This window comes from Eleutherodactylus coqui, chromosome 4 (genome assembly GCF_035609145.1).
Source record: "Eleutherodactylus coqui strain aEleCoq1 chromosome 4, aEleCoq1.hap1, whole genome shotgun sequence".
NCBI classification, from domain to species: domain Eukaryota; kingdom Metazoa; phylum Chordata; class Amphibia; order Anura; family Eleutherodactylidae; genus Eleutherodactylus; species Eleutherodactylus coqui.
The window spans coordinates 29,428,846-29,500,934 of record NC_089840.1 but is presented as its reverse complement, the minus strand read 5'-3'; positions in this window follow the sequence as shown (position 1 = coordinate 29,500,934).

Here is a 72,089-nt window from a genome sequence, read left to right as displayed (position 1 = left end):
CATTGCACATGGGAAGCCTCTCAGTAACTATCGGAGACCCTGTTTAGTTTAGTACCTTGAGTGAAGAATATAAAAGGGGATGTACATCACTGTGGTGTTGTAGTGTTTATTGGTGTGTATAACCTACAGGTTTTACTGGGTTTTTCATAAATTTTCCATTAATTCGCAAGAGTGCGCCACTTTAGAGCCGGCTTATGAACGACCCAACAACAATGGAACGCGAAGAATGCTTAAACAAAGAAAAGTCACTCAATAAGCAACTAACATGATATGAAGTACTAAACTCTTAAAGCAACCCTCTGGGCCTGGACAAACAGAGATGGCCCTACTGCTTCTCTGACTACCTGATGTACACTGTGCACAGCATGCATTGGTAGTCTAAGACACTACATGCTGCTCCGACTGCTCATGCGGGCAGTACTGGTCAATCAAAGCAGGTGTAGTGTCTTATAGACTAATGATGTATACTAATACACAGTGTGCTTCAGGTAGTCAGAGAAGTGGTGTGGCCATCTTTGTTTGTCCAGGCCCAGAGAGTTGCTTTAAGCAGCCTTACTATCACATGGCTGAGACAGCTGGCAGTGGGGCAGGTAAGTACCTCTAAAGCATGTTGGGAAAGCTCCAGCCACTCATCCAGCTTAGACACTCAGAAGTCAAAAGGGCCAATGCCACATCCATATGGGGGTTGACATACTCTTGGACCATCATGGATAAGTCCTGTCTGTGACTGTTTAGTCCTACTAGGCTGTGACGGGCTGAAAAACTATCTGTCAGACTTCTCCTGCCACTGGTGGTGGTACTGCTGTGACTAGTAGTAGCTGATGATGACAGTACGGCCCTTATGTTTGTCTGAGACACTCTACTTCCTGCAACCCAACTTCCACCTCTTCATCGTCCTACGAGCTGCTCTCAGGACTCTCCCTGTCTGTCCATGTTGGGTCAAGCACCTCATCATCTTTAACCTTCTCTTCATCGTCCTTCTCCTGTGACTGAGAAGAAGAGGAGGTAGTGGTTCTTGAGATATGTTGTGTCATCTACTCTACGACCTGTTCTGCATGCTGCGGATGTAACACACAGGCGGAACCAATTCTAAAGAACAGTAGTGGGCTTGTAGAACACGAAGCTGTTACTTCAGTGGGAAATGCATGAAGTACCAACTTGGCCATCTCCTACCATCTTCACCACCACCACTAACACATCCCCTACCCATAGTCCTTTTTTTGCTTACTTTTTAGTGTAGTTTTATGTAACTTTTCAGCTAACTTTTTACTTTGCAGAAAACCAGTGCTAGCCGCGTAAGGCCTGCAAATAATTAGTAGTGGCCGAACTGGCAAGTTTGAATGTCTGAGGCCGCTGATACGCACTGTGTGTATTTTCTGATTGTTTTTTAATTTTTTTAATATTAACACAAAACACCAGCACCAACTAAATAAGCCACAATCCCTGGATGGCACGATATGTGGGCACAGAAGGCTATACAGTATAGCTTGCATATTTGTTGACTGTCTCCGTTTGGCACATCATAACTGAATTCCCTAAACTCCACTGCTACCGTGTTTCCCCAAAAATAAGACAGTGTCTTATATTAATTTTTGTTCAAAAAGGTTTAACTTTTTTACATGTATAGCTGCCTGGACACTATTTAAATTGACTTTTTTTAATTAACTGTTAGCAGGGCTTAATTTTGGACTAGGGTTTATATTTCAAACATCCTCAAAAAGCCTGAAAAATCATTTTGCATCCTCAAAAATTCTGGAAAATCATGCTATGTCTTATTTTCAGGGAAACAGGGTAGCTGTATAAGGTCTACAAGTAATTAATTCATAGAGGTCAGACTGGTGACTTTGAACGACGTCTGAGGCCACAAACAGAGAACTGCAATATTATCCACACCAAAGTGTATTTTGTCTGTCTGCTTTGCTGCTATATACAGTGACAGCAGCCGAAATATGCCCTCTCCCAATGTACTAAACACGGTTTGTATAAATATGGTGCAGCTTCTTTCTCTGCTCCCTCAAATAGAACCCCAGCTAGGTTCTCTGTTGATACACAAGCTTTCACACCCAGCAGCAATATATCCTCTGTAGAATATCTGTCCCCAACAGCACAGCGCGTGTTATAAAGGCAAAAAGGCTGCTGGTTACACTGTGCCTATGGTAAACATGGCTAGGTTATGTGATGCAGGCGCCCAATGAAACTTGCCCATGTGCAAGATGGAGCACACATTTGCTGATATCATCAAGGTGCCCTGCCTGCTGATTGGCTCCACACTAACCTTTTCAATTTTCCCATGATTTTCGCCAAACATTGGGTCAGACTCACCCGACTCAATTTGGCGAAAATTGGGCCAATGAAGACAAGCAACACTACAAGACCAGGAGAGTTTTGGATTGCTGTTGACGGAGCCACTCAGCTTCCAAGCCGTTAAGAAACTGCGATAGTTCCAGTAACACTTCTATATTGATGTCCGGTATCTATATTTATTGTAACAAAGTGAAGGATTTCTTTTTGTTTAAGGATAAAACTTCTTTAATGACTTGCCTTTCCTCTTTATAAACTTGGGTCACTCTCTGACAGTTACTACGCAGTGAGAATGTTATGACCTTTCTCATTCATTCTTCATTTCATTTCCTATTTTCATCCTTTGTGAATATGAAGAATGGAGTAAATGGAGCAAAAACGTAGAATAAAACCTTACAAGAACGGTTGGTTTTCTATAGAGCCGGAGCGTAACACATGGCTTTTAATAAGTAGCAGATAAAACTTTATTTCATGGCAAAACAGAAACACTTCATTAGCCATGATTGGAAATTATAACAAAGTACTCATTAGCATTAAGATCTGTTTTGCGCTGTTGTGAGGTTAAGATCAAGTCAGCAGTGAAATATTTAAGCCTAATTATGCAAATTTAAAACACTGAGCTGTGACTCAAATCAACAGTGTTACAATTAATACATTTGCACTCTGTTTCGCAAACCATGCATAGTTTATTGTTCTGTAATAACAATGTGTCAGGGATGCCGCACCTAATGATGTGAGCGGCGCCCATTATCGGCAACTTTTACAGCTGTTTAGAGAAAAAGACACATCAATGTAATACAAATATTTGAGAGTCGGTTCTAATGAAGGGAATTGTCCATCATTTAGAAGTGTGGCAAAACTTATAATAAGTCCTTCACATTATGACTCAAAGCTATTTAAGGCCCTTTTGGACACAACGATTTTCGTTCAAAAATCACTCAAAGCCGTCTTTTGAGCGATAATCGTTGTGTCTAACGGCACTGACGTCGGGCAGTTTTTGTTAAACCACATAGGAGCCTATGCAGCGGCCGACGTATTCCCGGCCCAAAACATAGTTCCAGGACTATCTTTTGAGCCTGACGTAAAAATGCCCGGAGCTATATTGGCTTGGCTGGGCGTTTTACCGTCTCAGAAATACGCCCATGTGATCTGATGCACGTAAGAACGGCCGGCCGATATGCGCTCATGTAAAAGAAGCCTTAGCTGCAGAAACTGGTCCACTTGAAGGGGCCTAAGTCAAGGGTGTAACTATAGAGGATGCAGGGGATGCGGTCGCACCCGGGCCCAGGAGCCTTAGGGGGCCCATAACACCTCTCTTCTCCATAGAGGGAACCGAGTACTATGAATAAAGCATTATAGTTGGTGGCCCTGTTACAGGTTTTGCATGGGGGCCCAGAAGCTTCAAGTTACGCCTCTGGCCTAAGTTCTATGTACTTTAGCTCTAGTTGGTGCAAAGGAAATCCCGTCTGTTATAGGTACAAGAACTTAATGCGCCTGTTAACACGGATCCTTTAATTAAAGAATTGCAACTTCCTAAAGTTCTGCTCCACACCTGTACAAAACCAATCACCAAAGAATAACTCAAATGTTTTTCTTTCATGCATGAACTGTACTTCGCCGGTGCGGCTCTCGTGGCTTACTTTCCTGACGTGACGCACACAGATCTGGCAGCCATACAGCATTTAAAATTGTGCAAGTTGCCTTTCAGCTGCCTTCTCTCTTGGGATTTAAGACTGAGCAAGTGTCACACTGTAGGCATTTTTCATTTGCAGCTAGAAGTCATGCCAGCTACTCAATTACCTAGCAGTCTATTTGATACTTAGTAAATGACACATTATTATCTCACCTAGCGAGAGTTTGAAACTTCCTCCATAGATGAATGGGTAGAGCAGCCGCAAGATTATTATAGATGTAACTGTATTTTACCTAACTTCACGGTGATTTGTTTCTCTATGCAAAGATATAAATCTCTTCGGATTTTATGTAAAGTTTTGATAGTGGGGAGTGCGAAAGTTAGGCTATCGTCAGGGAGAATGGCCTGAAGAATCAAAAAGTTATATAAACTGTGAATATTAAAGCCATAGATTGGACCAGAAGATACAGTCTCAAAGGGGTTTTATGAGACTAGAATATCATTGATCCTCATGACAGGTCATCGACACACAAGGCCCCTGCCGGTAAGTTTACAAAGAACAACTGGTTAGGTGGGACTTGCTGGGGGCCATCTTGCACCTTAGTAAGCTCCAGGGTGTCTCCCAATGGCTCCTCTTCATCAACAGTCTCCCGTAGACTCAGTAGATACCAGCTCCTCGTTGACAGAAATGGGACCAATCACAGGTGCCTTGATGAGATTAACCAGGAGACAGCTTGATTTTAAGTGTCCAAGACAAAAAATCTAAACTGTTTTTTGGCTTATACGGCAACAGGCGTACGGCAAAGGGTTGGAGCTCATCACTCCTTCTGCACTCATGTAAGAAGCTCATGGTTAGCCGGTTGCAAAGCACTTTTTGCAAGTCCTCGGAAGACCTGGTAGCGGTTGGTCATTGCAGCTTCACTTCGCTGAACCTCTTAGGCTTAGGCTCATCTCTATGGTAGCAGCCCTTTCTGTCCAGAAGTCTCCCTCTGACAGCTTCACAGACCAGGCGTAATATACTCCTCTCGCTCTTTATCACAAGAGCCACCATACACACCACCCAGCAAACAGGCTTACAGGAAACCATAGTTTCTAGGATAGGCATAGGGTTCTTGCTGGGGGCCATCTTACACCTTAACTGTTTTTTGGCTAAGGCTTCACGCACATGGGGCGGATTTGCATTGCGGAATCCGGAGCCGATGTCTGCCTTCGGATTCTGTAGCAAATACCGCCCATAGCATGCTATGGAAAAGTGAGTTTTCATGCACCTGAGCGGAAAGCAAATGTGGTTTCCGCTCGCAGAGAAAAATTTGCAGAAAGTTCAATTTTTGCGCAGATTTGGCACAGACAGCTTCCATTGAAGTATACTTTCCACACTGTTACAAGAGAAAACCCCACGCGGTTGGCAGTGAAATCTCGGCCTCGGCTTGTCTAGCCTCGTTGGAAGTCGCTCAGATCGTTGGATTTTCCCATCTCAAGTGGATTCACGCTGAAACTGATCCACGGAAAACTTGTCATGTGATGTTATGTTGCACTCCTGGGTCACGGGGAGAATTACCATACAGGAAAGCTCCAATCGTGAAAAGGCTGATGTTTGTAATAACGGGGAAGGAGTATCTAATAAAGTGGCCAATTAGTGTACGTATAAAATGTCTGTTTCTGGTATCTCTTGACAGGGATCTATGGACCAAAATGTTATATTATAGGGAGAAGATATCAAATGTAACACAGAGCGTCCAACTCATAAGATAAAAGAAAGACGATGAAGAAAAAGCATATGAACTTCCAGCAGAGCCGTTGGCCACATGTGCTAAAACTCCTCTCTACACGGAGAATCCAGATATTCTGGAGTTGTCAAAAATGTTTTCTCAGTAAGCGATCTCTTGTTAAACATCAGACTGTTCATAAAGGAAGGAGAACAAATTATACTAAAACCTTCATCTAATAAATCAGAGATGCTAATAGTTCATTAGAGATTCTGCACCAAAGGAAATTGTCATTTTATGTGATCAGAATTAAGAGAAATCTTCATAAAGTGCATCAACGCATGCAAAAATGTAGAATTTATATTCACCTCTAAAACTTCCGTGAACCTGGAGGAATATATTAGGGAGCTGCTTTTATAGAGCAAGTCCTGAGTGGCGGTATATGGACAGGGTATGCCATCTTGGCGCTCTCTATGTAGTGGCCCAGCGGGTCCTACAGAACATTCACAGCAACACTTGTCCTGTCTCGCCTGTCTATGTGCCGTCCTTGGACATAGAAGGTGTTGTATGTCTGAGAAACCATGTTTCTCCCTCTCTTCTAAGCCTAGAGCTTAGCTCTGATGTCAGTTGGTGTCCTATTGGCTGATAGTCAGCTTCAAAGTCACTGGTGCAGAGTCCAAGGGCGGGAAAGCCACAGCCCAAGTCCCTATGCAGCAGAGGGAGGAGTTGAGAAAAGTGCAGGAAGGAGAAGAGGTTATAAAAGGAGGAGTCAGTGAGCAGTTAGGAGAATTCAATAAGTGGTAGCCAGGCGTTGGAGAGGAGGAGGTATTCGTGCCAGAGAGAGAAAACAGTTATCTTCCCAGGGTCGAGCGAGGATTCATTCCACTCCCTTGGTGATCTACAGTAGAGAAGAGGAGGATCTTTCAGAGTTCGGTCTTCCACTAAAACAGTGAGTCTGAAAACTATCCGGTGAACTCAAAGCCAGGATTAGTTCAACACCCACCTTAAACTCTGCTTCATCTACACTTTAATCAGTTCCTATACCAGTGACAGCCTATGGTCTGCAGATTCATGGCTGAAAGTAAGGCAGAGCTCTTTGCACAGGTGGAACTGCAGCTCGGTTATAATGAAGGCGCTATTATCAATCCATGTTCTTTAATGCAGACCTCCAGAACTGTGGACAACATATGCTCTCCTGTAGGGGGGGCACTGGGTGCCCTGTTGTGGCAGAACTCTAAGTACCACAAGTAGGCGGAGCACTTTGTGGTTGTGGGCAGACAAAGTATAGGGTGTCCACAGTGTTAGGCCACTTTTACACGAGCCGAGAAATCGTTCAGATTCTCGTGATGAGCAAGAATCTGACCGATTATTGTTTAGTCTAAATGCATACACCACTGAGCGAAGAACGATAAATAAATTCAAAGTTCAGTTTTTGCAGGCATAAAAACTGAACGTTGATCGGGCCGTGTAAACAGGCAGTTGGTCATCTATGAACAATTGCCTGTTTACTGTCAATGGAGGTGGGCAAGACCCGGAACGATCCCCGATCCGCTCCGCCTCCATTCACTTGCGATGGCTATTCCTGTATAAAAGCACAGGAGAGATTGTTGGGACGACGTGTTAGTGATCTGCACCCAACAGGTTGTCCCATGTAAAAGCACCCTTAGATGGTTGCAACAAGAAACATGGATGGTATAAGGTCCTTTATTTTTACAGCCTGTCAAACTCGTAGCGAGGTGTTCCTAGACTCGTATCACGACCCTGTTCTTGTAATGCATTAACCTAATGAAAGCAGAGTGACTGGCTGGCACCTTCTTGCACACGACATCCAGGGTACACACTCCACATGTCCCCTACCCCCTAGCTTGTGTATGCAGCTCTCCCGGTTACTTGCGGGGGATGAAAGTATAGCCTTCACCCCACATTGTCGTTATTTGGGGGGGGGGGTCGGTCCTAGTGTAAAAAAGTTTACAAATTCTATAATGTCTATTGTAAGTGCACTGGTGTGGTCCACAATGGTTGTCTGTCTTAATATTAACCCCTTAGTAACCACCCCAAAGACTTTTTATGTCCTGCTTTTGTGGGCTTTAATCCCCAGGGCCGTAAAAACACGCTCGCTCTGGGGATTAAAGCCATGTGGGCTGAAGACATGACAGTTCCATGCTGCTGGCAGTAGCCGACAACCTGGAGCTGTCATCAAGGGCTGCGGGAAGACCCCCAGTCATGCGATCGGCGTTACCAATGGACATAAAAGTAAACAAAAGTGAAAAAATAATTAAGGTTTCGGATTCATGAGGAAAGCTGAGCATACTCACCCCTATCCTCTGCAATGTCCCACAGTGATCTGGACCAGAACGGACCTGACATCGCCTTCTGCACATGCGCGCCAGAGGTAGTACATGACGCGCAGAAAGCCGAGAATCTCCTGGCTCCTGGCTTTTGAAGGTAGCCAGGAGGCAGGAGTTATTACCGGGGACAGCGGTAACCGGTAACCGATCCCCGGGCCCGTGACTGCCATTATCCAATGATAATGGAAAAAAATATGCGTGCTTCTTGATATTAAATGTTTCCTCCCTGCTCCATGCCATAATTTGTTCCACCTCGTTTCCTACATGATGTAATTATTTATGCTATGAGTAAGAACCTGTTAGGTTCAATACCCGTAAGCATCTTCCTTTCGGTTGGGACGTACACCCCTGTTTTTAATCGTTATGGAATAAACTATGTCCGTGTTCGAGATAACTCTTCTTTATGCGCTTGCTACAAGTACCGTGTTTCCCCGATAATAGGCCCTACCCTGATTTTTGGGGGAGGCTTGAAATATAAGCCCTTCCCCGAAAATAAGCCCTGCCTACACTAAAGGGGAAAAAACAATACTCACCTAGCAGCCGGCGTTCGGGTCACTCGTGCTTGTCTCTGTAACTGCTGCAGGCTTCCGTGTCCTCCGGCATGCCAACAGACCAGTTTTTCCTGGTAGCAGGGCTTGAATACCCCACTTCCAGCAAGCTAATGCTCTGATTGGTTAATCGAGCACCATGTCAGCCAATGAAAGCCAGAGCTCAATTAACCAATCACAGCCATTCAATGATATCATTCAATGAATGGCTGTGATTGCTCTTTTTTCCCACCCATTGGAAACAATGGGCAAGATTTCTGCAGACTCGCAGAAATTTTTGGCACAGCTCTCCTGTTACATCTCTATGGTAATGGGTCCGTTACAAATAGAGCCTAATTTTTCACATGTGCACAGAAAGTTCTCTCCATTTATAATATTTTGAGACAAAAAAATTTAGGACAGAATATTTTTAAGACATGAACTGTGTCTGAATTTAGGAATTAGGCAAAGAGCGGATCGGGTTCAGTTCAGGGTTAAAGCCTAGGTTACTTCCATATTCAAAATTAATATCGTTGAGTGAAAAAAAATCATATTATCCTCATTAAATAAGGGTCTCTGGCAGTGGTGAGCCAAGATGAAAAGATCTTTAGGACCTTTAGGAATATAATCCCGTACTGATGGACGCACCGCTGATACCCTTTTGCACCTTTATAAAAAATGAATCTATATCAAAGGGAAAGTCTACAAATCCCACAGTAAAGAATTCATCTCACAGCAAGCTCCATCATATGTCCTCATTATCACTACCGCAAATCTGTTCACCACCAAGACCGGAATGCATCCCTGGGTCACATTACGCCTCATCAGTCTATGGGACCTCATTAAAATTCATGCTCTTCACATTTGTACTACCTGCCAATTTACCTGACCACATTTCGGAAAAATTCCAGAAAGTTCTACTTAGACTTATAAACACAGTACAAAAATAACCACGGAAAGTACAACATCTATAAAGCTTTAATCCCAGGGCCAAAATGTGTCCCAGGTCCAGAGGGGGGGGAATAATATTACCTAATACACTTCCGTAACGATGTTGTCCCCATCTGCAGGCTCCCAGTACCCCTCTTAAAGCTAGCTGATCTCATTAGTTAGTAATTCCAATTTTTGTTGATTTGGATCTAGAGGGAGGCCATGGGACTTCGGAGTTGAAAGTGGAGGTGCAAAATCCAACGATCTAAGCAACAAGGTCTGGTCATCCATACTAGACCAGTCGGGGCCAAGATTTTACTGCCAATCTTGTGGGATTTTGCGGTGTGAACAGTATACTGAGAACGGTGTGATCGAGATAAAACATCCAGTGAACGGAGATTCTAGGGATGGAAACAACTAGGGTCAGAGGGGAATATAAGGAATCCCTTGCTGCTGCTGCCCAAGCTTCCCGTACGTTGGACACCCAGGTGTAGTAAAGGCACTTTCTCTCTTTCAGATCCTAATTTGTATAGGACTAGCCCGGCCAACGGAAGGAGTTTCTGCAAATAAAAATATTGTCCCCAACATCATTGTCCCACAGTAACCCATATCCAGCCACCCAATCAAAATTTATGACCACACCAGTATGACTGGTCGGTCTATCCTCCTTGGTTTGGTTTTGGTCTTGAAGGGCTCTATGACTCTGCTCATTCACAGCCTCTCTCTCTCTCTAGTAGCTCCGTATGTAAGCCCATCATTCCTCCAAGACATCATCACAGACAAAGGCAATTCCCAGTGCTTCTTGGGCCCCAACATCCAACGACCCTGTCCTCCTATGTGAGCATGCGGCCATCCTGTTCACGATGCCAAACTGTAACAGTGTCCCAACGGTGCCTAAAGTCATATACACAATATATCGGTCCTATAAGCTAGACAATATAGGGGAAGGAATTCTACACATGTAAGGGCAGCCTAGAGGGCACTCCTTGCACATGCTGAAGACAAATAGTGGAAACGTTGGCTAGGACCTTCTGCAGGCTCTATAGTAGCTACAGTGATGGCATCCTTAGTGGGTTTATCCTTGCTACAAGCCTTCACATATAACGTGTGTTCTTCAATAGCTATACCTTACTTGAAAAAAAAAATTAGAATAGATCAAATGTGCCATTTATACCGTCCTACCGACCAATATGGGTGCGCAGCTGATACGGCATGTTTTTCTTACCGGATTAATGCTCCGCTGTTACTTTCTGAGGTCATCACATATCACATAATATTTCATTCAGGCGAATTTTACAACAACCGGAAAAAAAAGACAATCTCGTAACATAGACGAATGCGGTAGTTAGAGTCCATAGAAGATGAATGAACCCTCTGTGGGTAACAAATTACTGCTAGTTAGTCTTTATTGTCTACATTTTTGATGCGCATCATTGAGTGTATTTGAATTACAGGATATTGTCAATTTTTTTTTCACAGAAGCAAAATATTTCAGCTGAAAACATGAAAATAAAGTGGCGCGAACCGCGAGAGGTCGAGATTACGATTCCCCGTGCAACTCATCAAATCGCGCAGCTGTGCAATCTTTCTGCGTGATACTGTTCTCCACATTACAATAACGCTAACAAACTCTGGGCCTCATGTAAATAGTCAATTTAAGCACTTCTTGGATGGCTTAATAGAGGCACGAAAACAATGCACTTGGGGCATTTAAAAAGGACTCATTTAAACATACAGTTTCATGACTCATTGCTTAATTTCAATGATATGAGAACTTGTTGGGGTGAAATGAGGATTTTTTTTTTTTAGTTTCAAACATCAACGTGTGTTAAAATTTTCCTCCTAATGAGTAAACATCTAAATAAAAGTAACTTTATTAAGCCGATAGATCTGTCCGGGAAGCAGAGATACAGTAATAAATGCCACATAATTAAAACTAGTTTGGATGGTGCAGTTAGAGGGGAAATTCTTGTCAGCAGAACGATGCAGAATAAAAGAAAATTACATCGTAGTTTTCACATATTCTACCTCATGCTGCAACTGTTCTAAAGGATATTACCAGGGTAATGGTGCCTGGGGTACACTTCGTATGTTTGCTTCCCTTGCAATCCCTTGTCACCACTATGCATTAATCCATGGCGGCAGACTTCCCCTTGTAAGCTGGCATGTCACAGTCTCTTAAAGTTCACATCCCCCACCTTGGTCAGGGATTTTACTCTACTCTGAGAACACTTACCTCCGTGTGACATCCACTTCACTCTGTGTCGCGTTAGCCATTCTCTTTTTCTCTGATGGTCCTGTCACACTTCAACACCGGCGCCTCAGTGTCCTACAAGGAGAAAGTCGCCCTCTCCTCTTACATGCTGCAAGGTTCTGTACCCTAGTGGTCCAACTGGTCCTCCATTCAGTCATTATTTTGGCCCCCAGGTCATCAGGGCCCTTTTGGTCTCTGGTAATTTCACTCCTGGCAGCTCGCCAGCATGCAGACAGTTTGCTGCACTTTCCCTAGGCACAGTCTCCACCACTATAACTGCGGACCTGCCTGTACTGCGTTTTCTGCTCCTCACACACTTTGAATTCTGTGCTGCATCACAGACCTAAAATGGCAGGTGACCCTTCACCACTGTGTCACATGAAGCTTCACAGCCAATTAGAGCTCTTTACTGCAAATTGCTTAATATATCCCAATAGCTCCATTCCCTTCTATTAGCAATAACTTCTTCTTATGTTGGAGCCCTCTGTTGTGGCCAACTTCAACAACACAGACTGCAACTTGAATATAGAGCTCTATCCAGAATGCCACAGAGTGGCTAACAGTGGTGAAGATGCAATCATAAGTAAGAGGGGAGCTGGGCACTGCTCACCCCTCTTACACCATCGTGCATCTTGCTCCGTGCACTGGTAATCCCCTCTACTTTTACCTATCATTACCGTGTGCAATATACATCCACGGACTTCAATGATCTATGCTATGGTAGAAAAACATTTATACTATGGAATAGAGAAAAAAGTTTCAAGGCAGACCAACTGTTACTGTTTGGTCATGATACCTTCTTGAAGCTTTGGTGTCACCAACACTTTTTGTACCCCATTTGTTGTTTATAAGTCACTGTTTTACTAAAGGTCTTTTTACATGGCTCGATGAGCCAGATAGCGACTGCCAATCGGCAACTTGTTTACCTGGCCTTCAGTCATGGCTCCTCAGCATGTACTCCTGGCATTCTGGTGCTAGGCAGGAGCACTTCTCTACAGGTGTTTTGGTTAATTGGTTGGCTGAAGGATGGATAAGCCCAATCAAATCAGCCAATCATCAATTGTCTGTGCATATTCATTTTGACCACTTCTCTCAAAGGGTGCCGGTTATTTTTGTGCCACATGAAAGATGTAATCAGCCGGTCAATGAGCTTGGTTATTGGGAGATCAGTGATACCTTCAGACAGGCTGATTACCATATGATGCAATAATCTAACAGAAGTTAATTGCAGTCACAGGCCCTTTAAACTCCTTTTACATGGCTCAATATGGGCCAGATGACAAGCACTGATGTAAGGCTAGGTGCATACTAACCATAACTGTAAGGTGTGCCCAAAAGAGACTTGAGTGCAACTCGCATCAGACAGCACAACGATACCAGTACGTGTGATGTCCAATATATATTGATACAGCACATTGACATGCATGGGCACGTCCAATTTTTCATCCATGAAACGAACAGGAATAGGCTACGCCATGAGATTTTCACATCGACCATTAATCCACATGGGAAAACATCCAATTGTAGAGCCCTAAAGGCTATGGCCAGGTCCTGTCTGTGGAATTACGTGAACAGTACATGGCGCCAAAATAAACTAGTGTGCCAGAGGCCTTATGGTTACTTCACAAATTCTTGGTTTATTAAATGACACTACTAATTTTATCTTTGACATTTGAAAAATTGACCAATATTCTGGCAATCCGGTATCTGTCTGGTTCTGGGTTAGAGGGGTTATCTAAGGGTAATTTTTTTCAAAGCTTCTCTCAATGCTATCAAAAAATTATTAAGACTTACTCGCCTTTCCTTGTTCCGCCAGTGACAGATCTCCCATTGATCCAGCAATTAGCTCACCAAAACCAGTGGCAGCTGCAAGCCATCACCAGATGCTCATTTCACCAGTGATAAACTGCAACAGTCCCATGTCTGTTTCTTGGGATTTGATTGCTGCTACCTACCACCCCCCAATGTTGATCCAGAGGAAGGCAAAAATAAAACATGCTGGTAGAAGATAATTTTTCTCATTTTAGGGGAAAAAATTCCTTCCCAACTCCCACCTGGCAATCGGAATAATCCTTGGACAACCGACCATTCCGTAGTAATCAGTGATTATAATATAGGATAGGGGAGTGGTATCATCACTCCTTAAGGAGAGCATCTAGAAGGTGTGTGGGAAATATATGTAAATAGGGAAGATGGAACAATACCTCTGCAGCACCACCTATTGGATGGCAGCATTCCTGCAAATCAATGTCAGACCCCTTAAACAAGTCTTTAAAACAATGATTGGGAATTGATAACCAAGCCAGAAGTCCATTCACAGACAGCTGTTTCTGGGTGATTGCCCGTCATCAATGTGCAGCAGGAGTCTGGCTTGTTTTAAAGGGTTGGACATTGATTTGCAGGAATGCTGCCATCCAATAGGTGATGCTGCAGAGGTGTTATTCCATCTTCCTTATTTGTATAACGTAATATTGTAACGCTCAATAAAGATGTGCAGACTCCTATTGTACTCTTTTATTGAGTTCACCATCACCATGTCCTCAGGCAGAGAGTTCCATAGTATCACTGCTCTTACAGTAAAGAACCCTCTTGTATGTTGTGTAGAAACCTTGTTTCCTCTAGTTATAGTAACAGTCTGGGTATAATAGATGATGGGAGGGATCTCTGTATTATCCCCTGATATATTTATACATAGTTTAGTTATTAGGTCAGCCCTCAGCCGTCTTTTTTCTAAACTAAATAACCCCAGTTTGATGACCTCTCTGGGTATTGTAGTCCACCCATTCCATTTATTACTTTAGTTGCCTTTGTACCCCCTCAACCTCTGATATTTCCTTCTTGTGTACCGGTGCCCAAAACCATCCACAATATTCCATGTGTAATCTGTCCTGCGAATAATGTTCTCATCATGCGCCCCTAGACCTCTTCTGATGCACCCAATGACCCTATTTGCCTTGGCAGTAGCTGCCTGACACTGGTTGCTCCAGTTAAGCTCTCAGTTAACTAAAATCCTCAAGTGCTTTTCCATGTCAGTGTTACCCAGTGATTCCCCATTTAGGCCTCATTCACATGAGCGTGTGCTGGTGCATACATAGGTGCGCAGAAAACTGGTGTGCCCACGTACATGCACATACACGTGGGAATGCAGGTCCATGCAGCATTACTGAAAGCGCTGCATCTGATTGGCTGAGCGCTCAGCCAATCACAGGCAGGGCTCAGCCATTCATTGAATGACAGCTGAGCGCTGCCTGTGATTGGACACTGTATCCAGAATGCAGTGCGTATCCCCAGAAAATCACATTGTAAATGGCAAGACTGAGCACAGCAACAAGATGTAAGGTAGTTATATTGTATCAGCAAGAGCTCTCCTAGGCAAAGAGTTCCAAGCAGACTGAGGTTTCAATATGCGCTGTTCAGTCACACAGGCGTTTTATTGTGCGTATGTTACCTGCGTTTGTGATTCGCATCTATATAGAGCCAATGCTTTTCAATGGCAGCGGTTACATGCCCGATATTTACCTACACACAAAAATGCGCAGCGGTAAATAAAGGGCAGGTAACTGCGGCATCCATCTTCTTTGGATGTCAAACCAGAGGTTTCACCTTGTGCTCAATGGGGCCGGTGGCAGCAGTGCCGACCCCATTGAGAACATACAGTGAAGATCTGGCTCCATTGAAAGCAATGGGCTGCCAGCAAACCATGCAGTTATTTAAAATCCCCGCCTGCTGAAAGGGCTGCCTCTGATTGGCTAAGCACTGTGACCAATCAGAGGCAGCACTTATCTATTGAATGATAGCTGAGAGCTGCCTCTTATTGGTCACAGTGCTGTGACAGCTGCAGCAGGGGATAGCGGGGAGCGCACTTTATGTGCGGAAAAACGCGGCCTAGTATGTTTTTTTTCCTGCACGCTGCTCGCTTCGGTCATGCAAATTTTCGTGTGTTTGCGTTCTGTGTACAAAAAAATTGCACGTTAAAACACCCATGTGACTGAGCCCTAAAGAAGCACATAGAAATGGCAACATTGAAGAATATAGACACAGTGGTTGGCCAAGCAAATTTGCTGTAGCAGATGAAAGACACGTCATACTTACTTCTCTTTGAAATCATAAGATGTCCAGCAGAGCTGTCAGCTAAGATCTGGTAGAAACCAGTTAGACCAAGGTACACCCATCTACTGCTCAGGAAGTCTGCCCAGAAGTAGTCTTAATGGACGAAAAGTCATACCTTCAATGTAGAAACAAGGCCAAGCGACTTGACTATGCAATAATCAGTGTCTGCAGGCAGCAGTGAAGCATGGAGGAGAGCAGTACAATAATAAGTGTCTGCAGGCAGCAGTGAAGCAGGGGGAGAGCGGTACAATGAGTGTTTGCAAGCAGCAGTGAAGCATGGTAGAGAGCGGTACAATAATGAGTGTCTGCAGGCAGCAGTGAAGCATGGTGGAGAGCGGTACAATGAGTGTCTGCAAGCGGCAGTGAAGCCTGGTGGAGAGCAGTACAATAATGAGTGTCTGCAGGCAGCAGTGAAGCATGGTGGAGAGCAGTACAATAATGAGTGTCTGCAGGCAGCAGTGAAGCATGGTGGAGAGCGTTACAATAATGAGTGTCTGCAGGCAGCAGTGAAGCATGGTGGAGAGCAGTACAATGATAAGTGTATGAAGTATACGCTGTCCCTCTCTGCAGGCGGAGGAGGCGGAATGGGACGGCAGCAGTGGAATGAGCTCCCACCCCCTCTCCGACCCTTGCCACTGTTTGCAATGGGAGGGCGGGGGCAGAGCAGAGAAGAGCAGCGTATACCGGCCGGGCGTGAAAACTTGGCCGATATACGGACGTCTGAATAAGCCCTTAGGGAGTCAATTCAGTGAAGGCATATACTAATTTGTTCTCTTGATTCCTCTGCCATGGTTAAGTGTTCATTCACTTTGCATTTAGTCAATTGACAAAAATAAACTATTAACCCTTCTATTCCTGAAAGCATTCTTACTTGGCAGCATTTTTTCCCCACCTGCCTAAAACGTTTGCACAGTACTTTATGTTTTTTAGATAGTGTCGTACTCCGTTTGTTGGGTTTGTATGATTAGTCTTGGAGTATCAGTCAACTTTCTTCATTATGGAGGGACAACATTCCAGCATTCTTAGTAGCTTTGAAAGAACGTTTAACCCCCGGATAACCCTTTTATGTAATATTACAGTATATTGGCTAGGAAAGACCGGGATATCAACAATAAAACTAAAGTCAAACAAAGCTCACTAGTAAATTGCTCAGCTAATTTGATTCCACTCATAGAATGGTTTCTACCCCTGATTACATCTGACAGATCCGCTTGAGCTGCATGTTCTTCCTGAATTTCTCTATTAGAAATGAACATTTTAATATTTGCTTCATTTCCAATCACCCTTTGCATCTGCAGCCAATGTAGATGCACCTGGACATGAGTGCACCAGATGAGCAACAGCCGGACGTGTTCATTACTGTCTGATTGATGTAATCATCATTTCACATGGAAAGTAATTGCTATGAAACAAGCGGGGCTCAGAGTGCACTCACCGGGAGCAGCCTCCTATGTGATAATGCACTGTAATGTACTTCCTGTATGTTTATGTGAATGTAGCCTGTAGACAAAGATGCAGCTACCGCTCTATATGCTGGCGATTCCTCTAAAACCTCTCCTTCTTCTGCACCAACGCAATTAGAAAAGATGAAAAATTATATACAGTATATGATTGGCCTGCGTGTCTAGGGGGTCCCTCCTCCTCCTAGAGGACTAAAACATACTTATTAGTGTTTACCACCAGTAACAATGGTTCTGGGCAACTTTCCAAAGTTAATGGGATTTGCTCAACTTTCCCCCAACAGAAGATGTAGGGAGAAAGAAGGATCAATGGTGTTGAACTGCAACATCCAATCGTTTTGTTCCCCGAGAGATATGCTGGTGTATGGAGGAGTTGGGGAAAATACTATTCATCAAACAATCTTTCAACCCACAGCTGTTGAAGATGCATGAGCACCTAGAAGGGAAACTGTCACCTCTGAACAGCACCATAAACAAAGTAATGGTGCCATCAAAATACATCCCCAGCTCCATGTCACCTCCGTGAGCACCACCATAATGTAGTATAAGGGCATGGCCAATCTGGGATTATTGTATAGGGTCAAAATGTTATAATTCATCTATGGAACTTTTGCAGCTTGGATTAAAAAGTGTAATGGTGTTCCCTCTTTCCTTATAAATTGGAAAAAGTGCTGTTTTGGACTGCGCCAAAATGCTGACCCTGCAGTAAGGGAAGTAGAGCTGCTTAAGGTGCGGTTCTCTTCTCGACTCAAGGATGTGTGGTGACCCAGTACTGGCATTACTGCATAATAACCTCTCAGGGATTGCATATGCATTTTATTATATTGTATTTGATCATTTGTCTGTATCTCTACTATCTCTTCCTGGCCTTGTCAACTGGGAAATCCCCTGCTATAGGTTAGCCCCTCTGTGCTACCTGAGCTCTGATTGGCTGAGATGGGGTTGAGCTAGAAGGTTCTAGAAGCTTTTGGAAGTGAAGGTAATATAAGACCTTGCACTTACTGTTTAGATCAAAGATGAGATAAGAAGAGATCTCAGATGAGATCACAGAAGAGATGAGAGAGGGTGTGGAGCAGCAGTAGAGTGGGAAGTGACTTATCTGTTCGGACTCCAGTGATGCAGCTTACAGCACCTGATAACTGCAGGATTATTGCCAGCCCTCACAGGAGCCGGTATTATTGTACCTTGACACCACCGGAAGCTAGTGGTTTGACAGGAGGAACGCCCCTCTCACACCCGTAGCTCCTGATTGGGCCAAGGCTGGAAGGTCCTAGTAGCACAGTGTGCATTGATTTGTGCGTTATCTGCAGCCTTATGGTCAGGGTAACATTTCTTCTTAGCCTTACTTTATGAGCTGTAAATGCTGCCATGTTAGCACCGCCAGAAAAGCCGCATCAGCTGGGGGTAGCCACATATGACTCTCTCTTCCCCCAGCCCTGTCAGCTCTCTGCACTGGCCGCTATGTGAAACTTACATTGGCTGGGGGTTGGGGTGCCTGTTGTAGGGCGGCATAGGAATTTTCGCTTCAGGGCGCTTTCTGTTCAGTGCTACCACGCTGAACCTGGTTCCGCCTTCTGTCTCAGTGCCGAGAAACCTCATTGGAGCTGTGGCTGTGCGTTACCACCAGGGCCCGCAGTATGTATTTTCCAACAACTTTTAGTGGCCTTCCAGGACCTATTTGCCAGGCTGCTGTGCAGCCAATCAGCATCAGGGGGCGTCGCCCCCCAGTCAATCTTGGCTCTACCAGGATACATATGTTGTTGAAACTGTGGACTTTACAAGTACAGTGATTGCTGTGGTAAAGATTGGCTGTAACCTGTTACCAAATGTTCAGTAAATGTCTAGTTTCTGTTTTCACAAGTTTCTTGCCTCTTTTATTTGTTCAGCACTAAACACCTCAACCGCCATCATCCACTAGTTCAGCTTTCCCATGCAGCATAGCAGATAGGAGTCAGAGTATATAGCCACTGTGAACCCAAGCTGATATTCCCAACTTTCGCTGGCTACAGATGGTGCACCACATGATAGTTGATCAGTTACCCAATGTCTGAGTCTTTTTAATGTTTGAAGTTAAGATGGTTTTCCAGACAGAAATATTTAACACCTACCTATTTCCCAACGGCATACACCCCTGGGTTCTAAGGGAATTAAGCTATGTGATAGGCTAGTGCTTCTTATACTTAAGGACTCTATAATAACGGGGTCTGTTCCACTGGATTGGCACATAGCAAATGTGGTGCCAGTATGCAAAATGAATCTGGAAACTACAGTCTGGTAAGTCTTACTTCTATTGTGTGGGAACTGTTTGAGGGGTTTCGAAGAGATGTTAGGCCATTTTACACGGACGAGAACTTCCTGCGAAATTTGTGTGTTGCGAGATGCACAAATCTTGCATGAATATGAACCCCTTTGCAATGTTCTATGTCTGGGCATGCCCTCGCATCGCCCATTATTTTCAATGGGACTGGCAAAGCATCGTGCTAGGTACACACGAGTGCGATGCGATGTAAGGTTTCCCATTGAAAACTATGGGAAACACTCCACAATCCTCTTCCGCGCTAGAGGATCGCTACTGCCCCGAAGTGATGCAAGACATTTTTGATACAAAAACACCTCACATACGCTGGGAAATCACATGATGGCGAGCACAGTATTGGGCCTTACCCTGTAGTACCTTGATGAAAATAGCTGTATAACTCCATATCAGCACAAGTTTATGAGGGATCACTCCTGTCAAACCTACCTGATCAGCTTCTACGAGGAGGTACGTTCTAGACTGGATCGGGGAGTCACTGGATCTTGTGTATTTGGACTTTTCTAAAGCGTTTGATACTGTGCCACATAAAAGGTTGGTATATAAAATGAGAATGCTTGGTCTGGGGAAGAATGTGTGTAAGTGGGTAAGTAACTGGTCAGTGATAGGAAGCAGAGGGGGGTTATTAGTGGTACATACTCTGATTGGGTCACCGTTACTAGTTGAGCCTCTATCATGTGGTGCACCATCCATGAGTCAAGGTGAGAACCACACCTCAAGCAGCTCTCCTTTCCTTACTGCATGGTCAACATTTTGGCAGATGTACAGTCCACAACTGTACTTTCCCACCTTATGAGGAAGGAGGGGGCACCATTTCACTTTTTAATCCAGGCAGCAAAAGTTTTCATGCATGGATTATGACTAGAGATGAGCGAGCACCAAAATGCTCGGGTGCTCGTTACTCGGGACGAACTTTTTGCGATGCTCGAGGGTTCGTTTCGAGTAACGAACCCCATTGAAGTCAATGGGCGACCCGAGCATTTTTGTATATCGCCGATGCTCGCTAAGGTTTTCATTTGTGAAAATCTGGGCAATTCAAGAAAGTGATGGGAACGACACAGCAACGGATAGGGCAGGCGAGGGGCTACATGTTGGGCTGCATCTCAAGTTCACATGTCCCACTATTAAGCCACAATAGCGGCAAGAGTGCCCCCCCCCCCCCCACTGTCAGCATAAAGATCGTTCTCCTCTGCCATAGCTGTAACAGCTGTGGCAGAGAAGAACGATGTTTGCCCATTGAATTCAATGGAGCCGGCAATACAGCAGGTTCCACTGAAAGCAATGGGCTGCCGGCGGGATGAATTGTCGGGAAGGGCTTAAATATATAAGCCCTTCCCTGCAATTCATCCAGAAATGCTCCACTGTATTCCCGGCGTATAAGGTGACAGTTGGGGGGTCGTCTTATACGCCTCGTCGCCTTATACGCCGGTATATATTTTTATTGTAACACATTTCTGGATGAATTGCAGGGAAGGGCTTATATATTTAAGCCCTTCCCGACAATTCATCCCGCGATCGCCGGCAGCCCATTGCTTTCAGTGGAACCTGCTGTATTGCCGGCTCCATTGAATTCAATGGGCAAACATCGTTCTTCTCTGCCACAGCTGTAACAGCTGTGGCAGAGAAGAATGATTTGTCTTCTATATGTTCTCAATGGGGTCGGCGCTGCTGCCGCCAGCCCCATTGAGCGCATATAGAGAAGAGAACAGAAATCGCAGATCGCACATAGGTGCGATCTGCGATTTCTATGGCCTAAGAAGGACCGTTGGGGTTCTTGAAACCTAAAATCACTCCTAACACTCTCCCTATAGCAGCTCCGGCATCAACAGCACTTTCCCTGAACTATGTCAGAATGCATCTGTGGCGAGCCGCGGGAGGGGCAGATTTTAATACTCGGGTGACACCTAATCTCGCCAGCCACTCACTGCAGGGGGGTGGTATAGGGCTTGAACGTTGCAGGGGGAAGTTGTAATGCCTTCCCTGTCTTTCTATTGGCCAGAAAAGCACGCAAATTTCTCAGGGAAGAAAATGAAAGTAACCCGAACACCGCGTGGTACTCGTTACGAGTAACGAGCATCTCGAACACCCTAATACTCGAACGAGTATCAAGCTCGGACGAGTATGCTCGCTCATCTCTAATTATGACACTTTAACCCTATACAATAGTCCCAGATTGGCCATGCTCTTAGAGCAACAATAGAAGTAAGACTTACTGGTCTGTAGTTTCCAGGTTCACGTTTTGACCCTTTTTTCAATATGGGCACCACACTGGCTTATGTGCCAGGTTTTATATTCTGCTTTTATAGCTTTATATTTTTGGCTTTTATTGTATTCTGCACAAATATTTACAGATAACAGTGAACAATTTCTTTGTTTTCTGTAAGTATTGTGTCAGAATCAGAAATTAATTTGCCTTGCTTTGGTCTATGGACAATTTGAACTTTTATACTGTATCATGAAAGCATCTCTTTGGAAGGGGGCACATACTATTCAGTGGGACACATAATTCCAGGGCGAAAGTGCCCATACATGTCATATCTTATGGGGTGGAACATACTTTTTGAGAGACACACATACTTTTCCGTTGGGGGAGGGGGGTGGGGTAACAAACTTTTTGGGGGATGCAATACTTTGATAGAAGGCATACACTCATTTGTTGTTGGGACACATTTTTAGGGGCACATATTTTTTGGGGGATACATACTTTTCATGAAGCATATACATTTCAGAGAGCACATGCTTTTCATAGAGGGCATATACTTTTCATACTTTTCAGGGGAACTGATACTTTTTGGGGGGACACATACTTTTTGCAAGACACATACTTTTCAGGAAGGGTATTTACTAGAGATGAGCGAGTATACTCGCTAAAGGCAATTGCTCGAGCGAGCATTGCCTTTAGCGAGTATCTCTCCGCTCGAGACTGAAGGTTCGGGTGCCGGCGCGGGGGGAGCGGTGAGTAGCGGCAGTCAGCTGGAGGGAGCGGGGGGAGAGAGGGAGAGAGGGATCTCCCCTCCGTTCCGCCTCGCTCTCCCCCGCAGCTCCCTGCTCGCTGCCGGCACCCGAACCTTCAGTCTCGAGCGGGCAGGTACTCGCTAAGGGCAATGCTCGCTCATCTCTATTATTTACTTTTCAAGCGGCACATATTTGTAGGGAGGGGACACTTTTCCATGGGGGGGCACAAACTTTTCAAGGGGAGATACTTTTTAAAAAGCAAGTCTTGCCAATATGCCGTGCATTTACAGTGTTTTAAAATTAAAAAAAAAAAAAGTAAATTACAACTGAAGGGTCTCCGGGTGTTTGTAATAAACAAGAAGGAATCACTATCACCCTACATGAAGCTCCGGTGGTTCTGAAGTCCCATAATAGAGTCATTTTTCAGCTCCTCAATAATGAAGTATACATCCGAACCATCATCCATATCCAAACCGACGGACTACGTGATAACATGCGATTTTTTTTCTTCAGCAGCTAAATCTCCTGATTGCCATTCTGCGTCAGGGGCGTCTTTAATCATTCTGTTTGCTGTACGAGCCTTCGTATCCTGCAGATGCTGCTGGAAGTATAAGTGCAATTATTACAAGGCGATGTGAGGCTCAGAAAGTCTCTCAGTAGGGCGTTCAATTATAAATCAAGGAAGGCCTGCTGAGCATTACATCCATGAACTCTGCTTATAAATTCTCATAGTGGATCCTTTCAGGTCAAAACTCTTTAACACTTTAGACAAAATTCTACTATATGCCGACGGATCGTTAATATCCCACAGTTCTCCTTGTAACATTATATGTTCGTCAATTTAATTATTTTGTCAAGGGCCGGCAAGTATCGGGTCTTCACAAAATATACAGTGTAATGAGAGATGAAAATAGCGGAAACTGCTGCGTGAAAAATAGGAAAAATGGACAAACCAACGTCCCCAAGGATGTATTCCTTTTAACATTGTGGTATGTACTATGTGTCAAGTATATGCAGAATAAGTCCCCCAACATGGGGTCAAAACCACTGAAAGAGAGGCAATAACTAGTAATACAAGAGCAGCATAAAGTACCAGTTCCAGCAGGATGCTGACAAGCCACGATGGTTTATAGTGGATGGATCAGAGCATGGATGTAACTATACGCTGCAGAGGAAGCGGTTGCACCTAGGTCCTGATAGTCGAAGGAGCCTAAAGACCACTGATGACCAGGAATGGTGACTTCCAGTGGCTGAATCTAGTGTCGCTCCCTAAATCAGTTGCTGCAGTGAAAATAGTTTGGTGGTAGTGAAGTGCACTGGACTGGACTGTTCCCAGGATGAAATGTCATCTTTGTGAGAAAGTCCAGGAAACAGAGAAGGCAGGTGAACTTATGGTTTACCTGTAGAAGACCATGCTTAAAGGGGTATTCCAGTTACTTTTGCTTAGCAATCAGTTATTTCTGTCAGACCCATTAAACACAACCTTTCTCAGATCGAGTGGGGTAGGAGCTGTGGTCCTCCTGTAAATGGAAGTGGAAAAAATGGAACCCCCTCATTCTTGGGATTGGTGAGGGTCCCAGAGGTGGAACCCCGACCAATCCATCAGTTTTCACCCATCCAGTAGATGGGCAAAAACTAAAGAAGTACTCGGAATACCCCTGTAAGTGTATGGCCAGCCTTAGCTACTGTGCGATCACAAAGGGTGCTGGTCACCAGCTTCTGAAGGGGGGGCACAGGCAGATATAGGCTGGGGCAATCATCTCCCTTAGGTCAGATGATGTTCCTCTGCGTGCCAGTGGAGCTACATGAATTATTCTACTTCTGGATATGTCTCTTCGCCTCTGATGTTCTGAGGCGCTGATGTCAGCCCATCAGCACCCCCCAAACATGTTCACTTAGTTCTGTAACTGTATTTATGTTATCAACTTGGTTCTGTTATAGTATATATCTACTGAGGTTGGTTCGTACTGATATGAGCTTGGTTCTAGTATTGTATCTAAGTACTGAGGTTGGTTCTGGTCCTGCATGTATATACTGAGCTTGGTTCTGTTATTGTATCTATAAACTAAGCTTAGTTCTGGTGCTGTGTTTATGTTATGAGTTTGGTTCTATGACTATGATGTACATAGCTCTTTACGATCGAGCAGCGCCAAATAACATTTTGCATAGGGTGTCATCTAACCTAAGGCCGGCACAGCTTAACAGTTACATTCATCCTTAATGTGGTAGCACAGTACTTCAACTGAATGCTTCACAGGTAGTGGTGGTGGCTGTGGCCGTTATTCTTCCTTTGCTAAGAGGACTGCTGCGTGGACTATACCTCTCGCTGTATGTAATTACCCTTTGCTGGCTTAGACCTCGTTCACACGAGCGTGCATTTGCACGTGCGTAAGTGCACAGAAATCCGAGCATCCACGCACGTGCCAAAACACACGTGAAGGAAGCTCAGTGCAGCATTGCTCTCAATAGGGCTGCTGCTGTTGCTGGCGGCTCCATTAATGCAACCGGCAACCCCTGCAGTGATTTTCGGGGAAGGGCTTTAAATATAAGCCCTTACCTAAAAATCATCCCTAGCTGGTGTAGTAAAAAATAAAAAATATATATACTCACCTCTCTACCGCTGTGGAGCTCCGGCGCGTCTAACCACTTGGTCTCCCTTCACTGCTCTGAAGCTCTTTTATCAGGCAGCAATTTAAAATCCCTTCCTGCTGAAAGGGCTGCGTCTGATTGGCTAAGCGCTCAGCGAATCACAGGTAGTGCTCAGCCATTCATTGAATGACGGCTGAGCGCTACCTGTGATTGGCCACAACACTCAACCAATCACAGGCAGCGCTCAGCCATTCATGGTCACAGCACTCAGCCAATCAGACACGGCCCTTTCAGCAGACAGGGATTTTAAATCCCCATCTGCTGATAGAACTTCATTATAGTTCAGGGAGACAAGCGGCTAGATGCTCCGAGCCCCGATAGCGGCGAAGAGGTGAGTAAATATATTTTTTTATTTTTTACTACAGCTAGGAATGATTTTCAGAGAAGGGCCTATATTTAAAGCCCTTCCTCGAAAATCACTGTGGGGGTGCGGCATCCTATTGCTTTCAGTGGGAGGCATCAATCATGAAAGGGCAGAAGGCATCTGTAATAACGGGGCCGTTCTGTACGTTTCCTATTGTTTCACCCAGCAAATACCATCTTTGCCAAGCAGATTTCAAATTTATCTGACTTATTGCTTGTTTTAATTGCTCCATCCATTAAGAACATCGAGCTGAGCTACAGAAACCTAACAGCATTTCGATTTACTTGCATCAATTTTTGTTCGCTTAATTACACATTATGGCGCGTTCATGTGTAGTTTTCGTAGAAATGACTCCATTGTTTATCACTCGGCAACATTGAAAGAGTTTGAAAGTCATTTTTTTAATTGGAGGCTTAGAAACATCAATAAATGTGTTTTGGTGGAGAGATGTTTGCCGTCATTTATATACATTAATAGGACACTATTAATCTCAATGTTGAGCAGCCCTGGATACACAACCGTATATGTTATACTAATTAGGCTGTAAACCTAAACAAATTAGCATGCGGCTCTCAATGACGTCACATTCTGACATTTTCTTTTGATATAAGTTCTTGTTTTTAATGAAAAAAATTACCCGCAAAATACATCGAGGACCAAAGTGGCCTAAAAAACTATTTTCTTAACTGGTGTAGCTTCCGTGGATTTATAGATAGACTGGGCAAATTAAATAACTTCCAAAATAAAACTAGAAAGGAGGCCCGTGGATGGGATTTGGGACCCCCCCCCCCTTTTCTGATTGGCTGTCCCCCCCCCTGCCCTATCGGCTGTCATGTGCCTTGCAGACTGTCGTCACCCCTGGCCACTATGCCACCGCTTGCAACACTGTTCTTCCCCACTGCTGTAGTGGCGAGATCACCCCACCACCACTGACCACACTGTACTCCTACTGTGCTGTATTGCCAAGATGCAGACGCTCAAAGATAGTTCGCTCCCCTGGGAGTGTTTCTAGCTGCCTGTCGGCATCGGCGCTCCTGACAGTTGGTAAAGGGGGGATGTGGCCGCTGACTGCTACTCCACTCCCCATCATGCTCTCGGCCAGTAACACCCGTGACAGCTGCTGAAGGGAGCACAGGCAGGGGAGTGGAGTAGCCATCAGCGTCCACATCCACTGAAGCTACGGAGAGCACAGCATGGGCTGTCCCACAGCGGTCAGCAAGAAAATATAGTAGAAGCCAGCAGCACTCGCCACAACCCATAAGGGGGGGGAACCAAAAACATTTCTTCCAAAGAATCCAAGTCCCATAGAAGTACAGCAAGAGAGATAAAATGGGCAGCAAATTTTTGGTGCAAACAAATAAACTTTATGCCTCCATAGGGATGCAGAATAGTTACCGCATCATCTCACAAGTGGCGACGTTTCGACCTCAACATTCGGTCTTTGTCAAGCTTCGTGAGCTTGACAAAGACCGAATGTTGAGGTCGAAACGTCGCCACTTGTGAGATGATGCGGTAACTATTCTGCATCCCTATGGAGGCATAAAGTTTATTTGTTTGCACCAAAAATTTGCTGCCTGTTTTATCTCTCTTGCTCCACAGCGGTCAGCGGCGCAACAGCAGGGGGGAGGACAGTGTTGCCAGCAACTGGGTTGGGCAGGGGGGAGGACAATATTGCCGGTGGCGGGCTGGCAATCGTGCTGTGTACGGCATTTCAGAGCCAAAAGAGCAGCAGGGAAAGGCCACCGGCACTTCAGAGCTGAGAGGGCAGCGGGAAGAGCCAATCATAGGCTGGGGGTGTCACCCTGCATGTCATCCCAGCTGTATTATGTCTCCACCCCTAACTTCCAGTGGCGACATAATACAACAGTAGCCATGCTTTCCTGGCCCCCTCCATAATGTCATACAGGTATGTGTTATGTAGATGCTTTGTGCCAAACTGTCTTGTCATTCTGTTATGTGTATTGCACAGCCACAGCAAATGAGAGGTTAATGTCTGCAAAGTGTGAACTGACTGTCTGGTAAATGTATCAATTTATGTCTTGTCCCGTGGTATGAATGAGGCTATAAAAGTGAGTGTTTGAGAGCGGGAAAGGAGTTGAGTTGAGTTCAGGGTCTTCCATCTTGAGTTCCATCTTGGCTTCTACCTAAAGCACAGAGACACATGAGGGCACCTTCAGCCCCTGTATGTTGAAGATGGAAGAAGAGGAGAGATTTACTGAATGCCTGCTGCTATGAAGACAGAGTCAGCCCCAAAAGAGAGTGAGCGAGCAACAAGTGAGCTTTTACATCCCAAGGCCTAGTGCAGAGGTACTCATCTGTTATCGTTGTCTTACACACCTGAGCGTCCGGTAGTCTGGGACTGCCAGGTGGAGGTAATCTACTCCAATAATTCACACTCAAGTGTCCTGAAGTCTGGGTCTTGCTGAGTGGAGATACACGTCTTTATTGGTCCCACACAGGCATCCTGAAGTCTGGGGCTGCCATGTGGAGGTACTCTTACTTGTATATAATTCTTGCACTTTCCAAGTCCGTCATTTGTGCCTTGTTTATTGCTGAAGTTACGCTAAGTAAAGTTATTCCAGGCCCTGACCGTTCCTGGCGACCTGAGTTACTCTATCACTGTCTGTAACTCAATTATTTCCCTGCCGATGTTCATGCCTGTAGGTGCCAGAATGGCCAGCATCTTGCCCTCCCAGCTCCTTAGCATATGCTATGTGTCCAGGGTCACCCTATGGAACGCTGCACAGGGTTCTGTTGGAAATGGGTGCAGTTGCAAAAAACCCTTGCCAATCCTCGATGAGAAGAACAGGTAAACATGTTTTATTAAACGAACTGAACAGAATACAAGTGGTGTATTCTCGGCAAAACACTATTCCAGGAGAGACAGAGGGAGACTACTTGTTGGCTTCAAGACCCTAGATGTGTGTCTGGGCAACGGAGATATCGCCATTTCACGTTTCTCTGAACGGAGGTCCCGAAGTCATGGATAAGTAGCCCTCATAGACAACCTTTTACCAGGCAGCACAACTAGCAGAGACTGAACTGTGATGTGCCCCTTCTTCTGCTAAAACTGTAGGCCAGGACACCACACAGGAACATCCAAACCTACTCCAAGCTACTCTCAAATTGCCCAATTGCAGTTGAGCCGGCAGCTGATTCCACTCCACCGGTCACTTGATCCATCCTATTTAAAGCCAGCAGATTGCGGTTGCGGCAACACCACACTTCTACATAAGCATAGTGAAAACATCAACAGCCATCATTTATGCATTAATCCCTGGCCCAGGCATATAACCAAATAGGACCACCATTAGGGACCTCCCTTACAAAACACCAAACTAAATACATTTAAAAAAACATTCCACCATTTGTTTTTTTTTTCTCCATCACTTCTTAAATTACAATTTAAATGGAAAAGATAACTCTGTTAACACTGATGAATTTTTACAACAGCATTAAAGCTGAAACAATTAAGGTTCAGTAACATTTCATTGATTGGCAACCATATGTTCTCTCATCTTTCATTTGAGGAACAGCTGGCAATCAAAAGGGTAACTAAGTTCTCCATTCATTGAATCACTCGGAGAAGCAGCCGATCTGTTGATGTCATCCGGTTTTTATTAATGGGTTTTAGTTTGGGGAATGTTTTTCATTTTGATCACTGGAGAATTATAACTTTTTGGTGACTGGGACGACATCTGAAGAATACGGATGTTTCTGAAGATACAAACATGTGTAGGACTCTTCCTTCTAGAAGAACCGCATAGAAAGGTGAAGATAAATACTAGATTCTTTTGTCCTGGTGGGACTATTTTGATGTTTGACATGGTGCACCACATAGACAATGGCGGAATAAGATTAGTATCCGAGGCAGGGATTTCGGATGGACAAAGCCACCAGCTGTCAACCTTGCCCCACTGACTAAGAATCATGCATGCAATGTCTATATGGTTAAATGGGTTTTTATGAGAACCCCAAACATGGGTGGCAGTGGGGGGATGCAACTTATTAAAAAAACCCTATACTTCTCTCCTACTTACCGCGCTGCTTCCATGCCGCCGCTGTCATCCTCCAGTCTCTGATTACATTGTTTGCAATGGTGACATGGGTTTTTTACTCTGTGACTGCTGCAGTCAATGGGAAGCTAGCAGGGACATTATCAGTGATGTCCCGTAAATCTGTCTTGGGGTTTCTACATTAGAAGCCCAAGTGACAGGTTTACGGGATGTCATCAAGCCTGCTGGTCAGGTGACATCACCTGTCAGATGCCGCAGCACCAGACTGACGAAACTGCGGGCCAGTGCTGTGTGAGTATATTTAATTTATATAGTCTTGGGAAAGAAATAACTTGGAAGACCCCCTTTAACACCTTTGTGACATCTACTATATATGACCCCACTACACAGCCCCCCTGCGCAAATCCACGGTGTATATGTATATATATATATATATATATATATATATATATATATATATATATATATATATATATATATATACTGTGGATTTGCACAGGGGGGCTATGCAGTGGGCTTAGGAGTTGAGCTTGTTCATAGATGGTGGCTTTAGTGCAGCTGACCAATACTTTCGGTTGGAATTACTTCCAATTGTGGCTGTTAAACAATTTAGATGCCAAGTCCAATAGTGACCGCGGCATCTAAGCAGTTAGCCAGAGCGGGAACCCACCTCTGATGCCGCAAGTCTTTGTCTGCTTCAATGTTTGTTTCGAGCCATGCTATGACATTGCTTTAGTTTCCAACATCCAATCAGAACCTGTATGTGGGCCATCTGAAATTTTAACCTGACTTCCCTAATTTTCTCCTTCATATATTAATTGGCCCATGTATAAGGGCTGGACTATCTTAACCCTTTCCAATCTACTGTTTGATGTCTAAAGACATTTTGATTGAAGGCTGTACAGCTCTGATGTCGGAAGACATCCGGCAGGGTATTCTTACTGTAGATTACTGGTCACTCCCTTGTCGGGGGCCTCTCCAGCATGTCACATACCGCAGTACTGGCTCTAGCCAGCAGATGGCACCATTGTATAATGGCAGAAAGATAAAGCCCCCTAGGAAACCCTGAATCTAAGGGTGCATTCACACGAGCGTAGGCGTATTTACGCTCGCACGTGCGCAGCGTATAATCGCCGGAAAGAACGTTTTTCAGCGATCATGACCAGAGCTAGAAAGCGTATTATCGTTTGTTCCTACTTTGCAAACTATCTTTTCGGCCATCGAATATGCGTCGGCACGTATTTCAGTCGCGTATGTTCCGTTTTTTTTCAGGTTGCCGTTTTTACGCGCCGTAAAATCGCCCGTGCGAACAAATACATTTGAAACCAACGCCTCAGATGGTCACGTATATACGATTGGGCGCAAAAACGCGCTGTTTATGCGCTCGTGTGAACGCACCCTAAAACTGGATTACAAATGGTTAAAGCAGTTTGCAGGCAAAAACAATTGATGACCTATCCTCAGGATATTCTGAGGATAGGTCATCAACAGTTAATCACCGGGGATCTTCCCCTTGCAAACCCCAATGATCAACTGATCGCTCAGCCCGCTGTCAGTGCAGCAGGGCCAGATAATGTCATCAGGAAAGGGAGATGAAGTGTCATAACTGGCTTCACTCCCACTGAAATCAATGACAACTGAAGCCTCCTATTATACTTCTGCATCTGACCCTAGTTTCAGAGGCAGAAGTGTCAACAATGTAATAGAGTATATAATTAGGAAAGCGCCTCAGGAGAAAAAAAAAACAGAAAATAAAGATGAAAAAAATGATTTTTGGGGGGACTTACCTGGTGTGGACACCTGGACCCAAAAAGGAATAGCCAAAAATGTGTAATAGGAGGCTTCTGCTGCTATTGATTTCAATGAGAGTGAAGCCAGTTATGGAACTTCTCCCTTTCCTGATGGCAATGTCCAGCATCGCTGCACTGACAATAGGCTGGGCAATCTGCTGATAGAATAGGTCATCAGTAGTTCTTGCCCTCCCTTCCAAAATGCAAGATCTCTGTTGAAGAGCTGATTACCTCAGGTCTTGCTCTAGGTTGATTTTGGTGGGAAAGCTGCTGCTAGCTAGAGATTTCTATGTCATACGTCTGCTTCTGATACCCTATCTATGAAGTAAGCTTGGCTCTGTTAGCATACCCATGTAGTATGATAAATTCTGGTACCTATGTAGTAAGCTTGGTTCTTTTATGATATCAATGTAGTGAGCTTGGTTCTAGTACCTTATTTATATAGTAAGCTTAGTCCTGGTGCCGTATCTTTGCAGTAATCGCAGTTGTGGTATCATATCTATGTCAAAAGTGCATTTCTGATACTATATCTGTCGATACTCAATTCTTGCACTGTATCTATATAGTAAGCTCGTTCCTTGCACCATATTCGTGTAGTTAGCTCGTTTCTATCATTGTATCTATGCAATATGCTTGGCTTTGGTACCATATCTATGTAGTAAGCTTAGTTTTAGTACTGTCTCTATGTAATAAGCTTATTTCTGGTGCTCTGTCTATGTAGTAAAGTCAGATCATTTTTAATCTTTAGACTGGTGGAGGGCCCACAATCTTCCTAGAGCCCATAGACCATGGTAGACCTAATCCACCCCTGATTATAGGACAGCCTGTCACATGACTGGCTGTCCTATAATGCCAGGATGGCAAAAGGGCCATCAGAATGGGAGCCGAAGAGTGGCTGGGTTATAGACAGGAGTCCTGGGAGGGGGATGCCCCTCTTGGAGGATGATGTGCCCTAATAGGCCATATGTACAGGGGGTTGTGCTCTTGTCACAAGCCCTTTAAGGACAATGAGACGATATCATAGTTTTTATATGAAGCAGATTACAAAGTAACAAATCCCATTATAAATAACATTCTGCACATAATGTTGCTCTGCGGTAATTGTATCCTTTTATCATTTCAGGCTTCAAGCGTGGATAAGCTAATGCATCTGTTGTATAATTAGAAATGCATTGCATTTGCTTTAAATACATGGATTTCACCAATATAAAGGCCGGTTACATCCAGACTCTCACACCGACTGTAGAATATAAGTATATCCAGCCCTTCAGTGCCGATGCCTCTCCCGGATTTCTTCTCCTCCAGGTAAATAAAATGGAAGTATCTCCGGCGCCGGACCCCGGAACTTTATAAAATGTTTAATTGGAGCCATTCAGCAACAATAAATGTTACAAAGTCTTTAATAAGCGACACCGGTAATCATCGAAAACAGGCTGAACAGTACGGAATACACTCCAGCATTGAATATTCATACTCAAGTGCAAATGTTAATTCATTTTGGGCTTGCGTTACACTGGTCTAATTATCTAGTGGAGGAATCTATTAGCCGAGCGCTGTCAATCCTGTAGATTGGGTTCAGCAGAGTGAAACTGAATTGCGTGCTTTTCCGAGTAATTACAAAACCCTTTCTGACACAGCTTTCAGTACGGCTTCGAAAGAGATTGTGGCTGACCTATATGATAACACCCAGCGGTTATATATCCGTCCGGCACCCACACAGAACGGAAAGGGTTAACGCCTTAAGGTGTATTTTCAGAGATTTGAAGAAGAACAATTCAGAAAAACGTGTCGGTGCAATGAAACCGCTACTTTGGTTTGATAGGAATCCCAAATCATTCCTTTCAATGTTAACCCCTTATGTCAGCCTGGGGTCCTGACGATTTGGGGGGATTTTCAGCTCCACTTTTCTAAAGCCAGAACATTTTTTTCCATTAAATAGCCATATGAGGGCTCATTTTTGGCGTAGTGAGCTGTAGGTCTTATTGGTGCCACTTTGGGGTCCATGTAATGTATTTTAGAATGGAAGGATGGGACAACCTCACCTTGACTTCTAGGAAAGAATAGCCCTGCCTAAAAGTGGCAAATGTGAATTCTTGATGAAGATTTCTGGTCCGGATTTCATCCCCTTATTTAAAAAGGCGGACTCCGCACTGATAATACTGCACACATGTTGGAACGCTGCGGATTTATCAGCGGGGTCTCAGTGCCCGGACCCCAATAAAATCTTCTGAAATGTCTGTTGTGACAATGCCCATTTGCCACACCGATGCCACGTATGACTCCTGGCTCTCCACCAGAAACGGCATTATTGCTGCAGCATCATTTCAATACAGGAAACGTATTTTTGAGATTATTTGCCCAATTACATTTGCCACTAAATCAGTCAGTAAGAAGTGAAGGAAAGACTTCTGACAAGTGAGACTTGCGCTCATCTGGGAAGAGCCTGTATAGAGGTGCCTACAGGTGCCGACGACGGCTGCCATCTGGCACATTAGTGTCTACATCATATCACAAGCGGAAAGCTTAGAATGTCACCGAAGCAAAAACAAAGTATGCTTCCCCGAGAGGAGAGACACCGCAGCGACTGCAAATATTATCTCTAGCAAGGGAGGCGCACGGAGGGGCCACTTTATTAGAGACCCCCATCTAGTAGAGAGTTGGGCCTCCTTTCACCTTCAGAGCCCCAGCAGTTCATTGTGGTGTAGATTCCATTAGGTGATGGAATCATTCTGCAGGAATACCGGCCCCTACGGACAGAAAGCTTCTTGTAGATGCCGCACATTAGATGGATTTGCTGACATGTTCTGAGCAGCTGACAGTAAGGGGTCATCGGTTCATGCTGCTTGCACCAAATTCTGACTAATATCAGCATGGGGCAATAGAAATCTGGATCCATCTGACCAGGGGATGTTTTTCCGCTGCTCAGTGATACAATATTTGTGCTCTTTTGACGCTGGTGTCTCGACTTTCTGTTTCTCTTAGACACAATGGCGCGCTAAGGAATCTGTGCTAAGAAACGGCGAGTCGTATGTTTGGACACATTAGTTGCAGCAGCAGTGTTGCATTCGTTACAATTTGCTTGACTGTGCACTGACTGTTCTTTAGAACGATTCCTGACATCCTCCTCTGACCCCTTTCAGTGATGAGTTGTTTCCTTCTACAGGATTCTGTTTCTCGGTATAATCACCACACTCTTACGGGAGAAAATCCCACGCGGTTGGCAGCGACATCCCGTCCCTGACTAATCTAGCACCAGTGACCCGCCTCGTTGGAAGTCGCTCATTTGCCTGGATTTTCCCATCCAATGTGGATTCACACTAAGGCCGCCTGCAGACGGGGCGGAAATTCTGCGGCGGGATTTTCCGCGGAATTTCTGCCCCTGGAAGCTGCCATAGGATTGCGTTAACAAACGCAATCCTATGCAGATGGCCGCAATTTGGCCGCGCGAAATCTCACGCGGCAAGCAAATCGCGGCATGCTCTATTTCTGTGCGGGGCTTGCAGAGCCCCACACAGATATGTCACTCACCGGCCGTCACTCACATGAAAGAGCCGGGGCCGTGGGAGCAGGTGAGTATTAACTGACAACTAGGTGTTACCATTTCCATTGTCAAAGGGGCGTGTCTCTTCATACTCTGAACTATTCAGTCAGTGCTGACCATATCAGACTGTATAGGGACACACAAGTGGAATGTGTCAGGATTCCGTTGTTTTTTCCAAGAATCAGCCACTGGCAGTCGCTGCTCTCCCACTTTGAAGAATTGCGCTGCACTTCCATTCCTTAGCACTAGAGGCTGCTGTTTTGCCATTGAATTTGCCCATAACCAAGAGTGGTCAATGTTGCCTCTTGTAGACACCATCGTGCTTCCAGTTTGGGCCTAAACATGGCTTGAGTAGGGCTACCCCCCTTGGGGCGCACTCACTCAGGCATATTTGCCCTGCTTATTATGCATATGTTTTTTTGTGCGCTAATGGATATTTTGTGCACTAAAAATGCAAGAAGGCCCTTTTGATTTAATGCATAAATACGCAGTGAATGTGATACTATGTAATATCATTTATATTCACGGCATATCTGCCCAATCCCACTGATTTTTTAAAGTTCTATTTCTGTCTGTAATATGAACAAAAATAGAACATGCTGCGATTTTTTTCCTGCGCGTGAAAAATATGTGCCTGCACACGGGCAGAATTTCCGCAGCCAATATACTTCTATGAGGATCCGCAGTTGTCCCCAGAGGGCCGGATTTGCATCGCGGATTTTCACGCGCTAGCCACCAGCCTGCAGCCACCAACCACCAGCCTGCAGCCACCAGCCTGTAGCCACCAGCCACCAGCCTGTAGCCACCAGCCTGCAGCCACCAACCACCAGCCTGCAGCCACCAGCCACCAGCCACCAGCCTGCAGCCACCAGCCACCAGCCTGCAGCCACCAGCCTTGCTCTCACAAGCAAGAGGGACAAAATGGAGACTGGGTGTTGGTTTTTATGCTGTTCTCCAAGGAACTGGGCAGTTCTCTAGGGGTTGGGTTACTATATGGGGCGGCTGCAGGTTTTTCCACGCGTTTTTTCTGCAGCACATCCGCATATATCCGCGCGTGATTTTTCACGCATCCGCACCTATCCGCAAGCACATTAAGGCCTCCTGCAGACGGGCGAGTCGGATCCAGTGGCGAGAATTCTCGCCGCGGGACCCAACCCGAGCGCCTGCAGGGACCAGCCTGTACTCACCCGCGCCCACCGGCTCCGGCTATTTGATGTGCCGGCTTGCCGGGCAGCCGGCGCATGCGTAGACCGGAGCCGGTAGCAGGTGAGTGACATTTCTGTGCGGGGCTCTGCGAGCCCTGCACAGAAATAGAGCATGCCACGATTTGTTTGCCGCGCGATATTTTGCTTGGCCAAATCGCGGCCATCTGCATAGGATTGCGTTTATTAACGCAATCCTATGCAGGCTTCCAGTGGTGGAAATTCCGCGGGAAATCCCGCCGCGGAATTTCCGCTCGTGTGCAGGCGGCCTAAGTGCCATACGCAGGTCTCCCGTGCGTGAAAATCCGCTGGCGTAATCCGGAACTCTCGTGTGCAGGCAGCCTTGCATTTGAATAACCCAATGCAAATCAATGTGGTTTCACACCGCGTATCAGGGCTTAAACAGATGGGCGTGTTTTAGTCCCGTTATGCGGCCGCGAAAATCACCGCCGCAAAACGGGATGAGATGAAACCGTTGATTTCAATGGTTTCGTTTTTACTGTTGAGGTTCTCATGCGTTTATACTACATGCGATAAAGACAGAGCAGACATACTGACCCGCTTTTTTTTTCCAACTCGCGCACAATAGTGGTTAGAATAGTCCAAAAAACCTGGCTCATGCACCAATACACTCCGTAGCGGCGAGCTGATAAGTGCCTGCGCCCGTGGGTTTTTGCCTACACACACATAATACACAGGGCAAATACGCTGATGTGAGTAAGCCCTCGGGCCGGCTGCACACAGGCATACTTGTACTTGCAATACACAGAGAATAGAGGCTACCAGGTTTCAATGGGTTCGTTCACATGCACGCGTTTTGGCCACACAGAAAAAAAATTGAACATGCTCCATCTACAGAGCGTATTTGCGCATAAACAAGTCAAAATTCTTCTTTTTTTGCCGTTCAAACTTTGCGCTATTGCGCGGTAAAAAAAAAGAAAGCAGAAAGATAGGTCCTGCCCTATTTGTTCTTGCACTAGTATTAATGTGCGAGAATCCTGCTAGTCAAAAGAAAATCATCGAAATCAATGGTTTCGTTTCATCACGTTCATGACTAAATCGCGTTTGTCTGTTTTAGCCCTTTAGGCATGTTTGCGCACTTAACCTCCCCATAGAAGTCAATTCGGGTGCATATTTTCCCCCTCCATCTAGGGTCTGGCTTTCTCCCTTGCAGGTCTCTCCTGGCCTCCCGTTATAATATCTCAACTAGAGATGAGCGAACATACTCGTTTCGAGTAATTACTCGATCGAGCACCGCGATTATCGAGTACTTCCGTACTCGGGTGAAAAGATTCGGGGGGCGCCGGGGGGCGGGGGGAAGCGTGGCGGAGGGTAGCAGTGGGGAACCCGCTCTCTCTCTCTCCCTCTCCCCCCCACTCCCCGCTGCAACCCCCCACTCACCAACTGCGCCCCCCGAAACTTTTCGCCCGAGTACGGAAGTACTCGAAAATCGCGGCACTCGGGCGAAAAAGGGGTGTGGCCGAGTACGCTTGCTCATCTCTAATCTCAACCCATGTGACCATTGTAGCTTGCAATTGACCGTAGTGGTCATGTGACTATATAACACGCCATCACTGTTAGTCAGGAAGGATGCATAGACCAACAGGATAGCTGGCAAGACTCTTAAAGAGGTTATCTAGGCAGCGCCCACCGAAATACACCGGGGTCACAGAGAAAGTGCTGCTCCGACCTATGTGTAGTGGCCGGCTCTTGCAAGCGCAGCTCTTATCAATGGTAGCTGTGCTTGTAATTGCAGGTTGGTGTCCCACTGATTTAAATGAGAACTGTGCCTGCAATTACAAGTTCCATCCACTACAGAGAGGTCGGAGCAGTGCCTCTGCTTCAACCCCGGTGCATCCCAGCGGGCGCTGCCTCAATAACCTATTTAAGAAGTGAAAAGAAGATAGGGAAGGTAAGGAAATGTTGTTGTTTTATTTTCTAAATAGCCTACCAGCAGATTTTGCATGAAAATATTTAACAAATCCTCACTAATGTCCAATATAAATGCATCTGCCCTTCTACATTGGTGCAAGGAATGTCACTATTGGGTAGTTGAGCAATGGAAGAACGTTCTATGGAGTGATGAATCACGCTACTCCATCTTCACATCGGATGGATGGACCGGGGTGTGGGGGACGTTGGGGAACACCTTCTGCCTGAGTGTGTTGTGCCAACAGTTACGTGGTGATGTGTTACGTGGCATGGCCTCGGTACGTTGGTTGTAGTGACAAGAACTATGACCACAGAGGTGACCCTGACATTCTAGACCATAATGTGCTGCCGACAATGTGGTAATACTCTGGGAATGGTCGGCCATACTTCCAACAAAACAATGTGCCTCGTCACACATCCAACGCTGTTTTAGCTTGGTTTGAGCATATGGATGTTCCACGGTTGGACCGGCTGAACAGAGACCCAACCTGAACCTACTACAAATTTTTGGGACAAACTAGAACATCAGGTCAAGAAATATGAACATCGTCCATCTTCTTTGTGTGAATTCGCCAAACATTTGCAGGATGAATGGAGGGAAATACCAGTGTATCAGATGTTAGTAGAAAGTATGCCACGGAGAGAATCCAATGTCATTAGGGCCAAAGGAGCCCCACTAAGTATTAACATATGGAAATAAATACTACTTTTGATTCTTGCTGAGGGGTCCAATTACTTTTAGTAGGTCCTTGCATGCATGATTTTGAATAAATTGCGCACCTCTAGATGAATGATTTGTCAGATTAATCCAAATGCCATCTCCATCTGCAGCCTAACAACACAATTCAATGTGGCGATGGTTACTGTCCAGAGATAGGGGACACCAGCCCCGGGCTCAGGTGGGAAGCCCAGGGCACAAGCCCACAGTTTTTCCATTTAGTCCTCCCTCTGTAGTTGGGCTTTAACATTCTGAGCATGCTTATGTTGATAAAGTCATCTATTTCCGCTCTCATCAGCCTGGGTCGTGAATAGTCCCGCCAATAAGGTAGATGCTAGGCCCTTCTGGCACATTAGTGATACATTACCACACAGCTCCTCGATGTTTGCATTAACGAGCATTAGCACATAATTGATTGAGAGGAATTTCTCAGCATTAGAATTTAGTGTAATGTGTTGTTCTGCTGCTGCCGGACAAAGAACGATTCCTTACAAAATGGAAACGAACATATTAATTGCTGACTCCCAAATTAAAAAACACGACGAATGAGAATGTAATTAATACAATGGAAAAAAATGTTCCAGTTCACCGAGCCATTATCCAAATCCAATTACCGAAGATTCTGACATTTTTATACTAATTATTATAACTTCTTACTAAAGAAGAAAGTTGAAGAGCTCGATAAAGTGCAAAATATCTCATATACACTGAACGGCTCCTTTATTAGAGACACCGACCCTCTCATGATTAGAGTTAGAAGAATAGGGGATGTGATAGGCCTCCCTGAAGAGATGGGTTTTTAGGGATCACTACGAATTAAGATTAACCTGATTGTCTGAGGTAGAGCATTCCAGAGAACAGGTGCAGCTCAGGAAAAGAGTTGGAGATGGGAGTTAGAGATTCAGATTGTGGAGGATGTTAGTATGAGACTAGAGATGAGCGAGCGTACTCGGAAAAGCACTACTCGCTCGAGTAATTTGCTTTATCCGAGTATCGCTGTGCTCGTCCCTGAAGATTCGGGTGCCGCTGCGGCTGACAGGTGAGTCGCAGCGGGGAGCAGGGGAGAGCGGGCGGGAGAGAGGGAGAGAAAGATCTTACCTCCGTTCCTCCCCGCTCTCCCCTGCAGCTCCCTGTTCCGTGCCGGCACCCGAATCTTCAGGGACGAGCACAGCGATACTCGGATAAAGCCAATTACTCGAGCGAGTAGTGCTTTTCCGAGTACGCTCGCTCATCTCTATATGAGACCAATAGCAGAGCGGAGAACATTGGTGGGGTGGTAGACAGAGATGAGGGAGGAGATATAGGTGCAGCACTGTGGAGAGCTTTATGGATGAGGGTGATAAGTTTATATTGTATTCTATAGTGAACGGGCAACCAGTGTAAAGATTAATATAAGTATCAATATAGTGACAGGCACAGGGCGGAGGCATCAGTGCAATGACTCGCATAGGGTGGGGGCATCAGTGCAATGACTGGCACAGGGCGGAGGCATCAGTTGAATGACTGGCACAGGGCGGAGGCATCAGTGCAATGACTCGCATAGGGTGGAGGCATTAGTGCAATGACTGGCACAGGGCAGAGGCATCAGTTGAATGACTGGCACAGGGGGGAGGCATCAGTGCAACGACTGGCATAGGGTGAGGGCATCGATGTAGGACAGAAAGATAAGCTTGGCTGATGCATTTAGGATGGATTAGAGAGAGGAGAGTTTGGCGAGGGGGAGATTGATTAGCAGGGCAACAATAAGACTCCCTTCACATGGGTGTATTTGCGCACATAAAATTTGCACACGCAATACGCAGAGAATAGAACCCATTGATTTCAATGGGTTCGTTCACAAGCGCATATTTTCCTGAGCATTAGGGTCATGCAAAAAAAACCCTGCAGCATGCTCTCATTTCCATCGCATTTGCGCACAAAAGGTCCCCGTGGAGATCAATGGGTGTGATGTGTGAAACACTGCATGATTGTGCAGGAAAAAAGAACACACCTAGATCCCATAAGGCTAATTAGTCATTTAAATCAGTTAGTCTTGGATTGCCACATGCAAATAAACATGCCTAGATTGTGCAAAAATACCTTGTTCAATTAATGTACCCTCATGTGAAGGGGGCCCAAGAGTTTCTGATGTTTCCAGTGTGGGTTCCGGAGATGTGTCTGGGGGGCAGGTGACCTGAGCGAGCAGGAGATTGTATATAGGGAACGAAGGAAAGATCAGAGTCAGATATGACCACAGGATAGCGGGCGTGCTGCCGAGGAGTTACGGTATCGCCACACACTGAGATGGAGATGGCAGGTTTAGGTCAGATAGCTCATGGCGGAAGCAGAAGAGGTTCATTTCTGAAAGAATCAGTATCAGATGGAGGACATGATAGACAAAGCGGACAGACAATCACTGGTGCTTTGTAGGAGTGCAGGGGTGATGTCTCAGGAAGAGGTGTGTAATTGGGTGTCATTAGTGTAGAGATCATGATGATTAGCCATTCAGTCGTTGACGACTCCGGGTCATCCTATGGATTAACGCTCGCCATTTTTATCTACCAAGAACAGCTTCCTTTAACTGGCAAGTAGTCATGCCGATGTCTGCCATGATTGTGTCTAACCAGCAAGTTCTTGGACGACCTCTTCCTCATGAACCAATGACAAATCCCAGCGTAATGTCCTTCTCCAGTCCATGATGTGTCCAAGATAAGACTTTTGTTTCGAAATCTTCGCCTCTAAGGACGTTTTTGGTTTGACACGATCTAGTACTTCCTTCTTAGTGATTCCTGCTAACCATGGGATCCGAAGCATTCAGCACCATCATACAGAAGCGTCTGACTTCCATCTGTCATCCTTCTTAACCCCTTAGTGATGAAGCCTGTTTGCGCCTTAGTGACGGAGCCAAATTTTGGAAATCTGACATTCGTCACTTCAACATAGAATAACTCCGTAAAGGTTTTGTATATCCAAGTGATTCTGGCATAGTTTTTTTGCCACATATTGTACTTCATTTAGGTGGTATAAATAGACCGATAGAATTTGTGTATATTTATTAAAAGTGCCAAAATTGGAAAAATTTGGGAAAAAATGTTGTTATTTTTTTTACATTTTCAACTGTAATATCTCAAATATATATAAACATACTGTACAAATTTGTACTGTACTAAGATATATTTCCATCTCTTTACTTTATTCTGGTTGCACATTTGAAAACCTTTTTTTTTTTTAGAACCATCTCGAAGACGAACAAATTTAACATTACTTATCAACATTTTGAGGAGCACTTTGTTTTCCTGCACCAAGCCAAGAATGCAAAGGCTCATAGGTGTCAGAATGTTGGTTCCTCCCCTCGTGCCGGAAGGGACATCGCAGAGGACAGGGTGAGTATTTTTACCTCCCCTCATGGATCCGATCAGTAGCTGGAAAGCAGGAGATTTCAAATGTCCCGCAACGATCCGGTCTTCTGCACATGCGTCACCATTTTTCCTTCTGCTCTCATGCACAGAAGACGGCTGAAGGTCCTTATCGGATCAGATCGTCACGGGACATCGGAGAATGGGGGTGAGTATTTTCAGCCCCCTTCATGGATGCGATCCATGAGCGGAGCTAAAACTCTAACTTTTTTTCACTCTTTATTTACTTTAATGTGATCGGCGCTATTCATTGGATAGCACCGATCACATGACTGGGGGGGCTCCCCGCGGCCCCCATGATGGCTCCAGGTTGTCTGCTACCTCCGGGAACCAACAGCATGGAGCTGCCATGTCCTCAGCCCACGAGGCTTTAATCCTCAGTAGAAGCATGTGTTTAGGTCCCTGGGGTGTAAAGCCCACAAAGCCAGGACGTAAAAAGGCAATAGGACGGTCACTAGTGGGTTAAGGGTCCAGCTTTCATAAGTAGCAATGGGAAAAATAATTGCATTTACTAGGCAGCACTTGGTTCTGAAACTGATGTTTTTACTTATCCAGGTCTTGTCCATTCCTCGCCAAGCCACTAGACCCAGCACTAGTCTTCGTTTAATTTCTGAGCTGCATTCTCCATTGCAATTCATCTTGGACCTTCGGAATATGTAATCTGGTGCAGCATCAATCTCTTTATTAGTAATTGTGATGGCGGTTCTACCATTTCAGGCTGTTGTCATGATCTTTGTCTTTTTGATGTTTAGGCGGCATCCACATGGGTGATTTTGTCGCAATGCGACAGTGCTACAATTCGCATGTAGGCAGAGCCCTTGCTTTCCTATGGGATCTTCTACACGAGCGATGTTTTGTAGCATGCAACATTGCGAGACTACAAAATCGCAGCATGCTCTATACAGCTGCGATTTGCGATTTTCTTTTGTAGTCCATGTTTCCATATGGAGCCTTCCTGTGTGTTACATCGCATCGCACGAAAACACAGTTTACACGGAAATCCTACTGTAAAGCCCTAAACTAAGCCCTAGCTGCATAAAAAACAAAATGAAAGGAATACATCACCTTTTTGGCGCTGTCAGCTCCCTGCGTGTCTCCCCTGAAGCTCCCCGGCACTTGCTTAAAGTTCTCCTGCAGAGCTTCGTGGTCGGGACTTCCCGCCTCCAGGAAGCTCTTCCTCTGACTGGTTCCCGAGTGCGCAGCTCAGCTAATCATAACCAGCGCTCGAGGAACCAATCACAGCCATTCAATGAATGGCTGTGATTAGTTCATCAAGCGCTAGCTCTGATTGGCTGAGCCACGGCATTTATGAACCAATCACAGCCAGTCCATCCTGGAGATGGGGATTTTGATCCTCCAATCCACGAAGGGGTGGCAGAAGACTAAAGATGAGTGCCGGGGCGCTTCAAGGGAGAAGACCCTCCGGAGAGGACAGCGCCTCTTAGGTGATATATTATTATTTTTGGGGGGGTTTTACTTCAGCTAGGGCTTTTTTTCATGGTATGCCTTATATTTTTTGTAGCAACACAAAATTGCGTTATCGCTGCGGGAAAACGTAGCGATATCGCACGGACCATCTTCTAGTTCACTTCTTTCTTCGATTGCCATTATTAGCTGTTCTAGATCATCTTGACTTTCTGCAAGAAGGGTCATATCAGCAGGTTGCGATTGTTTATGTGCTGCGCTTCCTATTTTGACCCCGATTTCAGTAGAGATCATACTAAAAGCCAAATCTGCTGGTAGTTTGTCCAATAGGGGCTGTGTATATAGAAAAGACGAGAGGAATCCTGAGGATCCCCAACGGCAAGAGTAAAAGGATGGAAAATAGAGCCGTCCATTTACAAAATTTGCATGACTTCAATGTGCCTTCCCTTTAAAAACCTCATGGCTCCAAGCCACATCCCAAAACTACAGCAATTTAGTTTTTAAAAACTTTTTGACAGCAATTAAAAAGTACATAAAACACACGGAAACACCACAGAAAAAAACGCCACTTGGAACCCCGGCCTAAGAATTGTTTATACTTTAAACACTTCAGACAACAAACCGAAGTTTCTTGAGTTTCTTCCCTTCTATAAAGTAGACTGACACCCGGGTCCAAATCCCCCGTTTGAACACGAGCTTCATATGGCAGATACTCGCCACCGGCTCTGATATACCGCCATTTAATAAGATGTGCTATGAATTTCTAAGCTTAAAAAAGAGAATAGAATTACTTTCCGAGACAAGGTCATCCGTATGAGAATATCTGTATGATATTTCCTATTCGGTGCAGAAGACAAAAACCATGAATAATATTAGGCTTACTTACATGTTCTATTGCTCTCATCGCACATTGTTTGCCTAATGTAATGAGATCTTGATGGCTTCAATAAAAATACACATTTTTGGGACGCGCACTTAGATCTGCCAGAATATGTTTGAGAAAAACAGATATGAAACACTTTAATTTAACTTGCACCATCTGTCAATACTGGCGCACGCCTGAGTTAATCTGCACAGTTATAGTGATGAAAGTAATAATGGCCTCAGTGCATTAATGGAAATGCCAACTGCACCCATTTATTTGGTACTCAGTCCCTTCATTACCGGCTCCTATTCAAGTCCAATCCTCCAAATGCAAGGTAATTTCATTAGAGGGAAATAGGACGTGGCAGGACATATTAACTCCCAATGCCAGCACATTGCATCGGAGCTTCCTCAGCCTTTCAGTTCAATTAGCTTTATCAGTGGGGTCATGACACATGTCACTACCTGCACCCGGATAGAATTACTAAACAATCCAGCAGCCATGAGTTACGGGTGGCGATGCCCGAAGGATAGCAGGTAGAGGGAAAGGCTGGAAGAATAGGTGTACATTGTCTGAGAGGCTGATACTAATGACAAATACTAAATAGAGAATGCACAAGAATCACATCAGAACTCTTGTAATTTGTAGATAGATATGAGATACATTGCAATTAAACTTATTGACTCTGCATTGAAAATTAGGTCTATTTTCCAAATTAATATTTGCAAAAAAACACTCATAGAAGAACAATTTAAATCACTCAACACAAATAATATAACAAGCGGTTTCTCCAACTTCAACACAGAATGGCCATTTTTTCAATAATTACCTCTCAGGATCAGAAATATTCAATTCCCTGAATAGAATTTCTCATGAAAGCACAACTAATTTACAAAGCAGCTGTCTCAAGCACACCTGGTGCAACTAATCAAAGGCTTCATTAGTTGCATCAAACACCTGGCTAGGGCTTCTTAGGTTGTGACCTTTGATTGCTTGTTAAAAGTATGTCAAAAGAGTGGTCCAAAAACGAAAGAGAAGAGACCGTTGCCTTGCACAAACAATCAAAGAGATACAAAAAGATAGCAAAGGCAATGAATGTTCCTGGAGATAAAGTTGGAAGCATAGTTCATGAGTTCGAAGTTAAAGGAATACTGGCTACACTACTTGGCCGTGGCAGAAAGAGGTAGCCATCACCGGCTGTCATCTGATTCCTGATGTCGCAGGTGTTCAAGAACCCTTGTGTGACTGCAAAAGACCTGCAGCAAGATTTGGTGGCAGCAGGAACTAGGGTTTACATTTGCACAGTAAGGCACATACTAAACGCTGAAAGTCTCATGCCTAAACTCCAAGACGTACACCTATACTGACTCAAAAGCACAAGAAAAGTTGTCTCCATTATGCTCAAAACCCCATAAATAAGCAGCCATAGTTATAGGATTCTGTTCTGTGGAGCAATTAAACAAGACTCAAACATTTTGGGCCTATGGGTCTGGAATAAGAAGAATGAAACAATGCTGAAAAGAATCCCCTGCCTACAGTGAAGCACGATGGTGGCTCAGTGATGTTCTGGGGTTCCTTTGCTTCGTCTGTTGCTGGAAACCAGCAGCATGTGGAGGACAAGATGGACTCAATCAAGTATCAGGACATCCTAGGAGAAACCGTCTGGCCTTCTGTGATGAAGCTGAAGCTTGGGCGTCATACGACCTTCCAACAGAACAATGATCTCAAGCATACCTCAAAGATCACCAAAGCTTGGTTCCAATAGAAGTCCTAGAATTGAACACTATAAAAAATCTTTGTTGAGATGTGAAGAAGGTAGTTGCTGGTAGAAATATAAACAGCATTACCTATACAGTGTACTAGAAAGCCATGTGTTACGTTCTTGCAGGGCACAAGTATGGTGACCCTTATGGATGTCACCAACACGTCAAACCTTGACGCAATTAATGTCTACAACAGATCAACAAATATATCAACTAAGATGCCAACACATGGGAAACACCAATATAGGAGTGGGAATACTCTTCCTAATCAACAGTGGCTTGGCGGGCTATGCCTAAAAGCAGCCTCCATGTCTCGAACCCAGGGGAGCTTGCCTGTCTTTAGATGGAGGATAGGGAAGGATATATAGCAGATGGAAATGCTATCTTTATACATAACAGAGCTGGGTAAAGGTGGATAAACCCCACAGTAAAAGTGTCACCACTGGTACTTAGCTGCAGATCACTGATACCACATCAGACACCTCAGGCAGGAAAATAACCAGCACCGACATAGAGGCGGGCCCAGAACAAATACACTTCCATTATGGCTGATTGGCCAGCAATGGCAAATACCTCTCTTTTGGCCAATTATTCCATTCAGCACTGGAGGTATTACAGCAGGGAAGAAAAAAAGGGGACCTTAAACACTGAGGGATTTCAGAAAGACAACACCTAAGGGAACTTCTGCAGTTACAGGAAAGAGGCACTTATTAGCGCTGAGGGCGCATCTGCCGGAGGTGCAATCACATAGGCTGGGGCTGACGTCATAACTCCACCCCACTCCACCTCCTGATTGCTGCCGGCACCTCGCAACACCACGTCATCACATGACATATAAAAGAGTCAGTCTTTGCCATATCCAGCTCCAAAAAGACTTTTCTTCCCCACGTCTGTGACAACTGGTGACATGCAGTCCATCATTCCTTCTTGAAATCTTTTTCTAATTTCTCTGTGCACACAGCCCAGATATAAATTATACAATGCGCGGGGTCTCGGCAGAAATTACTTGGTATAAAGACTTTTCCCATTGAACCGAATAGAAGAAGAAGCTCTCCGCGCATATCGACTGTCATTTTTCTACCAATTACATTACTTGTGACAAGCACTCAACCTCGGGCGCTCATCGCCAGCTTAAAAGTCCCATGTTCTGCTAGGTGGCATCCCTGGCATAAATAATTTCGGCTTGGTGTAATGAGAGGTGCAATGCTCAAAGTGATCAAGCAAGACAGGGAGATAAAATGTGTCTGGATCTTCTGTTCCGTTATGATTCTTTTCACATTCACAGCAAGACAAATGGAGCTTTTAGTCGAGTTTAAACTCGTTATTATGCAAAAAAGTAGGAGCCGCATACAAATAAGCATATGTCTAGGTTAGGATGTTGACTCAAGGTACTTAGGTAACATTTCTCCTTTTGTTGACATCTTTCAGTGCTGCTAATTTGAATCTCTGGAAGAATCCCTATAGTTTCCTATAAATTTCCGCCACACTGTGACATCTGCTAGCAGTGAGAGAATAGATTCATTTCAAGACTCTTGACATCTGCTGCAAGTCCTGATTTATTTTGCAGTGTTATGGAGCCAGCCGCGTATGTAACCAGCTAAATCTTTTCTAAATGTATCTCTGGGAATGCTAAATCAATGTGTATTCACAATAGGTCACTGCGGAGCTGGTCAATACGTACTTGACATTCGCTACGAAGAACTGACCTGTGTTTGACCTTTCTCGAGACGTTTTACGTGATTAAAAAATATGGCTGCCTTATTTCACAAACAGCCTCACACTTGTACACAGGTTACTGCTGGGATATGTTGCCATTAGGACAGGATCGCACTCCCAGCAAATAATGTTTACAGGGGAAGTAACGATCAAAGTGATGTAAGAAGGGTGAGCAGTGCCCTGCTCCCCTCTTACGGGTTACAGCAGTTCTGCTGCCATGCACTACACCCCAGAGCAAAGTCAAGCCCACTGCCACCATCAGCCACTCTGTGGCATCCGAGATAGGTTACAGAATTGTTACAGGCTGCATTATTAAAGTTGACCACAAGAGGGAGCCCAAAATCTTATTAAAAACGGTCTTGATAGAAGTTAATTGAGATATACTAGAAACTTCCAGAGTAGGCTGTGATTGGTAATGTGACCCTATGTGACACCGTGGGGAAGGAACAGAGACCATCTTGGGACTGAGACAAAAGCTTGTGTGCAGCAGCGGCTTCTGTGTGCAGGGAGCTGCAGACATCTGGTATGATGCAGCTCAGAGATCAGGCCAGCAGGAGAAACTGATCTGTAGTGGCGGAGAAAACTGGCTGTAGGTGCTACATTGTCTCAATGCTGGGGAGCAGTACAAATGGCAAGGAACAGACAGTGGGCCTGATGACCAGGTCCGTGGAGATCAAGGGCCCTAATGACCAGTTGGCCAAAGGTGCATGGCAAAAGGGCCCTGAAGAAACTACAATCATTGCTGTGGACCCAACAGCAGAATGCCCTTGCACACTTTTGTGGGTCATTGAGGGACTCCCCATAGCCATGCACAAGGACATGTGAGTGAGGCTCAGCCTAGTTAATACCGGTGTGACAGTTACTGCCTTAGCACCTGTGCAATCAGGACTACTTTTGGTGCTTCTATCGGACAATGATAATAGTAAGTTTGAACACTCCAGCCACTGCATTTTCCTCCCTTCATGTAGACCCATCCAAGAACCTGACCTGGGGCTATTCTGGTGAATGGGTCCATGTAGTACAAAGACAGCTGGAGTCCACCAGACTGGAGCCATTTTAATGGAGCAGCTCTCCAATTAAGTTCATAGAGTGGAGTCTTGAGTGGTGGACCCTCATATGTCCTACTGGGATATATGCACAGTGGTTGTCTTCATGAGACATCCCTTTTAAGTGGTAAAGTCACTCCTTGCCTCTGTACCATTGATGACACATAGGAAAAAAAGTCCTTTTTGTGCTTTTATGCATATAGAGAGAATTGGCGCTCTGGGCTTCACAGTCAACGTACTTTGATTTTAAGTAACAATGAAGGGCCACAGTGTTCCCCCTCTGGATCCGTAGTAGCGACTTCGCCTGGTTCATTACCTTGTCCTATTTCAGTGAATAGGATGAGCTGCAGTATCAGACATTGACCGCCTAACTACTGGCAGCATGAAATAGCGACAGTTCCCTGATTGCAACAAGCATACACTGAATGGCCACTTTGTTAGAGCCCCCTAGTATCGTGTTGGATCTCCTTTGACCTTCAGAACCGCAGAACTTCATTTTGGTGTAGATTCCACTAGGTGTTAAAATTGTCTTTGCAGGAATATCGGCCCCTGCGGACAGGAAGCTTCTAGATGAAGGTGCTGACATGTACTAACCAGCTGACAGAAAGGGGTCATCATTTCATGCTGCTTGTGACAAATTCTGACCCTTCCATCAGGACGGTGCAACACAAATCTGGATTCATCTGACCAGGTTATGTATTTCTCCATTACTCCGTGATACAATTTTTGCACTCTTTTGCCCCCTGGAGTCTCGCTTTTCTGTTTCTCTTAGACACAATGGCACTGGAACTGTTATAGTCCATCTCTGCTAAGGAACAACTTGTTATGCATTCAAACACGTTAGTGGGAGCACCAGCATTGTATTAAGCTGCTCTTGACTGTACAGCACCTGTTGAACACAATGATTCCTGACATCCTCCTTTGACCCCTTTTGTGATGAGTTGTTTCCACCTACAGTATCTACTTTCACTGATGTTTTTCCTCAGTAACACCATTCTCTATATACATTCCATACTGTTAAAGCAGAAAATCCAAAAGGTTGGCAGTGAAATCCTGGCCCCAGAAGATCCAGTACTAATGACCAGTTCTTATTGGAAGCTGCGCAGATCGCTGGATTTTCTCATTTTAATGTATGCGGTTTTATGCCGCACTCCGGGGTCACAGGTCTAATTTTCATACAAGAAATCTCCAATCATAAGAGGGCTGGAGGCTCTAACAAATGGGCATTCAGTGTAGTTCATAGTTTTATAAAGCACCCGCCTCAAGGAAAAGTGTTCGCTGGGTAGCTGCCCCTGACTTCTCCCTGCTTGACTCAGCTTGATTGACAGATCTCTCCCTCTCCTGCTAACAGGTTCCATTTAAAGCCCAAAGTACTCCTTTAATGTTCCGCTCTAAAGTAAAGCTGTTTCCATTTCCGCATCCAACTGAAAAGTACAATGGGGCAGAGCACTTCGAGAAAAAAGGAATTTCAAAGAAACGGTACAACGCGGAGATCTATGAAGGAATGTTCTAACTTTGATATTTCACAGGTGTGAGGGGATCAGCTAGGAACCGCCTATACTGGGATCAAAAGACATGTATCTCTGATGGAGACAGTAGCCAGCATGATGCTAAAAACTGAAAAGAATCAGCTTTATTAGCACAGCTGCAAATAAACAAAAATAAACGAAAAAAAGAAAACAGCAGGAAAAAAAAAGAAATCCTTGCCTGTCCGGCACTAACTATTAACAGAATTTATCCCTATCAGCTTGACAGCTTCTCTCCGCCAGAGTACAAAACAACAGACCACATTAGCAGCTCACACAGACCAGCTTTCTGTGTTCCCCGGGCAGAGCAGAGTGGTGTTCTCTTACCTGCTCTTAACCCTTTCCAACCACTGTCTGACGTCTTCCTACATTCTGATTGAAGCTTGTACAGCTCCAATGTCAGAAGACGTCGGACAGGGTATTCTTACCGTCTATTGCCAGCCACTCCGCTGTCGGAGCCTCTCTGGCACACACACACCGGCTTTAGCCAGCAGATGGCATCGTTGTATAACAGCAACAAGAGAAAGCCTTTTAGGAAGCCCTGAATCCAAAATTGGATTGGAAGGGGTTAAATATCCACCTACTGATAACATGCACATTAACCGACTAGCAGGTGAGATTCGACCTGTCATTCTTCACGTATGAGAGAGACCATAGTGATACATACCTGGCCTCTATAACCATACGGTCGCACGGGGAATCCGATTATTTCCCATTACAGACACGTCAGGAGCGGCGACGGGTCGGCTAGAAGAACGTTCTCCCTCGCAGTCATCTCTCTGTACTTTACTTTTACCACCAAACAACATCTGTCTATATCAGAAATAAGTTCTATATTGTATTAGCAGCGTAATATCTCCTTCACACTGCGGTACAAAACGGGGACGTGCGAGGAGCCTGGTAAGTGCTCATCACAAGCCCAAATAATTCTTTTGTCTAACGCAAAGGCTTAAAGGCATAAAAATATCAAACTGTTAGCGGGAAGCTCGGCAGCTGCTGCACAGACATTTTATTTGTATTAGCTCTTCCTAAATCTGATTGTAGGCATAAGTGTCAGAGTGGCAGACAATAATCTTATATTTCCTCATCCGTCTTCCTGAAGAATGTACTGCGCTCCTCGTGTTCTTAACATAAACATTAGCATCAGATGACACTTTCCCTCTCGGTTGGGTCTTATTCTATTACCGGTAAGGAGTTTATCACTCATTTTCATCTGGAAATGTCCCTTTAGGCTACGGCGCGGATTTTTTTCGGGTAAGATTTCCTCAGGTAACAGAATAATTCTCGTATTTGTCTTCCACCTTTCCTGATAGTAAACAGATAAAATCACGCAGAAGTCTAAGACAATAAGCCCACCGAGCAGGGTCTTAAATCTTCACTAATCTTTATGGTGCTGCGTGGAACACAACAACAGCGACGGTTACATTCAATATGTTTTATGAACGTGAGACGTGCCCAGGGACATCGCACTCACTACTGTACATGGTTTATGAAGGGGCTTTCCACGAGTAACAGTAATCGCCCGGAAATAGGAACATTCTGCTTCATGTGCCGCTACAGCAAACCCTCATCTATAGGGATACAATGCACCCAATATAACTCATCATTCATAGTGATGCATCCAGGTAACTGCGCCCACTGGACGGGACTGTGCAATAAAGATATATAGATAGGATAGTGTAGAAGTGGCATCAACCTACCAAAAGTAATTGCACACCTGAGCAAGAGTCAAAAGTAGTATTTATTTCCATATGTTGGTGGGTCTCCTTTGGCCTTAATGACATTGGACACTTTTCATGGCATACTTCCTATTAATATCTGATACACTACAGCTGGTATTTCCTTCCATTCATCCTGCAAATGTCTTGTGAGTTCTCTCAAAGAAGATGCACTGGCCGATCTACCACAGGGCAAGAGTGTTGACCGATGGAAGGACATTCTATAGAGTGACGAATCATACCAGTCCATTTTCAAATCAGATGGATGTACCTGGGTGTGTATGATGCCTAGCGAATGCCTTTTGCCTGATTGTGCAAGTACAACAGAGGTTCTGTTATGGTCTGGGCCACAAACCTTAGCGGTACTTAATCTAGCTTGGATACAAGATGTGATATGGGCAGGCATGGAGGCTCTAGTACCCTGTTGTACTGCCTCTAGCTTCGATACAAGATGTGATGTGGGTGGGCATGGAGGCTCCAGTACCCTGCTGTGCCACCTCTAGCTTGGATACAAGATGTGATACAGGTGGGCATGGAGGCTCCAGTACCCTGCTGTGCCGCCTCTAGCTTGGATACAAGATGTGATACAGGTGGGCATGGAGGCTCCAGTACCCTGCTGTACCGCCTCTAGCTTGGATAGAAGATGTGATAAGGTGGGCATGGAGGCTCCAGTACCCTGTTGTACCTCCTCTAGCTTGGATACAAGATGTGATAAGGTGGGCATGGAGGCTCCAGTACCCTGTTGTACCTCCTCTAGCTTGGATACAAGATGTGATAAGGTGGGCATGGAGGCTCCAGTACCCTGTTGTACCGCCTCTAGCTTGGATACAAGATGTGATACAGGCAGGCATGGAGGCATACAGATGTTGTATGGTTTCTTGTGGCATATCGCTCCACATTTGCTTTAACTGAGAATCTAGAATTGTGACTTTTGTATGCCAGATAGCTGGTGTACGGGGCATAATAGATATGTCCAATGTTTCCAATCTCAGCATAGGTGGACATACGCTGTGCAGCCAGTTGATGACGGTATTTATGTTTTGCCAACCTTATTAACGGCTGTTAATAAATGATAATTACTTGCTGTGTGCCTCCAGCCAGGCATCAACCATACCAGCATTCACTGGTACTAACTCAAGCTCCACTTCCGCTACTGCAGCGGGTGCTGAAGAATGAGTCAAAGTACTTGCAGCCCGGCCAGAGGTTCACTGTTACCATTGGGTCCATTAATGCAAGCATTATTACTATGGGGGCCATTGAGAGCAGCCCCTACTATTGTTAAGCCCATCGAGGGGGGCACTATTACTGTTGGGGCCAGTGAGATTGGGCACTAATACTATTAACCCTTTCCAATCCACTGACATCTAAAGACATCCTGATTGAAGGCTGTACAGATCCGATGTCAGAAGACGTCCGGCAGGGTATTCTTACTGTATATTACCGGCAACTCTGTTGTCAGGGGCCTCTCCAGCATGTCCCATACCGCAGTACTGGCTCTAGCCAGCAGATGGCACCATTGTATAATAGCAGAAAGAGAAAGCCCCCTAGGAAACCCTGAATCCAAAATTGGATTGCAAAGGGATAAGGCCTCTGAGGGTCCACTAAGAGGACTATTAATATTTGGGGCACTAATACTAGTTGGGGTCACTAAGCATGCCACTGAGGAGTCAATATTATTTTGTGGGGACACCAAGAGGAAGGCACACTATTACTTAATGGGGTATTGAGAGGAGGGGTAGCAATAGGATGAGGAGTCTATGCAGGGATGAGTCTGGAAGATGTTTTCATAGTGGTTTGGGCCCAGATAAGAAAAACAGAAATGAAAGTCACCAATCAGAGATGACATCTGTGATCACTGGAGGTATCTGCACTGTAATCACTATCACTGTGTCGAACTGGTATTTGATTATTATTTGGTGATATACTTTTTGTGGGGGGGGGAGGGGAGGGGCATTCTTTGCACAGAAGCCTTCTGCACCCTCGCCTGCCCCTAATGTGTGTATTCCTAATCCTGGTCTTTGTCATCCTGTAATATGTGTATTAGTCTGACACTTCTCAGCATCTTCTCCTCTACTGTATTGCGTTCTTTACATAAACTCCCTTCTTTTAATGCAATACCCCGTCAGTTTTTAAGGGGTGCCGTGTGTTGAGGGTTCAGGAGTCAACGTGTTTTATCTCATTAGCATATTATTCCTCTGTAACAAAAAAAAAGCATTTCTAACATTTCTACTTTTCTGGATTTGTTTAGGATTTAGCTGTAGACAATTTGGCAGGGATAAGAGAGATACAAAACCTTTAGAGCTGGAGGTGCCATTCTGTCTCAGTTGGACATTAACAATCATTTTCTGGGACTCATGCCAATATGTAGCTTTCAGAAATGATGTCTCTACCCACAGCAGAAAAAGGGAATCCCAGCGAGAAGTCGGAAGATTAGGATTTTGTGGGGAGAAAATCACAGCAAGTTGCCGAAATTGTGTATTTTAAGTGAGTGTCACAAGCAGGGAAATGTGAACAACAGGCAGAATGCAACAAAGGAAAGCGTTCTGCAAACCGCCGAGATTCCTGCGACATCCGCAACTAAAAATAACCCGGGTTTAACCCATTCATTATAGCCGACAGTTGGGAAAACTTCCATTGCAGTCCTCGTACGGACAGTCGCCCCGGGGTGGGTGACCTCACGGAGGGACATCTGTAGAGGAACGAAAACTTGTAAGTTGTATCTTAGGTTTGGATCAGGGGCGTAACTAAAGGCTCAGGGGCCCTGATGCAAAAGGTGAGCTGGGGCCCCCCCTCTATCTGTATCTGTACCCGTACCCATACCTAAACCATGCTGCACAGAGACATAACTTGAAACTTCTGGGCCCCATTGCAAAACCTGTAACAGGGCCCCCAACTATAATGCTTTATTTATAGTACTGGGCTCCCTATATGGAGAAGAGAGGCCTTATGGGCCCCCTAAGGCTCCTGGGCCTGGGTGCAACCGCATCCCCTGCACCCTCTATCGTTACGCCCCTGGTTTGGATGTATAAAATGATCCCAAAATTGGCTTTTATTACCTATCCACAGGATAGGTGATAAAAGTCCAGTGTCGGACTTGGGTGCCCTGGGCCCGCCAGTAAAACTCATTCTGGGGCCCCTTGTATAGCTGTATGCAAATATTGCCTGATTCCAGTTCACAATATGCTTCAAAAGAAAAATGGCCGCCTTTGCATGGGGTATACAGAGAATGCAGCGGGCAGGAATTGGTAGGCTTCCATATACCCAATATGTGCAGGACATGTATGTAGCCTGTGTGGAGGGATGGGGAACTGAGGGCCCAACTTGGCTCATGGCCCACCCGAGGATTGACCTGTTCCCAAAGGCGTAACTTGAAGTTTCTGGGCGCCGATGCAAAATCTGTAACAGGACCCCCACCTATAATGCTTTATTGTTACTACTAAGCTTACTATATGGAGAAGATAGACCTTATGGGCCCCCTAAGGCTCCTGGGGCCCGGGTGCAACTGCATCCCCTGCAGTTACACTCCTGCCTGTACCCCTGTGGGCACTCCGAGCCTGACCGGTAAGCGTCTAACCGCTGAGACCCCCACCGATGCTGAGAACAGGGGTCTCATGCCTTCCCCTCTCACTGCGGGTCCACTGCACCCTGTGCAATGAGGAGGAGATTGAACGGAGCAATGGTAGAGCATACAGAGCCGCCACTCCTCCATTAATTTCAATAGGACTAATGGAAAAGGCAGAGTACAAGCCCTTGGCTATCTCCAGCAGTCCCAATGAAGATGAATGGAGTTGATTCGCAGCTCCGCACATGCTTAACTCCATTCAGTCTTCTCCTCACTGCAAGACGTGCAGTGTGCCCACAATGAGTAGAAGAGGGGACACAGACTCCCATTCTCGGAAACCGCGAAAGTTTCAGCAGTGATTCCCCCATAGATCCGACTTGTATTACCTGGCCCTTGGAATGTCGCGGCATACAGTGAGCCCACATTGAGGAGGAGTGGGGCAAACAGGACACCCATTCTCAGAATCAGTGGGGGTCTCAGCAGTAAGACCCCCAGTGATCAGACTTTTATCACCTAACGTGTGGATAGGTGATAAAAGTCAATTTTTTCGACAAACTGATTTAAAGGGGTTGTACCAATATTACAAGTTATCTCTTATACACATGATGGAGGATAACTTGCTGTTCCGTGGAGGTCTCACCGATGAGACCCCTACAAATCTCGAGATAGGGGTTCCTTGTCTCCCGTTCTCCTCACTGTAGGGTTACTACATCCCTCACAATGAGGAGGAGACTAAATGGAGCGCAGGTCATGCAAGCGCACCAGAACTCCATTCACTGTCAATGGGGCCGCCAAGATACCCAAGTGAACCTGCTCGGGTATTTTCATCAGCCCCGCTGAAGTGAATTGAGCGCTACTCGCGCATGCATGACCAGCGTTCCATTCAGGCTAACGTCACTGTGGGGGGAGAAGCAACTCTGGCAGTGACAGAGCAGGACACAGGCGTCTCGTTCTGGAGATCGCCTAGGTCTCTGCGGTGAGACTCCCACCGATCGGCAAGTTATCCCCTATCAACTCCCTTAACTGAGTGCTTCAACAGAAGCAATATATGGTTATCGAAAGGTGGCTATGAGGAAAACAAAGTCATGCATCTATTCCTGGAGCCCATCAACAAACTCTAGCCACCTGAAGAATGGTGGCCCCGTAGCTAAGATCACAGTTGGCCCCATATTGTGATGCTTGGTTGCGCAACCTAGGAAAGGTGGACTTGGTGTTTCTTCTCCCCAATACACTGCAAAGATAGGTCTTGCCTATCTTTCGACCGATATACGCTGGTGGCTCCCATAGACTCCTATGGGAGCTGGAAATAAAGGGAGGGGGAGGGAGTTTAGCAGCGTCCAACACAGGCTAAAGCTTGCAGGTGCCTCTATTTAGGCATTTGAAGTTATTCCAAGGATTTATGCCGAGTGGCGTATTTTTTCGCTAATACTTCGCAACCGGTTGTGTGAATGGATGAGAAAACCCTATTTAAGCTCGGGATTTAATTGCGTGAATTCTTCATTCACACGATTTTATGGCGCGTGCGTGCGACAGTCAAAACGGATACTCTCGTGTGAAGGAGCCCTTAGTATGACTTTCATGGAGTAGGATTTTCCCCCATAATTGTCCCACCGGTCATCGTTGAGGATCTGAGGAGTAAACAGTGAAGGTTTGCTGCTGTGCGATCCATCACACAGGCTGGGAATTAGCAATGGCCTTTGCTAATGGTTCGGTTTTTTATGATGATTTACAGGTCAGATCATGGAATGGGCGCAGTGATTTACCAGGGACACCGCCTGTCACCGGATGGTAAGAGCTCAATCTTACTCCAGAGACAAGTGTATAATGAAAGATCAGCGGTGACTGATTAGCCCACCGGCCAGGAAACATGATAATGATATTGACATACAGGATTATTCATGCAGAACGATGTGGATCTATTTCAGGCGCAGGTTTATTCGCCGTGCGCTCACCGAGGATGGGAATAATACGATTTACATGTAATTACACTTTTTTAGATTATTCCACCTGAACATAACATTCCACCTTGAAAAACAAAGAGTATCATTGCAAGCCCGTGTTAAGTTTAACCCCTTTCTGCAGTTCCCACGAATAGGTGCACACTTACGTCCTGTGAACCCGCGCCATCCACTGCGGGTGCCAGCTGTGACCGACATCCCGTCTTCTGCTGCAAAAGCAGGGATCGGTGAGAACAACGATCCCTGCTGTTAACTCCTTCGATTGATCGTGGCATCTACAGGGTTCACAGAGGAAGACTACTCCCTCTGTGATGTCATCAGCTCTCCGCCATGTAATGGCAGAGGGCTGATGGATTGCCACGGCATAGGATCTCTATGATTAGCGAAAATGCACTGCAGTACAGAAGTAATCCAATGTATTATAAGCGTGATTGCAGCACCACCTCGTCTCATACAGGGACATAAAGAGAGGTAAAAAAAAAACCAAGATAGTAAAAAAAATCCACATAAAAAATAGTTAAGAAAAAACTTTTTATGTGTACTTTTTCATTTTTTTGTTAAAACCCTAGTTTGGTATCGCCCCATCTGTAACGACTCGTATAATAGATTGAACACACTTTTTATGCTGCACAGTAAATGCTGTTAAAAAAAAAAGCTAAAAAACTGAGCCAAAATGCATTTCTTTTGAATATTTTGAAAAAACGCTATAAAATGGTCAAAGAGACCATAAATACCCCAAAATGGTAACAAAAACGACAGCTCCTCGCAAAAAAACAAGCCCTGATAGAGCTCTGTCGATGGAAAAATAAAAAAAGTTATGGAACTTTATGAGTTTTTAAGTGGAAAAAGGTGTTTTCGTAATCTTGCTAGCCTGCAAAAAAAAAAATTGCATATAATTTTGGTTGCATAATTAAAGGGGTTGTCCCGCGAAAGCAAGTGGGGTTATACACTTCTGTATGGCCATATTAATGCACTTTGTAATGTACATCGTGCATTAATTATGAGCCATACAGAAGTTATTCACTTACCTGTTCCGTTGCTAGCGTCCTCGTCTCCATGGTGCCGTCTAATTTCAGCGTCTAATCGCCCGATTAGACGCGCTTGCGCAGTCCGGTCTTCTCCCTTCCGAATGCGGCCGCTTGTGCCGGAGAGCTGCTCCTTGTAGCTCCGCCCCGTCACATGTGCCGATTCCAGCCAATCAGGAGGCTGGAATCGGCAATGGAGCGCACAGAGCCCACGGTGCACCATGGGAGAAGACCCGCGGTGCATCGTGGGTGAAGATCCCGGCGGCCATCTTACTAAGGTGAGTAAGAAGTCACCGGAGCGCGGGGATTCAGGTAAGCACTGGACGTTTTTTTTTTTACCCCTGCATCGGGTTTGTCTCGCGCCGAACGGGGGGGCTATTGAAAAAAAAAAAAACCCGTTTCGGCGCGGGACAACCCCTTTAATGCTGTAAAAAAGAAAAAAAAAACGGTGGCAGAATTAATGTTTTTCTCCCTGCCCTCTAAATTAATAAAAGTTATGTGATACATTATATGTACCTCAAAAGTGGTGCCGATGAAAAGTTCAGGCTGCCGCGCAAAAAACGAGTCAATGGAAAAATAAAAAAGTTATGGCTTTTGAAAAGTGAAGATGAAAATCCCCCAAAAAAGTGCAACCCTAGACCCAAAATAGGCCGTGTGACTATAGGGGTTAATGGCTTAGCTCTGCCGAAGCTACAACAACAGGCGTTACGGGATTTTCTACTTTTGATAGACTCGGTTTCCATCGTATTAGCATGTTGGAACGTTCTCCAAACAGATGGGAGTTTTGGAAATTTATTCTGATCTGTTGCAGTCAAAAGGCTAAAGGAGCGGGATGTTGGATTAGGAGTTCATCCGCCCTACAGAAGTAGCCTTCCTTTGTCAGCGATGTCAGTGGGTGCAAGAGCATGCTGGGAGTTGCAGCTCTACGGAGCAGATGGTAACACATAGCAGAAAAACGGCTTAATACAGAATTCTAACAATGGTTATTTCTACTTGCCTATACATAGCAGAGCTCATGGTATCTCACATTATATTTCACCAGTCCTTAACCCCTCTTGGACAAGAGATTTTTTTTTGGTTTATTTTTGTTTTTTCATTCCCACCTTCAAAAAACCAGAAATGTTTTCCATCAACATGGCTGTATGAGGGCTTGTTTTTTGTGGGACGAGTTGTATTTTTTAATGGCAACATGTCCGTATTTTGGCCATTTTTTTACTGACTGAGTACGGCCAGCATACGTACCCCATTGAATTAAATTGTCATATTCAGAAATAAGTTTTTTATACTGACTGTGGTTGTGCCTAAAAAGATCACAGCATATCCTATTTTGGTCTGTATTAAATGACCAAAATCACCTATAAAGGCCTCGTTCAGACGAGCGTCGTTCATACGCTGCTACAGCAGCATGTAAACCACGCTGCTGACATGCAGGAATTCTGCGGTGATCGAGTAGCTCCGTGCTTCACAGAGCAGCCCGTTCACATGTCCGTGCTGCGAGCAGAGTGCTGCTGCGGCTCCCGTAGGAGCCTGTGGTCAGCACCATGGACAGTGCCGCAGCAGTTACCTGTGTTGCTGGAATCTGTAGTTCTAGGCTTCCTAGCAGCATAGCTGCAGGTGGTTGAGGGTTAATTGAGCTGGCTGGGTGTGGTACTTCCTGTCAGCCAATCTCCTGGGTCTGTGCTCACATATAAACCCAGCTCTTGGTCAGTCTGTGTCTGGAGCTCAAGGTGAGCAGTCATGAATCCTTGTTTGGTGAAGTTTGCAGTGTGATCTGGTTCATGTCCATTTGTACGTTTAAATTCTGTCAGTTTTGTGTTAGCTTGCTGTGTGACATGCAATCTGTGTTATGTCCTGTTGCAGCGTGAGGTGTGAACAGTGTCCGGTTCTGCTGGACTCCTGGTTAGTGTAGGGACTAGCAGTATAACCAGGAGCTGTGAAGTGGCCTGCTAGCTTCCACATATTGTACAACATGTTAACTAATACCTGGTATTTACATTCAGCTTATCATCTGTTACTAGTAGAGATGAGCGAACGCGTTCGTCCGAGCTTGATATTCGTGCGAATATTAGGGTGTTCGGGATGTTCGTTATTCGTAACGAACACCATGCGGTGTTCTGGTTACTTTCACTTCCTTCCCTGAGACGTTAGCGCGCTTTTCTGGCCAATTGAAACACAGGGAAGGCATTACAACTTCCCCCTGCAACGTTTAAGCCCTATACCACCCCCCTGCTGTGAGTGGCTGGCGAGATCAGGTGTTCGCCTAATATAAAAGTCGGCCCCTCCCGCGGCTCGCCTCAGATGCGGTGTGAGTTAGATGAGGGACAGTGCTGTTTATACCGGAGCTGCTGTAGGGAAAGAATTGGTAGTTAGTGTAGGCTTCAAGACCCCCCAAAGGTCCTTATTAGGGCCACTGATAGCTGTGTGTTGGCTGCTGTTAGCAGTGGCATTTTTTTTTCCTCAAAATCGGCTCTGCAGAGCGTTGCACCTGGCATTAGGGACAGAAGTGCTGCATAGGCAGGGAGAGTGTTAGGAGTGAGTGTAGCCTTCAAGAACCTCAACGGTCCTTTCTAGGGCCATATTTATCCGTGTGCAGTACTGTTCAGGCTGCTGTTAGCTGTGCTACATTTTCTTTGGGCTTCTCAAAATCGCCTCTGCAGAGCATTCCACCCTCCATTGATACTGCAGGGAAAGAATTGTATAGGCAGGGCCACAACACAGTTATTATTCATAGAATATACGCAGTGCGGCCTTTTGGTGGAAAAACAAGTGGAAACAAATCTATTTGTCCAGCCTCTGTCCGTCCTTACGGGCGGTGGACACGTGTGAGCTGCGTGAAAAACATTGCTAAATCATACGCACCCAGCTACGCTTTACTGCTGGCTTTGCCATTTGCTTTCCTTAATTGGGAAAAAAAATACCTGCTCTGCCAGAGTTATAATAACTCTGCTACCCTCACGTTCTGTGACACATAAGCAGGGACACAGCACAGTTATTAAACTTCTCATGTTCATTGAATATACGCAGTGCTGCCTTTTGGTGGGAAAAAACTGAAAACAAATCTATTTGTCCAGCCTCTGTCCGTCCTAACGCCTGTGGACACGTGTGAGCTGCGTGAAAAACATTGCTAAATCATACGTACCCAGCTACGCTTTACTGCTGGCTTCGCCATTTGCTTTCCTTAATTGGGAAAAAAAATACCTGCTCTGCCAGAGTTATAATAACTCTGCTACCCTCACGTTCTGTGACACATTAGCAGGGACACAGCACAGTTATTAAACTTAGATTATTCATTCACTAGAGGCAGTGGGGCCTTTCGTTTTCCAAAAAGGGCAAAAATTATATTTGGCCTGCAGTCTTGCGCCAATTTATTTCCTGCCTGTGAAATCAAATCACTGGTAATACAGCATGCTGAGGGGTAGGGGTAGGCCTAGAGGACGTGGACGCGGCCGAGGACGCGGAGGGCCAAGTCAGGGTGTGGGCACAGGCCGAGCTCCTGATCCCGGTGTGTCGCAGCCGACTGCTGCGCGATTAGGAGAGAGGCACGTTTCTGGCGTCCCCACATTCATCGCCCAATTAATGGGTCCACGCGGGAGACGGTTATTAGAAAATGAGCAGTGTGAGCAGGTCCTGTCCTGGATGGCAGAAAGTGCTTCGAGCAACCTATCGTCAACACGCAGTTCTGCGCCGTCCACTGCTGCAAATCCGAATCCTCTGTCTGCTGCTCCTCCTTCCTCCCAGCCTCCTCACTCCACTACAATGACACCTGCTCAGGAGCGGGAAGACTCCCAGGAACTGTTCTCGGGCCCCTGCTCAGATTGGGCAGCAGCGGTTCCTCTCCCACCAGAGGAGTTTATAGTCACTGATGCCCAACCATTCGAAAGTTCCCGGGGTCCGGGGGATGAGGCTGGGGACTTCCGCCAACTGTCTCAACAACTTTCTGTGGGTGAGGAGGACGATGACGATCATACACAGTTGTCTTGCAGTGAGGTAGTAGTAAGGGCAGTAAGTCCGAGGGAGCAGCGCACAGAGGATTCGGAGGAAGAGCAGCAGGACGATGAGGTGACTGACCCCACCTGGTGTGCAACGCTTACTCAGGAGGACAGGTCTTCAGAGGGGGAGTCAAGGGCATCAGCAGGGCAGGTTGCAAGAGGCAGTGCGGTGGCCAGGGCCAGGGGTAGAGGCAGGGCCAGACCGAATAATCCACCAAGTGTTTCCCAAAGCGCCCCCTCGCGCCATGCCACCCTGCAGAGGCCGAGGTGCTCTAAGGTCTGGCAGTTTTTCACAGAGACGCCTGACGACCGACGAACAGTGGTGTGCAACCTTTGTTGCGCAAAGCTCAGCCGGGGAGCCAACACCAACAGCCTCACCACCACCACCATGCGCAGGCATATGATGGCCAAGCACCCCACAAGGTGGGACGAAGGCCGTTCAGCGCCTCCGGTTTGCACCCCTGCCTCTCCCCCTGTGCCCCAACCTGCCACTGAGATGCAACCCCCCTCTCAGGACACAGGCACTACCGCCTCATGGCCTGCACCCACACCCTCATCTCCGCTGTCCTCGGCCCCATCCAGCAGTGTAGTTCAGCGCACCGTCCAGCCGTCGCTTGCGCAAGTGTTCGAACGCAAGCGCAAGTACGCCGCCACGCACCCGCACGCTAAAACATTAACCGTCCGCATCGCAAAATTCATCAGCCTTGAGATGCTGCCGTATAGGGTTGTGGAAACGGAGTCCTTCAAAAGTATCATGGAGGCGGCGGCCCCGCGCTACTCAGTTCCCAGTCGCCACTACTTTTCCCGATGTGCCGTCCCAGCCCTGCACGACCACGTCTCCCGCAACATTGTACGCGCCCTCACCAACGCGGTTACTGCCACGGTCCACTTAACTACGGACACGTGGACAAGCACAGGCGGGCAGGGCCACTACATCTCCCTGACGGCACATTGGGTGAATTTAGTGGAGGCTGGGACAGAGTCAGAGCCTGGGACCGCTCACGTCCTACCCACCCCCAGAATTGCGGGCCCCAGCTCGGTGCTGGTATCTGCGGAGGTGTATGCTTCCTCCACTAAAGCACCCTCCTCCTCCTCCTCTGTCTCGCAATCAAGATGTGTTAGCAGCAGCATGTCGCCAGCAGTCGGTGTCGCGCGGTGTGGCAGCACAGCGGTGGGCAAGCGTCAGCAGGCCGTGCTGAAACTACTCAGCTTAGGCGATAAGAGGCACACGGCCCACGAACTGCTGCAGGGTCTGACACAGCAGACCGACCGCTGGCTTGCGCCGCTGAGCCTCCAACCGGGCATGGTCGTGTGTGACAACGGCCGTAACCTGGTGGCGGCTCTGCAGCTCGGCAGCCTCACGCACGTGCCATGCCTGGCCCACGTCTTTAATTTGGTGGTTCAGCGCTTTCTGAAAAGCTACCCACGCTTGTCAGACCTGCTCGTAAAGGCGCGCCGGCTCTGCGCACATTTCCGCAAGTCCCACACGGACGCTGCCACCCTGCGCACCCTGCAACATCACTTTAAGCTGCCAGAGCACCGACTGCTGTGCGACGTGCCCACACGGTGGAACTCTACGCTCCACATGTTGGCCAGGCTCTATGAACAACGGAGAGCTATAGTCGAATACCAACTCCAACATGGGCGGCGCAGTGGGAGTCAGCCTCCTCAATTCCTTTCAGAAGAGTGGGCCTGGTTGGCAGACATCTGCCATGTCCTTGGTAATTTTGAGGAGTCTACCCAGGTGGTGAGCGGCGATGCTACAATCATTAGCGTCACCATTCCTCTGCTATGCATCTTGAGAAATTCCCTGCAAACCATAAAGGCAGCTGCTTTGCGCTCGGAAACGGGGGCGGGGGAAGACAGTATGCCGCTGGATAGTCAGGGCACCCTCCTGTCTATTTCTCAGCGCGTACAGGAGGAGGAGGAGGAGCATGAGGAGGATGAGGAGGAGGGGGAAGAGACAGCTTGGGCCGCTGCTGACGGTACACCGGCTGATTGCCTGTCATCCTTTCAGCGTGTATGGCCTGAGGAGGAGGAGGAGGAGGAGGAGGAGGAGGAGGAGGATCCTGAAAGTGATCTTCCTAGTGAGGACAGCCATGTGTTGCGTACAGGTACCCTGGCACACATGGCTGACTTCATGTTAGGATGCCTTTCTCGTGACCCTCGCGTTGCACGCATTCTGGCCACGACGGATTACTGGGTGTACACACTGCTCGATCCACGGTATAAGGAGAACCTGCCCACTCTGATTCCCGAAGAGGAAAGGGGTTCGAGAGTGTTGCTATACCACAGGACCCTTGCGGACAAGCTGATGGTAAAATTCCCAGCCGACAGCGCTAGTGGCAGAAGGCGCAGTACCGAGGGCAAGGTAGCAGGGGATGTGCGTAGATCGAGCAGCATGTACATCCCAGGCAGTGCAACAGTCTTTAAGGGCCTGGCCAGCTTTATGGCTCCCCACCAAGACTGTGTCACCGCTCCCCAGTCACGGCTGAGTCGGCGGGAGCACTGTAAAAGGATGGTGAGGGAGTACGTAGCGGATCGCACGACCATCCTTGGTGACGCCTCTGCCCCCTACAACTACTGGGTGTCGAAGCTGGACACGTGGCCTGAACTAGCGCTGTATGCCCTGGAGGTGCTTGCTTGTCCTGCGGCTAGCGTCTTGTCGGAAAGGGTGTTTAGTGCGGCTGGGGGAATCATCACAGATAAGCGTAGCCGCTTGTCAACCGACAGTGCCGACAGGCTAACACTCATCAAGATGAACAAAGGCTGGATTTCCCCAGACTTCTGTTCTCCACCAGCGGACAGCAGCGATACGTAAGCAATACGTAGGCTGCACCCGCGGATGGAAGCTACGTTCTCTCTCACCATCCAAAACGGGGACATTTCTGCTTCATCAATCTGTGTCTAATATTCCTCCTCCTCCTCCTCCTGCTCCTCCTCCTGAAACCTCACGTAATCACGCTGAACGGGCAATTTTTCTTAGGGCCACAAGGCTCACTCAAATAATTTTTCAGAACAATTTTTATAAGTTTCAATGCGCTTAAAAGCGTTGGAACTTTAACTTGAACCAATTTTTCATTACACTGGGCTGCCTCCAGGCCTAGTTACCACTTAAGCCACATTAACCATTGCTTACATGGAACGAAGACTGCGCTCCCGCTATACTGCTGCTTCAGAATTGTTACTGGGGCCTGTCTTGAGTGCTACTATTGCTTACATGGAACGAAGACTGCGCTCCCGCTATACTGCTGCTTCAGAATTGTTACTGGGGCCTGTCTTGAGTGCTACTATTGCTTACATGGAACGAAGACTGCGCTCCCGCTATACTGCTGCTTCAGAATTGTTACTGGGGCCTGTCTTGAGTGCTACTATTGCTTACATGGAACGAAGACTGCGCTCCCGCTATACTGCTGCTTCAGAATTGTTAATGGGGCCTGTCCTGAGTGCTACTATTGCTGACATGGAACGGACACGTGGAGAGGACACGTAGTGCCTCAAAAACATCCCCCTCCTCCTCCAACAGGGAAAACATTGTTGGCAAATGCCTTTGCATTGGTTCGTCTGGTGGCAGTCCAAGAATTTCACCTTTACCGACACTACAAGAGAGCCCCCCCACCATCCCCCCGCCACGGCCTACTTAATCCTGGCCACATTCCGAAAACCAACAAAATACAACCGTGCTACTAGGTCCGCAGTCACCACCACATTACCACCAACGCGGTTACTGTTAAGGTGCATATAACCACGGACACGTGGAGAGGACACGTAGTGCCTCAAAAACATCCCCCTCCTCCTCCAACAGGGAAAACATTGTTGGCAAATGCCTTTGCATTGGTTCGTCTGGTGGCGGTCCAAGAATTTCACCTTTACCGACACTACAAGAGAGCCCCCCCACCATCCCCCCGCCACGGCCTACTTAATCCTGGCCACATTCCGAAAACCAACAAAATACAACCGTGCTACTAGGTCCGCAGTCACCACCACATTACCACCAACGCGGTTACTGTTAAGGTGCATATTACCAGTCTGACTGGGGCATGCAGACACCTTGACAGAATGAATAGTGTGTGGCACATAGGTTCCCCATTGCTATGCCCACGTGTGCAGCTCCTGATGGCGGTGGCACAGGATTCTATTTCTCATTGCTTCTGTACAGCATTGTGGGCTATCGCCCCGCCCCTATTAAAGAGGGTCGCTGCCTAGCCGTGCCAACCTCTGCAGTGTGTGCCTGCGGTCCCTCGTCATGGCAGACGCAATTCTAAATAGACATGAGCGTGGTGTGGCATGAGGGCAGCTGAAGGCTGCGCAGGGACAGTTTGGTGTGCGCTGTGGGGGGGAGGGGGGGCGGTTGGACAGCATGTAACCCAGGAGAAGTGGCAGCGGAGTGTCATGCAGGCAGTGATTGTGCTTTGTTGGAGGTAGTGTGGTGCTTAGCAAAGGTATGCCATGCTAATGAGGGCTTTTCAGAAGTAAAAGTTGTTGGGAGGGGGGGGGGGGGGCCCACTCTTGCCGGTATTGTGGCTTAATAGTGGGACCTGTGAACTTGAGATGCAGCCCAACATGTAGCCCCTCGCCTGCCCTATCCGTTTCTGTGTCATTCCCATCACTTTCCTGAATTGCCCAGATTTTCACACATGAAAACCTTAGCGAGCATCGGCGAAATACAAAAATGTTCTGGTCGCCCATTGACTTCAATGGGGTTCGTTGTTCGAAACGAACCCTCGAGCATCACGGGAAGTTCGTTACGAATAACGAACACCCGAACATTTTGGTGTTCGCTCATCTCTAGTTACTAGTGGTTGCATTTTGTATGCTGTGTATCCTGTTGTACAGTCCCTGTTATGTGTCATGTGAATGCATCCTGTTCTGGTGCGTGGCTCCTAGGATCAGCTAGGGCCCAGATCCGAAGACCGCTGGGCTGCCCTTATTGGGGCAATGTCCCCGCTTAGGTAGGGCCACTCTCATTCCTCCTTGTAGCACAGGGTCAGTTGCCTGAAACCATTGTGAATCCCGAGTGACCCTGGTTCAACCTGTGTGCATCCATCCCACCCATTCTCTCCCCCTATTGGGTACGATCGTGTGGGCTCCCATGTTTAGGTTGCCTACACTATCGTAACATAATGCCCCCCCCCACTTACAAAAGGGGGTGCATTATGTTCAGGTGTGGATAGTCATGTTCTGAGGATGTTGTGTGTGAACAGTGACTAGTCCAGTGTCTGTGCAGGTGGCCAGACATCAGGTGTGGATAGTCCTGTTCTGAGTATGTTGGGGTTCATAAGTATGTTAGACACACTGTGTTGTAATGTCTGTTGCATGCGGTTGTTGGAGCAAGTTTCCCCGTACTTCCCCGCAGATGGTTTGGACACCTGCTGTTCCTTCCCTTCCTGGCGTTCTGGGGTGGTGCACTCAGTAGGTGTGGTACGGTGACCGCGCAAGTGTAGCTACTCGCAGATTTCTCCTTTCCCTTGGCAGGTGCGGCCTCCGAACATCTGATTTTGTGTGCGTGGTGCGAGCTGGTGACGCCGGCCATGATTTTCCTTATAGCCAGATAGGTGTTCTGGTGGTCTTTCCCCTTGTACGGTGGGTGTTGTGGCTCCATACAACTTTGGTGGCATGTATGTTGTGTCTGAGTTCCATCTTAGTCTGTATTCCTGTCTCGGTGTCCGTTTTGTGGCGAGGTGCGCCCAGTGGATGTAATTTGATGTAGACCCCTGTTTGGGTACGTACCTGAGCCTTTTCCCTTCTCCTGCTGACTGGCTGGCGTCCGCACTAGGCCCTTACGGATAAGTCCTGTGCACGCTATGTCAGTAGGGTGGGTTGCCCTACTCTCTCCCATTTTGCCATCTTTGCCTTGGTGTCAAGTCCTTTTTAAATAAATCCTGTACACGTGCGCAGTTTGGAGGAGTTGCATAAATTTTTTTTTTTATTTTTTTTTTGGTGTTCTGCTTAAATAGTCCAGAGGCCCCTTTTTTTAAAGGGCAGGTACTGTTACCTGTGCTGCTGGAATCTGTTGCTCTAGGCTTCCTAGCAGCACAGCTCCACAGGAGGTGGAGGGTTAATTGATTGAGCTGGCTGGGTGTGGTACTTCCTGCTAGCCAATCTCCTGGGTCTGTGCTCACATATAAACCCAGCTCTTGGTCAGTCTGTGTCTAGCGTTCAAGGTGAGCTGTCATGAATCCTCGACTGTTGAAGTTTGCAGTGTGATCTGGTTCATGTCCGTGTGTACGTTTAAATTCTGTCAGTTTTGTGTTAGCTTGCTGTGTGTCCTGCAATCTGTGTTGTGTCCTGTTGCAGCGTGCGGTGTGAACAGTGTCCGGTTCTGCTGGTCTCCTGGGTAGTGTAGGGACTAGCAGTATAACCAGGAGCCGTGAAGTGGCCCGTTAGCTTCCACATATTGTACAACATATCAACTAATACCTGGTATCTACATTCAGCTTATCATCTGTTACTAGTGGTTGCATTTTGTATGCTGTGTATTCTGTTGTACAGTCTGTTATGTGTCATGTGAATGCGTCATGTTCTGGTGCGTGGCTCCTAGGATCAGCTAGGGCCCAGATCCGAAGACCGCTGGGCTACCCTTATTGGGGCAATGTCCCCGCTTAGGTAGGGCCACTCATTCCTCCTTGTAGCACAGGGTCAGTTGCCTGAAACCAGTGTGAATCCTCTGTGCCCCTGGTGCAACCTGTGTGCGTCCATCCCACTCATTCTCTCCCCCTATTGGGTACGATCGTGTGGGCTCCCATGCTTAGGTTGCCCACACGATCGTAACACGCTGACAGGCGAGTTGGAACTCGCTGTCCTCCGTGTGAGCACTTCCATAGCAACCTATTGATATAGTGTGTAAACCACGCTGGTCTGAACGAGGCCTTAGGTCTATGGGCGCGTAATGAACCTGTGAGTAAGCGTTAGCATCCATGTTCACTGCTTTCTGTGTTTTTTTGTTTTTTTTTTGGGGGGGGGGGGGTGTCTGCGTCAAAAACAAATGACATTTGGGTGCAACACGGACCAAAAAATGCACATGCAGTGAAAACGATGCAACTTCCATGGACCAAAATTGCAAATGCCCCTGTGAGTGAGCCCTTAATATACTGAAAAACTTTCAAAAATGTTTAAGTGGAGTGAACTGGAAAAGAAGCGTAAGTGTGGCATTTTTTGGGAGGGGGGCGGGGGGAATCGCTTTTACAGCATTCATTGTGCATTAAATAGGATGTGCGCTTTATTGTGCCAGTCAGTGTGATTACGGCGCTAGCATATTTATTTGATGTTTTTAATATTTTAATAAGTAATTCCGATCATGGCTGTTGCCAACTGAAAATAGCTGATGCCCGCTGTGCGCAAAGTGGATTCGGCTCCTAAGCCCTCTCCAAGGCCCTTTGCAGCCGCATGATGTATATGTACATTATGAAGTCAGGATGGAGTTAATGAGAACCTGTCATGTCCTCAGGTCAGCTGCATAACTTTGCACCTACAATCCCCTAAATCCATTGTCGTTTTTCTTCACTCTCTGCTCTCCCTCCGCTCCCTCATACCGAGTCCAACTAGATTCTTCTCTGGGTTCGATCTGTTAGGCAAGCAGGGTCCACTATTCACTGTCCATGGGCAACGTCCACCTTGACTGATAGAGTCAAAGTTCCACGTAACGAAATTCGGCAGCCAATCAGCCCACTGACCTGAGGACATAACAGGTCCTCTTTAACCCCTTAGTGGCCAAGCCTGTTTGTGCCTTAATGACCAAGTCAAATTTTGGAAATCTGACATGTGTCACTTTAACATAGAATAAGGCCTTAGTCAGACGGGCGTTTTTAGCCGCGATTTTTATTTTATTTATTTATTTTTTTTAAACCATTGCTTTGCAATGGCATCAGACACATGAGCGCTTTTTATGCGCTCGTCCGATAAATTATAGAACAAAAAATCGCAGATCGCACCTATCTGCGATATGCGATTCCTGTTCTCTTCTGTATATGCGCTCAATGGGGCCGGCGGCAGCAGCGCCGACCCCATTGAGAACATATAGAAGACAAATCATTCTTCTCTGCCACAGCTGTAACAGCTGTGGCAGAGAAGAACGATGTTTGCCCATTGAATTCAATGGAGCGGCAATACAGCCGCTCCATTGAAAGCAATGGGCTGCCGGCGTGCGCGGGGTGAATTGTCGGGAAGGGGTTAAATATATAAGCCCTTCCCTGTGTTAGGGGTTAATCTTGTTTCTAAAGTAATTCCTAATGCTGACATGACATAAGAAAAATAAGGAACTTAGAAGTCGCTCATTTTGTCCGGACCTTGCATTTCGGACATCGTGATAAGACACAAGAAACTAAGTAGATAAGTTTCAAACTGACATCTCATGGTTGTGGCCAGATACGCCCGAACTGCGCCTGAGCACAGCAGATGTGCTTTTGCAAGATAAAGTTGTTTTTGCAAGAATGAAAAGTGCTAATATTTTGTTTTCCAAACTAATCACCTGACTAAGTAATTCTTCGAAGCTGCACCCTGCGCGGGCGACGGTCTATATAAGCTGTGTGTTTCTCCAAATAAACCAGAACTCATTTTGATTCACTTGCTGTGTGTGTATAGTGGATTCTTATGGTTCTCCGGGTACTCGTTATAATTCTCCTTTTTAATTTTGACTCAGGCAACATCCGCACTGGTCTCTGTTGAAGACCCCCTACAGTTTACTTGGCGCCAAACGTGGGGCAGAAGCTAACTCCTTAAATGCAGCCGATACCTGACGACCCTACCTGCCGACCAACCGGACCAGAGGCCACGGGACCCCAGATCTACAAAACACCGGTGTAAGGTAAGCCCTTGACTTACCACTCCAGCTCTGGGCTCCCCTGACTTCATTCAGTCCCGTGTTGACAGGAGGTGAGTCGCTGCATGTTATATAGGACGCTTCTGCCTGTAATTTTACGGTGTTCTTAGTAACCGTGCTAGACGGAAGAACTCACTACTGGGATATTTTCATGCCATGTTGCCTGTAGTAATTGTTGAAATCTGTACGTTGATAGTCTGTGTCATTTTAGCCATAATTTGCTTTTACTGAATCTGTTATAATATTACCAGAAGTTCCCTTAGAGGAGAGGTCTGGTCTCCCCTGAATCCCTAAGTAGTCTAAGTGATTGCTGTAGTAGTTCCGTAAAACTATTCCAGGACCAGGGACTAAGTGTCCTTAGTGTAACTGTGTGAAATAAGGTCCTGTATACTGTGATGAATAGTGGGAAATAAATTACCTTCGTGGTTGAGAAATATACAAAAAAAATAATAATAATGTCTGTGTGACAAATCAAAATGGGGTCCGAACAGTCTAAAGCTTATCTGACCCCTATAGAGATAATTAAAGAGAGG